The 71400-nt window shown below is 47.7% G+C and overlaps 1 protein-coding gene across 1 annotated transcript; it reads left to right on the top strand.

Moving 5' to 3' along the window:
• Nucleotides 1-10405: 10405 nt before the first annotated feature.
• On the top strand, nucleotides 10406-40440 carry UBE2S (ubiquitin conjugating enzyme E2 S). The gene is made up of 4 exons (XM_029585477.1): nucleotides 10406-10715; nucleotides 28290-28437; nucleotides 39236-39426; nucleotides 39921-40440. Exons 1-4 carry the CDS (start codon nucleotides 10713-10715, stop codon nucleotides 40209-40211), a joined length of 633 nt encoding a protein of 210 aa, XP_029441337.1. The 5' UTR covers nucleotides 10406-10712; the 3' UTR covers nucleotides 40212-40440.
• Nucleotides 40441-71400: the final 30960 nt, after the last annotated feature.

Below are 71400 nucleotides of genomic sequence, written 5' to 3' on the forward strand. Positions count from 1 at the left end.
GGGAGCACCATGAATTTCATGCTACCGGCCCTTTAAATTGGGGCTGATCGGGAGCACGCACCTAGGGACAGCCCCTGCTAGAGTTGGTGTGCGTTGGGGCCCAGTTAGTAGTGGGGGGTCAGCCACCTGGGATGCAGGAAGGCCTGCCATGGCGTCGGAGGAGCCCACACCCAGGTCGGGGCTGGAGGTAAGAACGGCAGTCCACGGGACGGGACCGCCAGTTGCAACATACATAAACCAAAGGGCATCATTAGATACTCATAGTGCCTGTCTCACGTATTGAATGCCTTCTTCCATTCATCTCCATGTTTGATCCGAATTCGATTGTAGGCTCTGCAGAGGTCCAGCTTTGTAAATACTCTAGATCCCTGGAGATGGTCACATAACTCGGAAATGAGTGGTAAAGGGTATTGGTCCTTTTTTGTTATTGCATTCAACCCCATAATCAGCCATCCTTTTTGGACATGAAGAAGAACCCTGCCCCGGTGGAAGACGTGGAGGGCCTAATGAAACCCCGGTCAAGGGTACCATCACTCTCCCACTGCTGAGGATCCTCTGAACCTGCCCAAGGCTTTACTCCTCAATTCCCCACCTCTGAGGAAATCCCATCCCAGGCTTTACCCCTCACTGTCCCACCCCTGAAGATCCTCTGTGCCCCTCCTAGGCTTTACCCCTCACACCCCCACCACTGAGGATCCTCTGTGCCCCTCCCAGGCTTTACCCCTCGCTCCCCCACCCCTGAGGATCCTCTGTGCCCCTCCCAGGCTTTACCCCTCACTCCCCCACCCCTGAGGATCCTCTGTGCCCCTCCCAGGCTTTACCCCCTCACTCCACCACCCCTGAGGATCCTCTGTGCCCCTCCCAGGCTTTACCCCTCAATGCTCAGGATTCTCTGTGCCTATCCTGGATTTCGCCCCTCACTTCCCCACCTCTGAGAATCTTCTGTGCCCATCTCAGTCCTTCTTGATTTCTTTGACTGGTGTTTCCCTTCCCTCTAGGATTTGCTACCTCGCCCCAGGTCAAGCTGATTGACTTTTCCAGTCTTTTTTGCCCTATTGTATGCAGGAAGTTGGAGATTTCTTCCCCTTGAAGAAGAAATGGGGGGGGGGGGGAGAAATCCACAGATCAAGTGAGGCCTGTGACAACACAGGGGTAGAAATGGCCAGACTGAAGGGGCCAAGTGCTTGTTTTCTGTTGACACCATCTATGGGGCAAATTCAGCCTGTTTAGTGGACCTGGACTGAGGTGGCCACCTGACACCACTGCCTCCCTGGGAGGCCGCGCCATGCATCCCACCCATTCTTTCTGCGAACAAATACTTTAAAATCCTTGAACTCCTGAGTCTGCCCTCTTTGAACCTCACACTGCAACCTCTTGGCCTCTTGAAAACTTTATTTGCTCTGAAAAAGACCTGCTTAAGAGCACAAGAATCTAAGAAATTGCCATGCTGGGTCAGACCAAGAGTCCATCAAGCCCAGCATCCTGTTTCCAACAGAGGCCAAACCGGGCCACAAGAACCTGGCAATTACCCAAACACTAAGAAGATCCCATGCTACTGATGCAATTAATAGCAGTGGCTATTCCCTAAGTCAACTTGATTAATAGCCGTTAATGGACTTCTCCTCCAAGAACTTATCCAAACCTTTTATAAACCCAGCTAAGCTGGCAATGTGGTTAAGATAGTTAGCTTAGCGTTTATAATCTGTGACACCTGAATATCTCTTTTCATATCCCTTTTCCTCTAAGGCAGTGGTTCCTTTACCTGCCCCTTGGGAATCCTCCTCCCCAACCATTTGGATCCCTAGGATGTATGAGATACATCCACATACAATTGACACAATAACACAAATGCAACTCATGCATATCCACTATGGACAGCCTGAAAACGCGACTGGCCAGGGATAGGTCTGGGAACCACTGCTACTGAGCACATATATTTAGGTCTCTTTTTGTTAGGGGGAATTTGAAGCTTGATATAAGAAATATATATCTTGGATTCTTCTATATGTGAGAAAAAGGAGGAAAAGACTTTAGAATTATGACATATCTTGTTAATCAAACTTGAAATGTCATCGTTTTTTCAATCATTGGTCAAAAACCTCCATTCTTCCATGAATCTTTACTCTTTAAATCAGGCTTATTTAAAATTATTATTCGTAGGCTCATCTAGCGTCAATATTCGCTGCTTTCCAGATATTACATAATTCGGAATATGTACCATAAATCACCCCATGTTGCTTAAAAAAGTCGATATAAATTATTTAAGTTGAATCAATGCTTGTTGTTCATTAACCTGTATGAAATCAGTTGCTTCCAAAATGTATTAAGTTGTTGTATCTGTAAAGCGGAGTGAAGGCAGCGAGCTAAACTTCGGTATATAAAAGCTTTTAAATAAATAAATACATTTTTTCTTTTTTTTTTATAAAATAGAGAACTTATCTTAACATTGCAGTTCTCTTCAATAGATCAGAATATCAAGACAAAAACCACCGACGTTGGCCAATTGTTTCGCCGACTAGGCTGCCTCGGGGCGGAACTATTTGCCTCTGATCCAAAACCTTTTCTGATTGGAGTGACGCTCTCATTTGTCTTGATATTCTGATCTATTGAAGAGAAAAAAAGGTCTCGATTTTGCCCCATTGCATGCAGAGAGCTGCAAGGAAAACAGTACTACTCCCAGCATGCAATGGGGGCAAAACCGGAACTAGATCAGGCTCTTTAGGGTGATCCTGGTGAGGTGGCACTGGCCACACTACAGCCCCATGGAGGTTGACCCACTATGGTTGCCACTCAGCTCCATCTTTTTTTCAAACTAGGGCTGGTTAGGAATCTTGCTGAATCTAGGGAATTGTAGTTCATTTCTTTCTTTTTGGAAACACAAGAAATACAGAGCTAGGAACCTTGTTCAGGTAAATAACTTCAACACAGGAAATACAACGCCCAACATGCAATGTGGGGCAAAATCAAGGTTAAAGCCAATGACCTGGTGCCATTTATTTATTTAGTGTATTTAGCTCACAACTTTTCATTGCAGGTCACGGCCCTGTGAAGGTCATTGAAGTCGCGCCGTCGCCCTTAGACCTTACCACACAGGCTAACTGGACAGGCTCTGCAACAGGATGCCCGAGTGAGAGATATACAGACCACACACACACGGTAATATACAAGATATGTATATAGTAATACAATGAAGCTTTATTTACAGCACACATACTTCGTTTCCCGTGACTATAATACATACCAAATCAGCATCCTGCCACTCATCAGGTCGGGGAACCCTGGTGCGACGGAAAAGCAAGTTTGCTTACCGTAAACGGTGTTTCCGTAGATAGCAGGATGAATTAGCCATGCTGTCATGGGATCTGTCCATCAGGTCCGGGAGGCGGAGCTTGATAAAGCAGAGGTTGAGTTTTTTGTCCCTCTGCGGCTGCGCGTGGGTTCCCGCGCAGGAAGTACAAGATCTCCTCAGTCTGTGATTAAGCGTAATTGCAAATAGTTGGATGAGGGCGGGTCAGCATGGCTAATTCATCCTGCTATCTACGGAAACACCGTTTACGGTAAGCAAACTTGCTTTTCCCGTCGATAGCAGGGCTGAATTAGCCATGCTGTCATGGGAGTCCCAAGCTCCCGATCACGGTATATTGTATGTGCGGAAGCGGTACGTGATCTCAGTGGAGTGGCAGTCACGGAAGAGCAGAGGATAGAGAGTGCAAAACTGCTTGCCCTATATTTGCATCCGCAGTGGCTTGTTGGTCCAGGCAGTAATGTGAAGTGAATGTGTGGAGGGAAGACCACGTAGCTGCTTTGCAAATGTCTATGGGCTGTACGTTTCGAAGATGAGCCCATGAGGTTGACAAAGCTCGTACCTGGTGAGCCGTAGGCGTGGAAGAGAGAGGTATCTTCTGTTTCTCATAACAAAATTGAATACATTGAACAATCCAACTTGAAATGGTTCGTTTGGAAACTGGCAGTCCTGGTGCTTTTGGGTCAAAGGAGACAAACAATTGAGAAGGTCTAGAAACGGACTGTGTTCTAGAGACATAACACCTTAGCGTTCGTTTACAATCGAGCGTGTGAAGGAGTCTTTCTCTATCATTCTTGTGAGGTTTTGGAAAAAAGGTTGGTAGTTCAATACTTTAATTGTTGTGAAAGGTCGAGACCACCTTTGGTAAGAAAGATGGGTGCGTTCTGAGCACCACCTTCTGAGGAAAAAACTAAATATGGGGAGTAATGCACCAATGCTTGTAATTCGCTAACCCTTCTTGCCGAAGTTACTGCAATAAGGAACACCAGTTTCCACGTGAGGTATTTGGGATGAGCCGACTCCAAAGGTTCAAACGGTGGAAGCATGAGTTGTTCCAAGACCGCGTTGATGCTCCATGGCACGGGGGGCTTGGTAATGGCAGGACGCAGATGAGACAGTCCTTTGATGAAACGCGAAAGGAGTGGATGGGTAGAGATAGCAGCATTGTTGAAAGGCCTATGATAAGCTCCAATGGCACTGAGATGTACTCGAATGGAGGATGTGGCTAACCCCGTGTCATACAGGGTGCATAGGTAATCGATCAGCCGTTCTGGGGGACAATCCATATGTTGTATGCCATTGGTTACACACCACAGGGAATAACGTTTCCACTTATACTTGTAGTTGCGTCTCGTGGACAACTTCCTGGATTCCAGTAGTATAAGTTGAGCCTGCCGTGATATCTTTTGCTCTGTCAAAAGGCGCCGTTCAATAGCCATGCTGTCAAATGAAGAGAGGCATGTAATGGATGTAATAGAGTCCCCTGATCCTGGGCGAGAAGGTCGGGACGTTGTGGAAGTCGTATGGGTGGCTCCTGCGACAATCGGAGTAGGAAACTGTACCATGGTTGGCGTGGCCAAGCTGGAGCTATGAGGATTAGTTGAGCTTTGTCCTCCATGCACTTCTGAATGGTTCTCGTTATGAGAGGAATGGGAGGAAAAGCGTAAAGGAGGTCTCGAGACCAAGAAATCAGGAAGGCATTCTGAGCTATTCTGCGCAGGCTGGGTCGTATGGAACAGAAACGAGGAACCTGCGCGTTGAGTTCTGTCGCGAAGAGGTCGATCGTTGGGGTTCCCCACTGTTCGAATACATGTTGGGCGATGTCCGAATGGAGTGCCCATTCGTGGGGATGGAAGATTCGACTTAACATGTCCGCTCTCGTGTTGGCTACTCCTGGAAGGTAGGTTGCTTGAAGATGGATGCAATGTCGATGCGCATGTTGATAAATTAGCAGAGTTTCCTTGCAGAGGGGCCATGACCTGGATCCCCCTTGCTTGTTGATGTAGAACATAGCTACCTGATTGTCCATATAGATCATTACTCTGCGGCCTCTCAGGTAGATCTGAAACACTAGAAGAGCTTTGCGGATCGCTCTGAGTTCCAGTAAGTTGATTTGTAGGTTCTGTTCGGACAAGGTCCATAGCCCTTGCGTCTCGTAAACGTCCAGATGCGCTCCCCAACCCGTTCGTGAAGCATCTGTGGTGAGGACTACGTCGTGACTGGGGGTACGGAACAACGCTCCCTTGGATAGTGCGCTGTGATGCAGCCACCATGTAATGTCTTTTTTCATTTCGGCAGTAAGTGTAACCGTGTGCGTCAACGGTTGAGTGTGTTGTCTCCATTGCCGTTTCAAACCCCACTGTAGACGTCTCATATGTAGCCTGGTGTTGGGAACTGTGAAATTGGCCGCTGCCATGTGGCCCAAGACTACTAGCAGTTGCCTCGCTGTCGGCGATGGGGTGTCCCACAATTTGAGAAGAAGAGACCGTAAAAGGAACCGTCTGTCTACGGGAGGAAAGCTCTGCATCGTGTGGTATCCAGATGCTCCCCTATGAATGTCAACTGTTGGGTTGGTTGCAGATTTGACTTTGGAAAGTTGATCACCAGCCCCAACTCCTGTAGGCAGAGAATAATTTTTTGGAGATGACTGAGTAACATGTCCTTTGTTTGGGCGACAACGAGCCAGTCGTCCAGGTATGGAAAAATTGTCATGCCTTGCTGTCTGAGATAAGCCACCACCACCACCATGCACTTAGTGAAGACCCTGGGGGCAGCTGACAATCCAAAGGGAAGTACCTTGTACTGATAGTGTTGATTCTGGTAACTGAAGCACAGGTATCTCCACGAGGCAGGGTGGATAGGGATATGAGTGTAGGCATCCTTCAGGTCGATGGAGCACATCCAGTCGTTGGGTTGTAGAAGAGGGAGAATGGTTTTCAAGGATACCATCTTGAATTTCTCCTTTACCAGGAATTTGTTGAGTTCCCGGAGATCTAGGATTGGACGCTGACCCCCCGATTTCTTTGGTACAAGGAAATATGGGGAGTAAAATCCTTTGTTTCTCTGTGAAGCGGAAAGTATCTTGATGGCTCGATGTTGGAGCAGAGTGGAGATCTCCTGTTGTAGCTGATCCTGCGCCCTTCGAAATTGTAGTATGGGAGGGCGAGGTAGGGTTGGTTTGCTTAGGAACTGTAGCTGGTAGCCTTGATGAACAATCTGCAATACCCACTGATCGGATGTAATCCATGCCCATACCGGAAGGCATGCTTGTATTCTCCCTGGTGGAGCAAGGGAGTGAGGTGGTGGCTGCATAATCAAAAAGACTGCGTCGGTTTGGATGTTGTAGCCGAATGTTGTTGTTGAGGACGCTGGGCACGGGGGTTCCCCCTTCTCGGCAACTGCGTTTGATGAGATTGTTGTTGAGGCCTTTGATATGTGAAGTATGAAGATGGCCTGTAAGATTGGTACGAACGGAACGGTCTACGACCGAACGTGGAACGCCTACTGGAAGCATAATTGCGCCTTGGAAATTGAGAGAAAGAAGTGGATTGTAGCGATTGTACCGCTATGGCCTCATCCTTGAGTTTCCCTACAGTCTCTTGGAGTTTGGCTCCAAACAGATTGTTCCCAATGCACGGGAGGTTAGCCAGCTTATGGTGCACATCCTCCCGAATAGAGCTGGAATGTAACCACGCTGTGCGGCGAGCCGCAATTGAGACGGCAGATGCCCTGGATGAAGTTTCCAGTCCTTCATAAACGGATCTGAGTAAATGTCTAGTGCACTCTTCCATGTCATGAAGTGTTTGCGGTGGGGCCTCCGCTGAAGTTGTTAACAGTCCTTTAGTGGCCTGAATACATTCATACAGGTACTGCACCATGTAAAATTGGTGGTGCATGATTCTTGTGGTAAGCATTGCATTCTGAAACATTTTGCGTCCCACCTCATCCAGACATCTATGGTCTCTATTAGGGGGGTAAGAGGAATGAGTCCTTGCTTTTTTGAAGCGCTGCATTGCAGACTCGTCCACAATAGACTCGTGTGGCAGTTGTGGGAGTGAGTAGGGCGGATCCTTCTTCATTCTAAATTTTAGATCAGACTTTCTAGGTACAGCGGAAATAGATTGGGGTGTTTCCCAAGACTTTAAGAGCACTTGATGTAGCAAGTCATGCGGTGGTAACGCCATAGGTTCTCCCGGTGTATCAAAAATTTTAAGGAGGCCTAAAGTCTCCGCTCGGGGGTCGGTTTCCTTCTGGAGTTGTAACTGTAAGATGTTGCCTATTTTCTCAAGAAATCTAGGGTAGGAGAGATCCTCCGATGGCGAATAAGGCTCCTGAGGCTGCTCCTGCGGGTCAGAGGGGAACCCCGTGGAAGACGAAGGCGATAGAGAAGGAGACTGAGAGTCCCTGGAGTCCTGCGGACTGGCTGGGAGCGGTAGCGCATGGACTGAGGAAGGGGAAAGAGGCATGTCTTGCTTCGAGTTAGTAGCCGGTGGAGTTTTAGGGTCTGTAATTGGTGAGTTATGCTGAGTAGTCATCACAAATGCTGACTCCAATGTTTCATAGAATCCTGCAAGGGATTGAGAGAGTTGCATGAACGCTTCCTTGGCGTGGGCCGGCATGGTCGGTCTATTGATAGCATGTGACCCAGATTCAAGCTGAGGTGACAGAGGACGATCAACCGGTGAAGGGGATTTACTTGGTGATCTAGAAGTGTGAGAGGTAGAGAGACAGATAGGCGATCGTGTCAATTGTCTCGATCTGGATGAAGAAGATGCTGATGAGCTAGCTCGTGGACCACCATCCCTCTTTGCCGAGGGTCCGTTGTTGGAGTGATGTCGATGGCTGTGTCTGTGGCCATGGCGGCTATGCCGTGAACGGCTATGGTCCCGTTTCCGTATCTTGGAGGAAGCTACGGACCGTTGCTGCGAGCTAGTGGAAGTCATGACCGACTGAGGGGAATGATGTTTCCTTTTCCGCTGCAAGACCATGGACTGAATACCTTGTCCTGTTTTGTTGAGGTCCGACTTTCCGGATAGACTGTACCATTCCCGCCGGCGCTGAGAGTGCTCCGTCACTTTTATCCTGGAGGGTGTGCTTTCTTCCTCGTGAGTCGCCGAGGGGGACGAGTCTTTTACGTGGTCCCTTGACTTAGAGTGTTCTCGCGTCACTTTGAGTATTAAAGTCGGCGCCGTGGTAAGCGTCGATGAAGGTGGCACAGGTACATGCTGTACAGGTTTCGGCGCCGAACGGAGCTCCGATGACGAAGGCGCCGGTCCGTGTCTCGAGGATCTCGGCGCCGATCCCGGCACCGATCCATGCTGCAGTGCCATATGCGCCGATCCCCGGCATGGCGCCATGGAAGGCTCAATCTGTCCCGCGCAGAGGAGGACGGCGCCGTGTGGTCTCCAGACGACGTCGGCACCGTATGATGTTTGGACAGCGGTGTCGTATTTTTTGGAGGCGACTGTGACGGTGCCACAGTCCGGCGCGGTAGGCCCGAAGTTTGATCCATATGCGCTGACTTTCTACGTATTCGAGAATGTCTATCTGCGCCGTGCTTGGGCCCACTATGAATCTTCTTCAAGGGTGGAGCGGCCGCTCCAGAATCCTCTGGAGGCTGCGGCGCACGCATAGACGACCGGTCCCGGTCCGAGGAATCAGGGCCCTGATCCTTTTTGCGTAAGTCGTCGCAGGAAGTCGCTCTTTTCTTTGGCTGCGGGCCTTTCTTCGCTGGTCCCGGTGAAGAATGGGCTTCTGAGGGCTCCGAAGTACTTACAAGCTCTTGAAGACGATAGGCCCGCTGCCGCTGCGCTCTGGGAGACATCCGAGCGCAAAATTCACAATTCTTGACATTGTGCTGTACGCCGAGGCAGCGGTAACATCGGTCGTGTCCGTCTGTAACCGACATTATCCTGCCACAGTGGCATCTTTTGAAACTGGATTTAGACATGAGGAGGAATGAAGCTCCGATTGTGTTCCCGCGCGCGGAAAGAACAGACTGAGGAGATCTTGTACTTCCTGCGCGGGAACCCACGCGCAGCCGCAGAGGGACAAAAAACTCAACCTCTGCTTTATCAAGCTCCGCCTCCTGGACCTGATGGACAGATCCCATGACAGCATGGCTAATTCAGCCCTGCGGTCAGTGCACAGGTGAGGCTCCGGCCTCCCACAGGAGAACCAAGAACTTTTACAGGGCTTTGTAAACAAGTGCTCGAGCCCGGGAACCTTCCTGTCCAGGATAGGGTTGCTGGCCAGGCATCCCTTCCTCCTGGTGAGTCAGGTCCCAGGCACAGACAAGCGACTCTCCCCCACCACCACCTGCTTAAGCCCTGCTGGTACTGCTCTTCACTTGATAAACAAGTTTCCAAAGTTCAACTCAGTGTTTGCCCTGAGAGCATTCTTTATCCCATTCTATTACAGACTGGACCACTTGGCTCGGTAGGCAATTAATCAATGCAGAAGAAATCAGATGACTTTCATATAATTTTCTCCCCACTACAGTTTAGCTATGCTCTTTGTATTTTTTTTCCAATATTTTAAATAACTGATGGCGTATTGGGTAGATGGCCAATCACGCAGCCTGTTACTGCACTCCATTGTTAATTTTTTTATTTAAAAATCTGGTTATTTTTCAAATTTTCAATTCTCCCTCAGGCAATTGGCTGCAAAGTTCCGGTTGCCTAGGCAACAGTCCCGCCTCTCAGATTTGCTAGGGCTTTTCTCATCCGACCTTCATCCTCCAAATTCCGCCCCACGCCACGGGTGCTCCAAAATTCCAACCGTTGCACCCTACCCGTTTTTTTTTTTTTCAAACTAACCAATGAGAAGGATCTAGGACGCACTTATACTATGCCGGCGTCCAACGTCAGTACGAGGACTCACAGTGACGCTAAACTCCGCGTTAACCACCCACCCCTCTTCCACCTCTTGTCTCGCTACCCTCCGATTGGTCGAAGGGCGGTGAGTACGAATCTGTATCTTAGGCCGATTGGTAGCCGGCGGAGTTGGGTAGGGCGAGAGGGGGGCGGCTTTAGGTGACGTAGAGAGGAGGGGTGCGGAGGAGGCAGGTTGGCGGAGGTTATATAAATAAGGGGCGGAGTATGACCCATCAGTCGGGTCACGCGCAGGCGCGCGCAGACTGTGAACGGCCGTTAGTACAGGCTAGGCCAGGCCGCGGCCTTCTGCTTGCGCACAATTGTGAGTCGCGTTACAATCTCGAAACGGATGTTTTTGACTTCTAAACGAAACAATAATTAAAAAAAGAACTGTAAGCTCCTGACGGGAAAGCGGAAGTCCATTCGGCGGAACGACGACGTCACTTCCGGTCCTGGCGGCGGCGGCGGTTTCTCTCTTGCGGGTGAGGGGGGACGTGCCGCTCCCGGGTCTGTGTGTGTCCCACCGCCCGGCCATGGTGAGTGAGTGACCGCCCTTTTATTATTATTATTATAATTTCGTGGTTGGGTTTCTCTGTGAGGCGGGGGGAGCCCCTCCCCGATGTAAATATATATAATTAAAGAGGAATACTGAGGGCAACTCTTTGTAGAGAGATATATGGTAACTTTTGTCCTGCCTCAAAGCGGATACACACAGTGCCTGCTTTGTTGGGGTGGCTAAGGATTTTGTAGCAAAGCGGCACCCCAGAAAGCAGGACTTCATCTGAGGAGCCAGCTTCGCCCCCCCCCCCCCCCCCCCCATCTCGAGGCCTGCCACTGGCTATAAGCTGCTTGTGTGTTCCGCACGATAGTACGTAGAGGGGCTGCGCACCCGTGTGTATCGAGAAGCATGCGATGTTGGGGAAGGAATATGCATACCCATATACACCCACAAATCGCCAGTCACCAAGAGTTTCACAAGACTGAGGTCAACAGAGAGCTTCCCTCACCTGTAAGAAGTCCTTCCCATGAGCAGACTGAACTGGTGGACAAGAAGTGGTTGTGGGGAAAGAGCAGGCTTCACAGCACAGGGGCTGCGAATCGCCTGTTTGTCCCAGAGGAAGGTTCTGCTAGAGCAGATCTTGGTGACTTGCCAGGCACTGCACAAGTCTTGTTTTGCTGGGGTGAACAAGGTGTTTGTTATAAAGAGGCATAGGTTATATTTAAAGCCAAGCTAAACAATCCGTTTGTAGACCGTGAAACGAATTTGAAAAGCTAACAAGCAGTAGTAGGCAAACTCCTTCCTCCCCGTTTGACATACATTTTCGGTTCATGTGTGTCTTGTGTGATGAGTCACACTGATGAGGAGCTGGAATTTAACAGAGGCTCTGAAATGCCAAGGTAATAGATTGCGGAAGTCAGAGAAAATAATGTACTTCCTTACTTAGGGGCCGATTCAGTATGGTGCGCTCGGCCGAGTGCACAGTTAGCCCCCTTTTGGCCGTGCATTTTCCATGCGCTATTTTTACAGTAAGGGGTTAGAGTGTGTGGAAAACGCGCGGACAAACACCCTCCCCCCCAACACTAATAGCGCCCACAACATGCAAATGCCGCACGTTTTACTTTCAGATATTAACGCCTGCCCAAAGGCAGGAGTTAATTTCGCTGGCACCAGGAAAGTGTACAGAAAAGCAGAAAAAACTGCTTTTCTGTACACCCTCCGACTTAATATCATAGCAATATTAAGTCGGAGATCCCAAAAATAAACAAAAAATATAAAAATGTTTTTTAAAAATCTGCCTGTGGCCCGTGGGTTGGATGACAGATGCTCAATTTAGCCGGCGTCTGTTTTCCGAAACCATGCCTGTCGAAGGGTTTGAGAACCGATGCAGGTAAAATTGAGTGTCTGCTGTCAAAACTAACAGCCCTAGCACCTCCTTATTACTGCGGGCCCACATTTAAATACTCGATCGTGCACCCAGGAGTGCCGGCTCTCCCGTGGTTTTTACTGTATCGGCCCGTTAGCTAGACCAGTTCAGTCGAGCAGATTCTCCCCCCCCTTCTCCCTGGTTGATGGAGACAGAAGACACCTTTTTCTCTGGTATCATCAGATGCATGGGCTGAATCAATAATAATAAGACGCACTGAAAATTGACGCTTTTATTGAGTGCCATTTCCTAACATGCGTGCAACCACATCCTCTGGCTGCCTGAACCAGTATTTAAATGAGGAACTGTGTAAAAAAAAAAAAGTATGTGAGGGGAGAATTGTGCGTCCGTAGCGTTCAATGGCATAGGGTGGCCACAGTTACAACAGGCAGTCAATATGAGCCTCCATTTTTAATCCTGCTTCTTCAGGCCAATTTTTTTCTGTTATTTTGCTGAACTTGCTGAAGTGTCTTTATATTAAGCACCCCTTGCTATGGGTGTCTAAACTGTGCGGCCATAAGGAATTTTTTTTAATCAAGCCAGTATACATTTATTTTTCTCCACTGCAAGCAGTAAATTAGTGTTACAGTGATACTGAGTAGGACGACACACTTATGTTAACACAGAGGACTTTATTTTTTAATTCTCATGAGCCCGTGAATTGACTGTACTCCACCTCTGAGGCTGGAGTTAAATTTAACGTGTTAAAAAGTGTGTGTTGGGTGCTCTGCACTTTTCTGCATCGGGGCACTAATATAGCCTCATCTGCATGGAATTTACATGTGATGGTCGCTATTGGCTATGCATTTGATTGGGTGCACATTTTGGTCATGCTAATTTCATTGCATCGGGTGCTAGTCTAGTGCATCCAACCATGTGTAAACCTGGGTGCACTTTATTCCATTGGCCCCAAAGGGAGGTTCAGCCTGGGCCCTTGCTGGTAGTCTCTTCAGCAGATGGTGGACATTGGTGCAGCAAAAGTCCAGGGTCCTTGGCCCCAGGTCTTGGCCTATTTGAGAAGAGGCTAGGGCAACAGCCTTTCTTTGAGTTGATTCCCTAGCTTTACCTTCCAGGACCTTCTGTTTTTCCCGGTGGAGTAGACCTTAGGGCTAATATCAGGTTCTTTAGTGGTCCTGGATGTAATTGCCCTTTTAGGTGGCTTTCGGGCTTCTTGCTGTGGCTGATCTCTTGGAGGGAGGTTAGGAGCCCACAGTGAAGGAAGGACAGTCTCTGACATTTTCCCTCCCCTGTTCTCTCCCTTACTTCCCCCTTTTAGGCAAAGGCATTACAGTTTTATTGAAAAAATAGAGGAATTACTGGGAGCAGCAGTTTATTTTTTACAAGACTTATATTCTGCCTTTATCAATAGCATTGTACAAAGATTATAAAAATGATATTTAATATAGTCATCTGTTGTTACATCTCTGATGCAGTCATCAATAAGCCATTTAACACACATTTAACCATAACCTTTCTATTAAGAGCCATTAGCTTATGCCCTCTTCAAAAGCTTGCTTAAACAGATACATTTTCAGTTCTTTCCAAAATACTTCATATTTGGCGATTGAAGGATATTTTACTGCACAGGTGCAACTGAAAATGCTTTAGATTGTGCCCATCTGCAAGTGGCATTCCTTTTGTGATGGTACCCTCAACTCCTGTACTTAGAGTGTAGAAGCTGCCCAGGACACAAGGGGGCAGTGCTGCTGAGCAACCTCAACCGGGGGGGGGGCGGCGAGCAGGCCCGCCCGGCTCAACACAGTTCTCTGCCACAGCCTGCTTCTGAGATTAGCTCTCAGCAGCTAGAGATATGCTGTCTAGCCTGCTATGTTTTGCCCCACATAAATGCTCATATAGAGCTTCCGCCTGCAGATTCAGTCTCAGGCCTTGGGCCTTTCTCGATCCTCCATCCCATGGGGCAAGGGGGGGGGGCGTGTCAGGGGATGTTAAATTTAAATGAAGAGTTGAATGTTTTTTTTTTCCAGCTTTTACAACTACCTCTCTATTGGGACATTCTAACTTACTTTCGGGCCGATACAGTACGGAGCGTACTGTTAGCCGGCATTTGGACGCGCTAGCTTTACCCCTTATTCAGTAAGGGGTAATAGCGAGTCCAAAACGCGCGTCTAACCCCCCTCCCCCCGAACCTAATAGGGCCCGCAACATGCAAATGCATGTTGATGGCCCTATTAGGTATTCCCGCGCGATTCGGAAAGCAAATGTGCAGCCAAGCCGCACATTTTGCTTCAGAAATTAGCACCTACCCAAAGGTAGGTGCTAATTTCTCCGGGCACCGGGAAAGTGCACAGAAAAGCAGTAAAAACTGCTTTTCTGTGCACCCTCCGACTTAATATCATGGCGATATTAAGTCGGAGGTCCCGAAAGTTTAAAAAATTAAAAAAAAATAAATTTAAAATAGGCCCGCAGCTGTCAGGTCGAAAACCGGACGCTCAATTTTGCTGGCGTCCAGTTTTCGAGCCCGTGGCTGTCAGCGGGCTCGAGATCCAATGTCGGCTGTCAAACCCGCTGACAGCCGCCGCTTCCGTCAAAAGAGGTGCTAGGGACGCGCTAGTGTCCCTAGTGCCTCTTTTTACCGTCGGACCTAATTTAAATAAATTAAGATACTGTATTGCGCGCACAGGAGAGCGGGCATTCGCCTGCTCTTTTTTTCATTTATATTCCGCTTTTCATTAGCCATCTTCAGCCTTGCCCTCTGAGGCATCTGCGTCAGGGAGGCAGGGACCTCTGATCTTTTCCCCTGAAGGAGATGGCACCCAGGAGATCTGTAGAGGATATGGTTACCTTGCTCCGGGATGTTTTGCCCTGGAATTTGTGATTATGCACCAGGCCTTCTGTGCTAAACAGTGGCTTGGTGGGAGCTGTTTACCACCGGTTGCAGAGCTTGGCATGGATTCCATCCCTGTTAATAATTAAGGCTCCACTTTAATGCAGCAAAGGGTGGCTCCAGATGTCTTGATTTTCTGGCTTCTCCTGCCTCCTCTGAATCCCCTAGGGGATTGGACTTGGGTAACCAGTAAGATTCGGATAAATCATTGTACTACCTGGAGGAAGGGGCGTGTTCTAAGACTGAGAGCTCCTCAGTCATTAGCTCCTTCTAAGAAAAAGCTGTCTGCTCTCATTGCTCAAATTGTTTCCTCTGGAAATCTGACTCTAATGTAGCAGAATCTGTGGAGGGAGTTCAAATTTTGGAGGAAATATTCAAGGCTTTGAAGCCTTAAAATGCATGATGGCAGAATGAAAATTCCCTTGGGGAGGGCTTATAGGGGAGTAAGGTTATGAGCAGATTGTACCCCCTGCCTGCGGAGGATGAGAGCTTTTGAGTTCCTCAGGTGGACGTTCTGTCGGCCGTAACACATGACTACTATATTAGTAGAAGGTGATATGGCTGTTAAGGATCCACAGGCTAAGAAGCTTAAAAGTCCTCCTAAATCAGGCTGCCTTGGTGGCTGCGCTGGCCATAAATCTGTTTGTGAAAGAAATCTTTCTCTGGCTGTGGATCGCTGAATTCAGCAGCTTCCTGAGAATACAGATTCAACATGTTTGGGCATAGACGTTTTGGCAGATGCCATGTATGATCTTGTGTGTCTCTGATTCTGTGACCTCTATAGTTGTGGTCTAAAGACCACTGTGGGCCATGGACACTGCGTCCAAAGCCCGTCTCAGTAAGCTGCCCTTTAGGGCAAGTTACTATCTGGTGAGGAGCTGGAAATATTGGTCAAGGATATGGGAGAATCCCAAGCCCAAGAGGCTTCTTGTGGACAGGATCTTGGGGCACCCGAAGCTGTAGTTATTTCCAGGAATCATGAAGATTCAGGCAGGAAAGCAGTCCTCCTCCTGGGGGAGTCACTTTCAAGGCAGGATTCACTTGTTTCATATGGCCAAGGAGTGATGCCCTGGGGTGTCTGGAGATGTTTGTTCATGCCAGTGAGATTCACTGCGTTCCTTCTAAATTTAATTCCAGTAGTTGATTGACTTTGTTCTAATGGGAGCGGAACCAGATCACATTGGACCAGTGGGTCTTAGATATTGTGTAGAAGGGATATTCCCATCATAAATGCCTTTGATTTCTTACTGCATGTCGATCACCAGCAAAGAAAGTGATGAGCCACCCTGGAAAAATTTCAGATTGGAAGCCATGATTCTGTTTCTGATCAAGGCCAGGGAATGTACTCTATTTTGTAGTCCCAAAGGACGGGTCCGAGAACCTGAAAGTGGTCAAAAAGAGCCTCCAGGTTCCCTGTTTAAGAATGGAGACTGTTCATGCCATTATAGTGGTAGTAAGGAAAGAGGAGTTTATTCCTGCACCTGGTAGAGGTGTATTTTCATATTCCCATTTGGGAAGATCACCAGAGATTTCAGGTTCTGTGTCCTGGGACAGCATTTCCACTTCAGGGCTCTGCCATTTGGACTCAATATGGCCTCAAGGACCTTCATCAAGGTGATGCTCTTAGTTGCAGTGGCCTTCTGCAGGGAAGGCATTAGTCAGTTGACTCAACCATGCCAAATCTTTCCAATATAACCTGTTGTCATCTGCTGGAGTTGTCCAGGTCTTGGAATGCCTAGGTTGGATTGTAAACTATTCAAAGAGCAGGCTACATCCCTTCCCATTCCTTAGAGTTCTTGGGAGCCCAATCTGATTAAAAATAGGGCCTCTTCCTAACCTGAAAAAGTCACTGGTGGAAAATTTGAGCATTTCTGTGTCAAAGGGAGTCTAATGTGTGGGACGATCTCCAACTTCTGTGACTTATTGCAGCAACCTTGGACTTAGTTCCATGGGCTTGGGCTTATATGCATCCCTGCAGTTGTCCTTATGGTTCCATTGGTCCCACAAGTCTTAGTACTATGAAATTTGTCTCCCAATAAGGTACAATTTGAAATGGTGGGTGATACCCTAAAGTTTGTTGAAGGGCATGGATTTGAGTTTCTTTCCTGGAATATAGTAACCTCAGATGTGAGTACAGAGGTCGGGCGGGGGGGGGCTCACTGTCTTAATCAAGTGACTCAGGGTCTCTAGTTCAGAAAGAAAGCCTTGTAGTCCATAAACAGGCTGGAAACTAGGTCTATCAGACTAGCCTTTGTAAAGTTCCTTCAGTTAGTGAAGGGAAGGTCAGTTTGGGTGCTGTTGGACAATGCCACAGCAGTTGCATATGGTGGCACGACTGATATTTGTCCAATGAGGGTGAGTGCAGCTCTGTTACATTGGCTTCTGGTGAGAATGCGGTCAAAGTTCAAAATGATGCAGGATGTTTGCAATAATTGTTGACTCTATATACCATCTAGAATAAGTCAGAAAATGAAAATCTCCTACAAGTTCCATCTTGGAGAAAAGGATGTAAGGTGAAGTTGAAAGAGAATGCTTTCTGTGGGAGCTCAGCTGAGAAGGTTTTCAATTAATAGTGGACTGGTGGGGCATTCCGTTTATGGAGCTGATGGCAACCCACAGGAATTCCAAGGTCCTGAGAAGGAATGAGGCTGTAGCAGAATAGATGCTTTGATTCTCCCCTGTCTTCCCACCACCTTCCATCATAAGCAGGACTGTGAAAAGAATAGAGACTCGCTTATCTGCAGTGATAATAAATCTGGCTAGGCCAAGAAGACATTGGTGTGCAGATCTGGTAAAACTGCTTGGGCCCCCTATTTGGCTATCCAATAGATGCAGCCTATTATTTCCTAGTGTACTGCCAGATGGACTCAGACCAGTGGGTTTATGCTCCCCAGCCAGCAGATGGAGAGGGAGTCAGATTTCAAAGCTGATGTCACCCTAGGTACACCCCTACTGTGACCTCGGCCCTTCAGTATTTCTCAGTCTCCAGCAGATGTAGACATTCTTTCTCTATGGGGATCGCTGTACCTTTTGGAAGAAGAAATTCTACTTTTAAATTGGAGAAAAGATTGAGCTCAGTTCTCCTGTGGTGATACCAAAAGGTGCCTCCCCCAGTTGAGAATTCCTGAGGTGATTTTCGAGATCCCTCAGAGGTGTGCCTTGGTCCAGTAGCCAGTTCCTGGCGTGGACTTTGCTGCTGAAGCAGCTGAAAGGCAGCAGGTGTAGGAAGTCGAGCGCAGCAATGAAGGCCAAAGCCCTCTCTCCCCGCAGCTGGAGACTGTCTCTGTACTCAGGCGGTAAGTGCTGAGCCCAGGTAAGTGTAAAAAAAAAATTTCCTCCCGCTTCCGAGATGACGGAGGGATTTTGGTAAGACTTCCTCTGGTCTCCCTGATCAGCGTGCCGTACCAATGTAATTTCTGATCCCGTTGTGGTAAGGGGAAGTGGGCTTCCGAGCGGGTTGAGTACCCCTCCCCCCGTAGGCTAGGCCCTGCTTTAGGTTTGGTCGACCTACCATGGCCATGTGGTAGGCCGGTGGCACCATCTTGCGTGCGTTTTTGTGACGGTATTGCCCACCATAGAGCTTAGCTATGTGCAGTGCATGTCAGCTGTGCGCATAACATCGCATGTGTACATACTTGTACAACTTACTAGGGCGCAGACTACTAGTAAAGCTGGGTGCACGAGCTGTGCGTATGCCTCGCGGCCCATGTAGGCGCCCAAAATCTGTGCACATAAAATTTTAAGCATAAACCTTCTAAACACGCAGTTACCATCGCCAGCGGCTCTGGCAGCAAAGAAACATAAGCGCCTTTCTCTCTGCACTGCTTGTCATATTAGGGCTGCACAATCTGACCTGGATTCTTACTTATGTCAGCACTGTGAGGAAACCCAGGGAGCATTAGCCTCCCCGGACTTTGCTAAGCCCAGCTTCTCCCATTCAGAGGACGGGTTAGCCACAGCTTTAACAGGAAGTACTCCGGATCTGAGTAACCCCAGGACTGGGTTATCCATGGGAGAGGGAAATTTAACTGCACAGACCCCAGTACCTCCTGGGTTAGGCATGGACCCGGCTGCCTTCTCTTGGGTGGAATTCTTTCAAAGCCTTCATGCAGGCGCAGTCTATCTCACTTGTCCCTGTCCAGACAGAACCTCAGCCGGTAAGCCCTCCCAGTCCTATCGGCAGACCTCTGTTTGCTGACTTAACTTTGGGAACAAGAGAGAAGGGGGGGGGGGTTGCCTCTCTTTTCATCAGATGGGTCGTGATCACATCACATCCTGGAGGTGATATGAGAAGGATATGCACTGGAATTTCGCAGTATTCCTTTGGACGTGTTCATGGTATCTCCTTGCCCCACTCCCTGCAGAAGAAGCAGGCAGTGGAGTTAACGCTTCAAAGGCTCCTCAGGCTGAGGGCTGTGGTTCCGGTGTTCACATATCAAAGTATGGAGCGATATTCCATTAATTTTGTTGCACCCAAGAAGGAGGGTTCCTTTCATCCCATCCTGGATCTCAAAAGGGTCAACCGTCATTTGAAGGTGACTCATTTTCACATGGAAACCTTGCACTCTGTGATAATGGCAGTGCTTTTGGAATTTCTGACCCCCTTGGATCTGTCTGAGGCCTACCTTCATATTCCCATCCATTTGGAACACCATGTTCTACATTTTACTGGTGTTGGGGTGCCATTATCAGTTTTGGGTGCTGCCTTTTGGTCTAGCCACTGCCTCCAGAACTTTTTCCAAGGTTATGATGGTAGCGGTGGCCTTGAGAAGAGAAGGGATCCTGGTGCACCCATACTTGGATGACTGGCTGATTCGAGCCATATCTCATGAAGAGAGCTGCCTGGTGACTCTCAGGGTGATCTCCTTGTTGCAAGAGCTCGGTTGGGTGGTGAACCTGGCCAAGAGCAGACTTCAGCCATCCCAGGTGTTGGAGTATCTGGGGGTTTGGTTCGACACAGGGCAGGATAAGTTTTCCTGCCGGACGTTCGGATTTAGAAATTGATGTCAAGTGTATCAGTTGAACACTATATGCCTGACGGTGTGGTCCTATCTACAGGTGCTCGGCTTGATGGCGGTAACCCTGGAAGTGGTGCCGTGGACGAGAGCGCATACGCATCCTCTTCAGTGCTTGCTACTGTCTCGTTGGAACCCACAGTCTTTGGACTATTCGGTTCAGCTCCACGTGCCACGCAGATATGGCTGCCTGATTCTCCTCTGTGGTGAGGAAGGAGAACTCTTTAACTGCCGCCCCAGGGCTTTCAACTGCTACAAAATCCTAGGTAGCCATATCTCCCTTGGCCGCGAAACACTCCTACACAAGTGCAGAGGCCCCCCCCCCAGGCATAATTAGTCTGAGCCCGCAGGCAGAACATAGCGCCCGCATAGTGCTGCTGGCGCCATCTTGGCTCCACCACGCAGTGTGCATAAATTGCCAGCCCTCCCGCTCAGGGCTTCCCTGGCCTCATTGAAAGCAGGTTGTGTGTCCCCCCCCCCCCCTGAATGTGACTCTCGCCATCACCAGTCCTCTTGAACCCCACTTACAGGGTTCTTCAATCACCGCAGTCTGCCTGAGACAACAATATCCTTTTTTTTTTTTTTTTACTTTATTAATCTCCCCACAAACAAGGTTTCCCTTAAAGGAATGGACCTGTTCCAGGCCAGAGGGACACCATTCCATGCAGAGATGACAGTAGTGGGAAAAGAACAGATGAGAAGAGCTCACAGTTCACCTTACCCTTCCTGGAAGCTTGCCCCCAATGAAAGCTGCTCAGCAGAGGGCGTGAATCTGATGTCAGCTCTGGAATTGTCCCCCGACCCCAGATCCAATCGTAAAGTCGCTGATGGGGTCTCTCAATTGAGGTAGGGAGTCTTAGGGAGCCTCTCACTTGTCCTAGCCAAATGGCAGTCCTCACATGGGTGACATCGGATGGAGCCTGGCCTGGAACTTTGATCTCAAAGATTCTAGAGCTTTCAAACATGCCCTATTGAACATGTTCAGCTGTAGTTGTCACCCTGCTCCCTAGGCAGTGTCCCTTAGTCTCTTTTTCCACGGAGCTGTGTAGACTTGGCGTTTAGCTTTGCTCTCTTCAGCCATGGGACACCGGGGTTGTCAAGTGCTTGGTCACCTGCTATGCCATTAACTGCCAAGGTGTGAGGGTCCTGAGAGCCCTCAAGTGCCTTAGAAGTCATCAGCCCCACCAGGGCTTCGGGCCTGGGGTGGTCACAGCACCATTGACCCAAGGCACTCTGGAGTACCAAGTCAACCAAGGTGCACCATAGCCTGGTGCTCTCGAGGCTGTAGAGCATTGGGGGTGCCAGAGGCCCCCCCCCTTTGCGGTGTCCAGAATGATCATGGATGGCATAAGGCCGTTGGTTGCCATGGGAGCTGATGCTCTCGAGTGCCCGGAACTGCCGTACATTTCCAAAGGCACTGGGGTCATGGGGCTTCAAGCATCATTGATGCTACCAGGTTCCCTCATGGTGAGCATAACAGGTTGTGCGTTGTTGCCACAAGACTGACCTAAGAACTCCATTCCTGGTAGAACCACCAGGGGCATGGATAGTAGTGTCGGGAGTCTTTCCTTTCCAGAGAGGAGGGGTATATCTTTTGACTCTTCCCATGTTAGCTTATCTTGAATCCCCTTAGAGGGAAGCCTCTGTCCCTTGCCAAACGGGAGCTTCAATTCTTTTGAATCTGTGCACCTCCTTGCTGGCCAGGACCTGTGGGTGTTGTGGGGATGGCAGCGACTGTCATTGGACCATTGCTTGCTGGTCCATGGATTACCATGGTGGCCTACCTTGTTTGTCTGGGTGGCCACCTGTGATCGATTGGTCATTTATGGACCTCTGTGATCATCAACAGTAACCCACTTTCCCCTGGAGAGTAGAAAATATTTCTGGGTTTGGGAGGCCCCAATTCATGTTGCTTTCCTGTCCCTTCAGGAAGGGGAAATACAACTGGATTTCCAGAGGCGACCCTTATGTGTCCCCCTTTGGATGTCGGACTGTCCACCCCTACAAGGGGTGACCCCTCATTCTCCATGTCCCAAAAAGGATTTCATTACCTCTGACTGGTGGTCGCTCTCTGTTCCCCGACAAGATCCAAGGGCAAGTTGGGCATTAATGCTCTTTCCCAAGTCATCCTAAGGCGCAGCAGATCTATTTCGCGAGGGAGTTATTCCGGATTTGGTCTCCCCATTGTACCATGATCTCCCCTTCTGGGGAGCTCCCCAGTGAAGATTAGGGCTTTCTTTCATGTGGAAGTCACCTTTTTGATACCTGCTGAGTAAGAACATAAGAACATAAGAAAATGCCATACTGGGTCAGACCAAGGGTCCATCAAGCCCAGCATCCTGTTTCCAACAGTGGCCAATCCAAGCCATAAGAACCTGGCAAGTAGAAGAAGAAATTACTACTTAACTGATAAATTTCCTTTTCTCTAAGGAAGGCAGGCCAATCCATACCAGTGGGTTATGCACACCTCCCAGGAGATGGTGTAAAGCTGACTTGCTAATGTCACTGACACATAGCCCTCTCCTGAGAACAGCCCGCCAGTATATCTAGAAAAGCCAAAATGTGGACAAACCAATTATACTTGAGAACAACTTAACAGTCCAACCAACCAACTGAGAAACATTGAGCTCAGCGAAAAAAGGTTATCAACTCTTAGGGGCTGGTTATGTCACTTACCAGTCCTTCAAACAAATTAACAGAAATAACTCTTCATCTGCTTATAAAGGATGAACTAAAAGCAAGTAGGCACCCCAGAGTGGGTTGTGGATTTGCCTGCCTTCCTTAAAGGAAAGGAAATTATCAGGTAAGTAGTTTCTCCTTCCTCTGCACTCAGGCAGGCAAATCCACACCAATGGGGATGTACCAAAGCTACTCCTGAAAAGGGCGGGAGGCTGCCCTCGGTCCTGTCAACACTGCCCGCGCGAAGGCTGTCTTGTCCTGAGCCCTCACGTGCTAATGCTTGGAGAAAGTGTGTAAGAAGTATCATGTTGCTGCTCAGCAAATCTTGATGGGAGACAACCGAAGCACCGCCCATGAAACTGCTTGAGCTCTAGTGTAATGTGCCCTGACTTGTCTAGCTAATGGGACATCTGCATCCACATAGGCAGCTCGGATGACTTTTCACCCAATGGGCTATAGTTGCCCACGTTGCTAGTTCTTGTTTACCTCCACCATGGAGCACACAGTTGATCAGACTTCCTGAAAGAATGAATAACTTTCAAGTACTGCACCAGATGCCACTGACATCCAAGGCATGCAACAGACGATAATCACACTCATCTCTCGCTGTCCAGTGTGGGCAGGGAAATAGACTGATTCAAATGAAACTTAAAAACTACTTTCGGCAAAACGGAAGGTAGAGTTTTAAGCTGTACCACCCCAAAGTCATTCATAGAAATGGCTCATGGCAAGAAAGAGAACCTGCAGCTTGGAGACCCGCTGTGCTGACCAGATTGCTACCAGAACAACTTGTTTTCAAGGTGAGCAGCTGCAAAGAGACCACACAATGGCCGAAATGTAGGACCCACCAAAAAAATGCAAGACCAGATTAAGGTCCCAAAGAGGCACTGGTTAAACCACAAGGGAGGACATAGATGCTTAACTCCCTTCAAAAACCTGGACACATCTGGATGGGAAGACAAGTGTCCACCACTGACCCGCCTCCTATAGCAAGCAAGAGCTGTTACCTGCACCTTTAGAGTGTTTAAGGCCAAGCCTTTAACCAAACTAAATCCCAATATCTGTGGCATTTCAACTTTAAGAGGGTGAGAACCTCGCTCCTCACACCAACTCTCGAGCACTCTCTAAACCCTAAGTTAAGCTAGAGAGAGAGAAAATTTCCTGGCCCGGAGCAAAGTGAAAATGACTGTGAAAGAATAACCATGCTTCAGCAACAGAGCCCTCGCAAGGGCCAAACAGTATGACACAACCGACCCATATTGTCGTGCGTATGGGCCTTTGATGCAATAGGTTCTTCCTGAGTGGTAATCTGAGAGGCCTGCCCACCAGTAACCCCTGAAGATCAGTATACCATGGCCTCTGGGGCCAATCCGGAGCCATCAGAATTATGGTTTCGGTCGAGCTCGCAATCTTCCAAAAAGGGGATGGAACAGCTCCCCTATGAGGGAAGGCTGAAGACGTTAGGGCTGTTCAGCTTGGAGAAGAGACGGCTGAGGGGGGATATGATAGAGGTCTTTAAGATCATGAGAGGTCTTGAACGAGTAGATGTGACTCGGTTATTTACATTTTCTAATAGAAGGACTAGGGGGCATTCCATGAAGTTAGCAAGTAGCACATTTAAGACTAATAGGAGAAAATTCTTTTTCACTCAACGCACAATAAAGCTCTGGAATTTGTTGCCAGTGGATGTGGTTAGGGTAGCTGGGTTCAAAAAAGGTTTGGATAAGTTCTTTGAGGAGAAGTCCATTAATGGCTATTAATCAATTATACTTAGGGAATAGCCACTGCTATTAATTGCATCAGTAGCATGGGTTCTTCTTATTGTTTGGGTAATTACCAGGTTCTTGTGGCCTGGTTTTGGCCTCTGTTGGAAACAGGATGCTGGGCTTGATGGACCCTTGGTCTGACCCAGCATGGCAATTTCTTATGTTCTTATGACCCTGCCTATCATTGGCCAGGGCAGGAAAGCATAGAACACAGCACTCTGTGGCCAAACCTAAACAAGAGCATTGATGCCCAGCAATCTCAAATCCCTTCTGCTACTGAAGAACCGTGGTACCTTCGTATTGTTGGAGCTCGCCAGTAAGTCTAGGTATGGGCAACGCGCAGCACGTCACTGAGTTGGAAGGCCTCGTCTGCCAACTCCCACTCACCTGGGTCCAAGACCTGTCTGCTGAGGAAGTCTGCCCTTACATTGTCCTTCCCAGCAATGTGGGAGACTGATATGTCCTGAAGATCTTCTGCCCACACCTTGAGCGCATCTGCTTCTACAGACACCGGTTGGAATTCTGGTTCTGCCTTGGTTGATGTAGCCACTGTCATGGCATTGTCTGATATTCTTACCAGACGAGCTTCCAGCTGCTCAGCGAACCACAAGCATGCCAATTGAACTGCACGTGCTTCCAACTGATTGGTCCACTGCCACTCCTCTGCATTCTACCAAACTTGCGCCACAAACTCTTGATAGCTCCCCAACCCAGAAGGCTCGCATCAGTTATGAGCACTAGCCAGTCTGGTGTTTCCAAGGAAACCCTCTTCCTGAGATGATCAGCTTGTAACCACCACTACAACTGGATGCTCACTTCCAATGGCAAGTGGAGTCTCGCTGTGAATTCCTGCATCTTCAGATTCCACTGGGAGAGCAACGTACGCTGAAGGGGCTGCATGTGCGCCCTCGCGCAGAGGACTACGTCCAACGTGGCTGCCATTGATTTCAGGAACTGCAGGTAAGACCACACCATCAGGCGAATACTCCGTCTCAGGGCTTGAACTTGAGTAACTAACTTCTGAATGCTACTCTCCGGTAGAACCTCTGCCCTGCTCCATATTGAATTGCATGCCGAGATACTCTAGTGTCTGAGATGGCTGTTGACTGTTCTTGGCCAAGTTCACCAGCCTAGCTCCTGAAGCAAGGAGATCACGTTGCGAGATGCCAAGTGACTCTCGTCTGCACTTTTGGCCCGAATCAACCAGTCCAGGTACAGATAGACCAAGATGCCCTCCTTGCGCAGAGATGCCACAACCACTACCATGACCTTGGAGCAGGTCCTGGTGTAGTAGCCAACCCGAAGGGCAGGGGCTGAAATTGATAATGAAGTCCCAGAATGGTGAAGCATAGGAAACATTGATGTTCTTGGCGAATGGGAATATGTAGCTAGGCCTTCATCAGGTCAAGAGACATGAGATTCTCCTGTTTGTACTGCCATTATTACGGAACGTAGAGTTTCCATTCTGAAACAAGTCACACTCAGATCAACAGTGTGAGTTAAGTCTAGCAGCCTTTTCTTACCCCTGCAGCCCTTCCAATTTCCAGTGAGAATGTCGGGGGGAGCTAGGGCATTTGTGGTATCTTAGTTTATATCTGTAGGAAACGGTACACTACCTTTTCCTTGTTTTTTGCCAAGTTCTGGCCAGTATTGCCTTTAGCTTTTCATACTTCACTTGGTTGACCAAAGTGCCTCCCTGCTCACCTGAGCTATCCTGTGGACAGGATGATCTGTCCTTGACAGGATGAGTGTGGGTACGCTTCAGGCCTAACTTAACTTCCTACTCTGTTTTTTTGGGCTAGCAGTTCCTTTCAGGGATTGCTTTCGTCGTCTGCCACAGACTTGGCCACTGTTGCCACTTTTTCTTCCAAGTGTTGCTTGGGGTTTTCTGCCTCTTGTGCCTATCAGTCAAGCATTGGGCACACTTCTGCAAAGGCATTCTGTCCTTCAGATGCTAGTGACCCACAACCTTTCTGGAGGGCTTTCTGCTCCCAGTTGGTTTTTCAGTTGTCTTATGACACCAAGGGAAACCGTGCTGTCTTCCTCCAAGAGTGGTCCTCTTGGTCGATTCTCTGTGTCTTTTCCTGTATCCTGGAGGATCTAGACAGACTTTGCTTGTCGGGTTTGCTGAACCAAAGGCCCTGACTGTAATAGTCCCATGAGGCCAAGTATGCTTCTCGCTGGACTTTGCATCACTCCACTGCCTTAGGGGTATTTGTGTCTGTTCTCTGGTTTTCTTTTGTTGAGTTCAACTGTCTTCCCAACTTCACCTGTTTTGGGCTCTGCTGCCTCACAGGCAAGTGGAAGAAAAGTGGTACTTTCAGCACTGTGGAGTTCCCTGCTTTGTCCTGTGTGGAGTAGCCTTTAGCTAGGGATTCACCCCTATGTGAGGACTGTCATCCTGTCGTGTGTTCTTTGAGGACAGCAGGATGACTGTCCTCAAGGAATCCACCCGCCTCCCCTGGGAATTGGTTTCTCCTTGAATGAGTTATATCATGGATTGAGGGACTCTGCCTAGGGGGCAGGGTGATGACTGCAGCTGCACATGCTCAGTAGGGCATGTCTGAAAGCTCTAGAATCTTTGAGCTCCGAGTTCCCGGCCAGGTGCCAGTGCTCTGCCATTACACACTGACCTTGATGAAACGCTTAGTGGAAGTGGCCTTGTTTATCTGTAGGACACAAGATGGGTGATTCTGAGTGTCCTAGAGCACATTAAAACTGAGCTGGAGGCCACCAGACACTGTACTATCTGTGGCACAAATTTGAATAAAATTGGATGAATGGTTCAAAAGTTCTTGGTGGGCAGCTTCTGATCTTGTACAGTCCTTATAGGAAGCTAGATTAAAAATCATAAATGCACTTACTAGTTCTGGGGCAATTCTGCACAGTGTAATCAGTCTTTGAGTCATGAAAACTTTTACTTAAAAAGTAGTAGTTTTAATCTTTTTGGTGCAAAATTCCCTCAGGCGTATTGTAGTAGTGCACCATAATTAGGGCTTGTGGTTTTCTGAGACTTTAATTGGGCAAGCTGCAGGCAGTGCTAGCTTGTTGGAGCTACCAATATTTACAGCAACTCGCTGGTGCCCCTAGTTACCACAAATGCCAACAGTTGCAAGAACTTAGCACTGCTGGCAGCTCAGAGCTTTGCATGTTGCCAAATTAAAATCCACAAAAACCAGAAGCTGTGACCACTCACCACCTCGCTCCCCCCCCCCCCGGCCCAGCTTGTCATCTGCTTTTGCTACACTTCCTTCTCCTCCTCCCCCTACCATGCATGGACTCTCTTCGCATCCTCATCTCATCCCAGCCAGTCCTCCTTCCCCGCCTAGGGCCCTCTCCCCCTCGTCCCAGCTGATTCCTTCTGGCACCACCTGGCTGTCAGTGAAATTGAGTTTCACATGGTGCCTGTACTCTAGCAGTAGTTTCATGAGACTGAGAGCAGCATGGGAATACAGGAACCACATGGTGCTGGAAAGCATCAGCTGTTGCAGGGGTGGTGCTGGAGAAGACTGCACACATCAGAGCAAGGTGAGAGGGACTGGCTAACTGATAAGGGTAGGAGAACTGAGAGGATCCTAGCAGCTTCCGCTCCTGTCAACCTAGGCAGCTGCCCAGATTCTGCATGAGTAATTTAGTAATGCAGGTACACAATTCACTAAAAGACAAACATTTTTGTACTCATTGGTAATGATGCATTCCAAATGTCTATTACAAAAGCTGCACTATCTGCCCCACTCCACAAATCAAAGTGGTGGACTGATATTGTTTTCTCTAGCATACTGTTGAAGGTCCAGGAGCCCCATCAAATGTTACCATAACTTTTTGTCACACTAGGCACATGGTGAACTTACCTTTTCTTTTTTAATTCTGCCTCCTTTAGAATTCGAACGTAGAAAATCTGCCACCACACATCATCCGCCTGGTGTACAAGGAGGTGTCCACCCTTACATCAGACCCACCTGAAGGCATCAAGATCTTCCCCAATGAGGAAGATATTACTGATCTCCAGGTCACCATTGAAGGACCAGGTAGGAGAGGCAAGATTGTTGGGTTGATGGGTATTCTCTGTAGCTGATAACCTCCCCACCTGCTGTCAGATACCATATTCTCTTAGTGAGCCACTTGTGCCAATTTAGACAAATATTCCATTCAGTCTAGGGTGGCCAACTGCCTGGTTTTGGACCAGACTGTTGGGTTTTCAAGCTAACTGTACAGTGTCCGGTTACAGTGGTAACCGGACACTGTAATGTCCAGTCAAAGCTGTTTGCATGGCCTTGGGACAGCGTCTGAACTGTGCTGGCTGCACACAGCCAATCAGAACCTGGTATACATGTCTGTGGCATCAGTCCTCCAATCAGCTGCCTGATTCTCAGGCAGCTGACACAGCCACAGGAGGAAGTGTGGGAGGGAGAAGCATACAGAATCTTTGCACGCTGGAGTTGAATCCACAGCTACCTTTCTCTGCCTCTACTTCCTGCAGCTTAATCGGTCATGCTGTCCCTGACCGACCGGGATTTGCACAGCCTGCCACTACAGCTGCCTCTTCATTCAATACACACATTCCCACCTCGCTGTGGCTGGCTGTGAAGATGCTCTGCCAGTGGTTGCCTCTCTGCTACCCACTGTAGTATGTGCCTTCCTCTGGTCTCTCTCTGCCTGGCTGCTTTAGACTCATCACTCTGGGGTGGCAGCCCCCCTTGACTGTTGCATAATAACATACATTTCCATATTGGGTCAGACCAAGGGTCTATCAAGCCCAGCATCCTGTTTCCAATAGTGGTCAATCCAGGCTTAAGTACCCAAACACTAAGTAGATCCAAGGCTACTGGTGCCAGTAATAGCCAATGCTATTTCCTAAGTCAGCTTGATTAATAGATAATGGACTTCTCCAAGAACCTATCCAAACCCTTTTTAAACCCAGCTATATTAACTGCACTAACCACATCCTCTGGCAACAAATTCCAGAGCTTAATTGTGTTGAGTGAGAGATTTTCTCCAATTAGTTTTAAATGTGCTACATGTTAACTTCATGTCCTATTATCTGAAAGAGTAAATAACTGATTCACATCTACCCGTTCTAGACCCCTCATGATTTTAAACACCTCTATCATATCCCCCCTCAGCCGTCCCTTCTCCAAGCTGAACAGTCCTAACCTCTGCTGGAGGCACTCCTCGTTCATCCCATGGCTGGCTGTTTTCTCTTATCCTGACTGCTGCTGTAGCAGCCTGAGCCAGACTGTCCAGCCAGGTAAACAGCCATTGTTTGTAAGGGGAAAAAAACCCAAACAATTTTAACTGGCCTCTTAGCAAGTTGGAATTACCTGATGTTAAAAACATTGTATACTGCAGTGATCCCCTCCTCCCTGACCAGCATCTTCTCTATTCCCCTCTCCCTGCTCAGCATACCCATCCCTGAGCCCAGTCTCCCACGTCTCTGCCTAGTATCCCTTTGCTTTCTTGAGACCTGTTGCTGGGCAACCCTGTACCCCAGGCCCAGGGAGCATGGCTGGTCATGGGGGGTGTGCTTCCCTGGGTGACATGACTGGCCTGCTGAGCCAGCAGCTGCATAAGGCCAAAGGAAGCCTCATGCCATTACAGTGCTGGCACCCAGCCCCCTGATGAGGTTCATCAGTGCCCCCCTCTCAGACCTTGCAAGTGGCACCCTGTCCAGTTGCCCACCCTTTCTGACAATCCTGGGTCCCTCTTTTCCCCTCCCAGCCCACCATCCCTCTGAGAGCATGTGTGAGGGTGTGGTATGTTATGGGAGGGGAGGATGTGTGATCATGTGAAGAAGGGAACGCGTGTTGAGAGCAGCTTGTTTGACAGAGAATGTGTATATGAGAGAGGTGAAAGCTTGTGTGAACTCCCCCCCCCCCCCCCCAAATAATCCACAACAATCTCAGGGTGACTGGAAATCAAAAGTTCCCAGGCATGGAGAGCAAGGGATTTAAAAAAAATCTTTATTAGTTTTCATTATTGGGTGTGTGTGTGTTAGCTCTCTTGAAAAAATGAATGGGTGTTTGGGGAAATTTAAACATTTTATATAAAGTTTTTTGGTTATTGGATATTCTGTTCAGCTGTTTTGAAATATCCTCCTAGGATGAGCAGGATGGTAGTCCTCACACATGGGTAACATCAGATGGAGCCTGGTACGGAAAACGTGTGTCAGTTTCTGGAACTTTGTGCATACTGAGCATGCTCTATACCCCGCGTTTATGCAGGGTCCCTCTTCATTCTCCTTTTTCTTTCTGCAGCGCTTTCGCCTCAGTTAAGTGAACTCTTGGCTTTTCTTCAAGAAATTTCCTTGGAAAACATTTTCACTGATTTAGTTTTGGCTTTTTTCGTGTTTTGATGCCGGGTCCCTTCTTGGTTTCCCTTAGACTCCTCAGTCAGGTTTTTCGGCGCTTGTTAAGTTTTTTTTCGCTTCCGTTCCCCCTCCCCCCCCCCCCCCCCCCCCCCCCCCCCCATGGCAGTAGTGCCTGCCCACCGTTACCATCTCTCGGTTTTTTTCCCTTTTCGTTCGTCATAGCCTCGTCTGCTTTGTCGATGCCCCCAGTGACTGAGGACCATGTCCATTATGGACCCCCATGAGGTGTGTGTTCTCTGCCTGGGGGCATTGCATGATGTCTGGGGTTGCCACATGTTCACACATATCCAGCATAGCTCTCTTCTTCAATGGCAGGGGAGAAAGACTGATGCTTCACGCATATCCAGCATAGCTCTCTGCTTCAACGGCAGGGGAATGAAGAAAAGTGGATCTATATACAGACAACAACCAAGGACTGAATTACATAGTCTGGGTAAACAAATAAGCATGGGTGTAGCTTGCTTATTGCGGCAGTTACTACCCCTAACTAATTAAGCTAGATATTTCACTTAGATGCAGTTCCAACACTGCTCTCTACATTAATGGTGGGGGTGGAAGGGAAATAGAACCAAAAGGTTACTAAGAGCCAAGAGTAACATAAGTATGAGGGGGAAAAAAAGTGTGAAAGCTTGCTGGGCAGACTGGATGGGCCGTTTGGTCTTCTGCTGTCATTTCTGTTTCTATATATGTGCACCTAGATGACCCCCTAAGGGATGTTGCACTCGACTCAATAAGATGGAGAAACTCTTTGGGTCGAGAAAGTCAGAGCCATCAGCATTGGCGGCATCTGCACCGATGGACACCGAGCCATCGACACCAAGGGCCATCGATTCAGTCTATGCCGGTGGATAGGGGTGCCGGAGACCAGCCCCTGTCAGTCTCTTCCAGGTCGAGAACGTTGGGTTCATCGTCATTGACTTCGGCACTTGGGGAAAGACTGGGTAGGCACTGAGGGAAGCCAAGGAAGCATCACATTGGTCACCTTTGATACAATGTGCCGGGCTTGGGAAGGTGCCAGCTCATGCTGTGATGCCCCTGAAGCAAACCCGTGGTGAGTGCCTATCCTCCATTGATGCCAGGGTTCTGCAACGGTCTCCACCAGTCCTGTTGCCAATCCACCTCTGGGATCCAAGGAAGACTTGGCCACTCCGCCTGCCTCCAGTCTGTTTTGGCATCGGCAGCTTTCGAGGAGGAGTTGTAGCGCAGAGTCTAGCTGGCGGTGGAGCGGACATTGCAGGGCATCGAGCCGGTGGCACCGCCAGTGCCTGCATTTGCCCTTTTGGAGCCACTGCTGGAATGGCTCAATATGCTTATCAGTGTGTTACCAACCTAGTTGGCGTTGATTCCTGGGAGGCTAGCAATGTTTCCCCCAAACAATATAGTGCTTGTTGCCAGTTCCTCCGAAGAGGAAGCTCCATCAAGGCCAGCAGGGACACCGAGGCCTGCAGCCCTCCTCCCTGTCCAGCTTTGCTGGGACCGGTGCCTGTGCCTCTGATTAAACGCCAAGCACCTAGAGCCTCGTCCCCTGTGGATTACAATGAGGGTGAGGCCACATATGACCCCTGGGAGGAGGGGACAACACAGCAGAATCCTCCAAGGACTCAAAGGGTCTCCCTTCAGAGCAGTCTCCTCCAGAAGAGCAAAGGAGGTCGCCACTGGAGGACTGGTCCTTCGCGGGTTTTGTGCAGGTGATGGCCGAGGCCATCCTGTTTCAGTTGATGACGGAGCATGCCAGGCTCCTTTGCCACCGAGGTTGTGCCGGTGTTAGCTCTGCCGGCGTTAGAAGTGGCCCTTAACTCTCGCTGCGGGATCTCGAACGTTATACCATCCTCTCTCAAGATCTCTGCTGCTTCACCTACTATAGTGGCCGGGTGGGCTACTTCTTGAAACATAAATGATATTCCCCCCGGGAAAAGCCATGGTATCTTATGTTGTCTTCAGTTAGTTTAGTGGTGACGCAGCAAAACTCCTGCCATTTCTTTAGGGTCGCCGAGGTAAGGTCTGCAAAGACTGCAGTCTTGTGTCCCTCCCATTGCCAGAGGTGTTTTCGTGCTGAGTTGAAGATTTTTTCCTTTTGTGCAAATGAATGGTAGCACACCACAATATCACGTGGCCTGTTTGCTAGTTTCGGCCCCAATGTTCTATGTTCCCTTTCGACCTTAATAATTTGTTCAGTGTCTTCCACATTGTTCTCGGCTGTCCCCAGAAAAAATTTAGAGATTTTTTTCCACTACTGCTACGCAGTCTGTAAACTCCTCAGTTTCCGGGACACCTCTTATGCGTATATTCCGGCGACTACGGTTTTCCATATCCTCCAGTTTGTCTGAGACAGATTGATAGGATACTTGCAGAGTATCGTGGTCTCGTTGGCAGGCTATGCCAGCCTTCCCCCTGTGTGTCGAGCCGGGTCTCAGCCTCATCGATCCTTCTACCTATCTCCACAGTGTCTACTCTGAGTTCAGAGATCAGGACATAGACTTCAGTTTTGTAGTTTTTGAGGTCTTGTCTCAGCTCGCAAAACCACATCTCTGCCCGGGTGGGGAAATCGCTGGGAGCCTTGCTTGGGTCGTCGTCAGCCTCCTCCGTTTCTTCTATAGTGTCCACAGGCGCCATTTTGGGCCGCACGTCCTCCGGCTTATCACCACCCTTGGAGTACGAAAATTTGCGGAGGTCAATGGATTTTCGTTTCGCCGACATCTGTTCTAGCTGCCAGGGAGGTTTAGCTAGCGCAACATGCAATTTGTAGGCGCTTTACTTGTTTTCGGCGCTATTTAGGTCCGGAGAAAGCGGAGCCCAAGAAGTTAAGAGGCTCGCATGAGGAGTGACATCACTTCCTCCAGCACAATGCCAGGCTCCTAAAGAGAATTGTGGCTGTCCCTATGCATGAGATCTTAAAGGAGTTACTGCTGAGGATCTGGGAACACCCTGTACATAATTTTGTGTACACCGGACCCCCTCACAGAGTACCTCCTGTCAACTGAAAGGCAGATGGGGGTTTACCTCGTCCAACAGGCTACCAGATTCAAGAAGCAACAGCTTTCACACCAATTGGTAGTGGTAGAATCCGTTTTCAAGAAGGCCAAGCGCGCTCGGATCCATATCTTGGCGCCCCTGGGCAAGGATCACAGAGCGATGGATGCTTTTGGAAGGATAGTGTTCCAAGGGGCCATGCTCATTGCCTGCATCTCCTCTTATCTCTATACATGAGTCAATTCTTGCGCAACCTCTGGAACAGCAGCAAGACCCTTTCTTATCGCTAGTGCATCAGGGCCTGGAATGTGGAAAACACGAGGTTCGTTCAACCTACGATGTTTTTGATACTGCATCGAGAATCTCTGCAGCGGGAATTGGTGCCTGCAGAATGGCATGGCTGCGGGCTTCAGGTCTCCAATGGGAGGTACAGGAAAGACTTGCTGACTTGCTGTGTACAGGGAGAATCTCTTTGGAGACTAGATGAGGGACATGGTCTCCCAGTTATGGCATCACCATGAGACCCTCCATCAATTCTGCCAGCATTTCAGACCTGCCCTCCTCAGCGAGGAGGTCTGCGAGGCAGGGTCAGAGGAAGTCTTTCTACCGCCAGAGGAAATACTATCCTCCGGCCCCTCGCTCCCATTCAGAGGATGAGCTCCCACGGCCGTCCCAGGCAGCAGATGGCTCCCAAGCCCCAGCTGGCTGCTCAGCCAAATCCCGGGACGGGGTTTTGACTGGATCAAAGGGAGCAAGAGCCAGCCACCTGTACCTGTGACACTGGACTCGGGGACCCCCCCCCCGATCCGGGGCGGGTTACGATTCTTTGTGGATCCGTGGCCCAGCATAACCTCGGACCAGTGGGTTCTGTCCATCATCCGTTAAGGGTACCAATTGAAACCTATTGGATGTCCCACCAAATTGTTCTCCATGCCCGTTTTGGGGGCAATAGCGCATCAGGAGGTACTGTTAAGGGAGCTCTCTGCCCTTGTAACAGCCAGAGTGGCCGAACCTGTACTACCAAGGCAAAGAGGGCAGGGATTTTACTCCCGGTACTTTCTGATTCCAAAGAGAACAGGGGGACTCATTCCTGGGCATCATGATTTCCCTCCTGCAAAAAGAGGACTGGCTAAGCTCCCTCGATTTAAAGGATGCATACTCACAACAAGATCTTCCCAACTCAAACGGACTGATACAGTAAAAACGCGGGAGAGCGGGCGAATGCCCGCTCTCCCGGCACGCGCACAGGCCACTCTCCTGTGCACGTGATTCAGTAAATTAATTTATTTAAATTAGGCCTGACGGTAAAAAGAGGCGCTAGAGACACTAGCGCGTCCCTAGTGCCTCTTTTTTATGGAAGCGGCGGCTGTCAGCGAGTTTGACAGCCGACGCTCAATTTTGCCGGCGTCGGTTCTCGTGCCTGCTGACAGCCACGGGCTTGGAAACCGGACGCTGGCAAAATTGAGCGTCCGGTTTTCGACCCGACAGCCGTGGGCCCATTTTAATTTTTTTTTTTTTTTAATTTTTTACTTTTTTAAACTTTTGGGACCTCCAACTTAATATCGCCATGATATTAAGTCGGAAGGTGCACAGAAAAGCTTTTCTGTGCACTTTCCCGGAGAAATTAACGCCTACCTTTGGATAGGCGCTAATTTCTGAAAGCAAAATGTGCGGCTTGGCTGCACATTTTGCTTTCTGAATCGCGGGGAATAGCTAATAGGGCCATCAACATGCATTTGCATGTTGCAGGCGCTATTAGGTTTGGGGGGTTGGACGCACGTTTTGGATGCGCTATTACCCCTTACTGAATAAGGGGTAAAGCTAGCGCATCCAAATGCCGGCTATCTGTACTGTATCGGCCCAAAAGTATCTGATTTGTGGTGGGAAAACAGCACTTCCAGTATAGTGTTGCCATTTGGGCTAGCATCTTTAAAAAATGCCTGACCATGGTGGGGGTGCACCCCTGCAGGCTTGAGAGTATGGTTTCCCTTACTTGGATGGTTGGCTGGTTGGCCAAGAGCACTTCTCAGATGGGCTGATTGATCCTTGTGCTTGACCATCTTGGTGTTGGAGACACTAGGGTTCGTCATTAACTACCCAAAATCCCATCTCAGCCTATCATCTCGATTGGACTTCATAGGAGCCCTGCAAGACATGGCTCAGGCAAGAGCCTTCCTGCTGTGATCCAGGGCAGTCACCTTGGCGTCTATAGCGGTGGTGATTCAACAGAGCCAGTAGGTTTCAGGTCGGCACATGTTGAGGCTTTTGGGCCACATGGCTGCAACTGTCCATGTTACTCCCTTGGCAAGCTTATACATGCGTAGAACCCAATGGCCCCTGAGGTCGCAGTGGCAACAGGCCACGTAGAGTCTCCGGGCCCACATCAGAGTCACTCGGTCTCTCTGGGACTCTTTGTCCTGGTGGCGAGTGCTCTCGAATTTGGAACTGGGAATAGCTTTCCAAAATTTCCCTACCTCAGCTTTCCTAACTTCGAATGCGTCCACCTTGGAGTGGAGAGCTCATGTAGAGGAGCTCCGCACCCAGGGCCTTTGGTCTGCCCAGGAAGCACAGATCAACTTCCTTGAGCTCCGGGTGATTAGGTACGTGCTGTGAACTTTCAGAGATCAGTTGTCCAACAATTGTCTTGATCAGACAACCAAGTTGCGATATAGTATGTCAACAAACAGGGAGGCGCAGGGTTGTACCTTCTGTTTTGTGAAACAGTCCAGATCTGGTCCTGGGGACTGTCCCACAGGATGGTACGGAGGGCCATGTATCTGGCCGGAACGGAGAATGTGATAGCGGACAGACTGTCATGCCTTTAGACCCCACGAGTGGTCTCTAGGCCAGAGGGTAATGAGCAGTATCTTCCACCTGTGGGGGAAACCTAAATGGGGACTTGTTCACATCCCCCTGCAACAGGACGGTGACTTAGTTCTGCTCCCTGTACAAATCAGATGGTAAACCAGCCTCGGATGCCTTTACCTGCCACTGGGGCAGGGCTCTTCTGTAAACGTATCCTCAGATTCCTGTAGTGACAAAGACTCTTGAAGCTTTGTGAGGGCAAGGGGACTATGATCCTCGTAGTCCTTCATTGTCCAAGACGGATCTGGTTTCTACTCCTTCGGGAGTTGTCCATCTGGAGACCGATCAGTCTGGGGACTTCCCCAGATCTCATCATGCAAGATCAGGGCAGGCTGTGGCATCCCAACCTCCAGGCCCCTGTCGCTCACAACTTGAATGTTCAGAGGTTAATTCTGCAACCGCTCAATCTCTGAGGATGTCTCTCAGGTCCTGGTGGCTTACAGAAAGCCTTCCACTAGACTGTCCTATGGGCTGAAGTGGAGGAGGTTTTCTTGTGGTGTGAGCAGAAGGCCCTAGATCCGTTCTCCTGTCCCCAGCAAAAACTGCTTGATTACCTTCTACACCTATCGGAGGCTGGCTTGAAGACCAACTCCAGTAGAGATCATCCCCGTGCAATTAGTGCATACCATCACGGTGTAGATGGTACGCCCATCTCTGTACAGCTGATAGTTGTACATTTCGTGCAGGGGCCTGCTTCAGTTGAAGCTCCTACTGTGTCTTGGGACCAAAACGTGGTGCTAGCTCAGCTGATGAAAGCTCCTTTTGAGCCACAGTCCTCTTGTGACCTGAAGTACCTGACGCAGAAGTCATATTTTTGGTGGCGGTCACTTCAGTGTGCAGGGTCAGCAAGTTCCAGGCCTTAGTGACTTAATCCGTTTTATATGAAGTTTTATCATGACAGGGTGGTCTTGCGTATGCACCTTAAGTTCCTGCCTAAGGTGGTGATTGATTTCCATCTTAATCAGTCAATCGTCCTGCCTATTTGCTTTCCCGGGCCCCATTCGTACCAAGGTGAATGAGCACTGCACAGTTTGGACTGCAAATGAGCCTTAGTCTTTACCTGGAGCAGACAGCAGCCCCCAGATAGTCCACCCAACTTTTTATTTCTTTTGACAGGAATAGGTTGGGAGTTACCATTGCCAGACAGACACTATCCAGTTGGCTATTGGACTGAATCTCCTTCTGTTATGCCCAGGCAGGACTGCATCTTGGGGGTCAAGTCAAAGCTCATTCTGTCAGAGCCTTGGCAACATCAGTGGACCGTTTGCGAGCAATTGCCATGGAGGAGATCTGCAGGGCTGCGACATAGAGTTCTTGCCACACATTCGCATCTCACTAGGGATGGCTGTTGTGACAGTAGGTTCGGCCAGTCTGTCCTTCGGAACCTCTTTGAGGTGTAGAACCCTTCTCTCCCTGTGTAGGGCCCATTGTTTGGATTCAGGCTGTCTCCCCCTCTGTTACCAACAGCATTGTGGTTTTTGTGCTTGTTGGTCCCCTTTTGTGTTAGGGAGCAGCCTGTAGCTAGGGATTCACCCATGTGTGAGGACTACCATTCTGCTTGTCCTAGGAGAAAGCACAAAACCTACCTGCCCGCCACCCCATGGAGTTGGGTTTCTCCTGTTTCTTGGTTTTAATTGTAATTCTGTTATGAGACTGAAGAGGGACCCACATGGATGCATGCTGGGCATGCTCAGAATACAGTCAAAGTTCCAGAAACTTTGACATAAGTTTTCCACGCTGGGCTCCATCTGATGATGATACCCATGTGTGAGGACTAACACATGTTACAGGTAAGCAGCTCTGCTTTCTTATTTCTATGGTTTTATAGATATGTTCTATTTCTTGATTTTATTGTATTATGAAGAATGGTGAGGTTTGTTTTTCAGTTGCACTGTTTGTATTTATACTTTATGGTCTCTTTATTCTGTATTTAGCAAGGGCCTGTCTGTTCTGCATGTGTGACTGAGGGTGAAGTATCCTGCTAGCATGTAGCTCCTGTCCATGGGGAGCAGCTGAGTGGCAGGGGTCCCCCTTCATTGCCCTGAGAGGATGGAAGGTAGTTCACAGGCAGGATGTAAAATGTATGCAAATGTATTAAACTTTATGGAAGTGAGCATGTGTCCGGTCCTGGTCTGTGAAAGTTGGCAACTCTGTCATGCGATACCTTTTTATGATCTCGGCTCTGTGGAAGATGCTGTTGGATCCTCTTGACATTGCCGTGATGGAACCCACCCTTAGAAACTGGCATGGTCGAAAGGGAAAGTTACAAACTAAGAACTGTTTTTTATAATTAAAGAAATGACATCTCTTTGGCAGCTGGCATCTTGCTGCTTTGGCCAGGGAGAAAAACGGGAGCACGAGAGAGAATGCAGGATCTCCAGGTGTGTTAAGTTGTAGACAGGAGCAATGGTATACAAAGAAACATTGGTGTTGGGCTGCTTGTCAGTTAAGATTCAGTCTTTATCAAAATGTAAGTAATTTCAAATGGCCAACCTGACTGCACAGCCTTGACATGGCCCCTTTGAGGTTGGCACCTTAGCTGGTGCTCTCGGTAGTTTTTCTGAAATTTAGGTGTGCTGCCGCATAGTACCCACCTTGCTTTTTTTTTTTTTTTTTTTTTGCAGAGGGGACGCCGTATGCCGGGGGGCTGTTCAGAATGAAACTAATCCTTGGAAAGGATTTTCCAGCTGCACCACCCAAAGGCTACTTTCTCACCAAGATATTCCATCCCAACGTTGGAGGCAACGGCGAAATCTGTGTCAATGTTCTGAAGAAGGATTGGAAGGCGGAGCTGGGCATCAGGCATGTGTTATTGGTGGGTATGGCCAGTCATACGGCAACCTTAGAACATACATAACTTTTGGCAGATTGTGTTGATTTTCAGCCATTGCAAGTTGGATTTGACCTGATGATGGAAAAGAGCTCTCTAGTCCTAGAGGTGACAGGCTCTGTATTCCTGTGCTTGTCCCCTGAGCCCTTCCAGGCCTAGGGGTGAGAGACTCTGTATTCCTGCGCATATCCTCAAGCCTCTCCAGGCCTAGAAGCAAGCCAGGGCTTGTTGGTGACCACCTAGTTTCCCTTCTGCAGCATCCCATGTTCCTGGAAATCTATTCAATCACTGGCTCCTGAATATTTTTATTCTCAGTGATAGTTCCAGTTAGCATGGACCACCCTGCTAACAAGAGTTGTAGGCTTTTGGACATTATTTTCACAGGGGGGGGGGGGGGGGGTGGTGGGGATATCTTGTCAGTGAACAATGCCAGTTTGCGCTCAGTTCCTTCTTTTTTTTTTTTTGTTTCCCCCCCTCAGACAATAAAATGTTTGCTGATTCACCCGAACCCAGAGTCTGCGCTTAATGAAGAGGCAGGGCGCCTTTTGTTGGAGAATTACGAGGAATATGCGGCCCGGGCCCGGCTCATGACGGAAATCCATGCCCAGGCCTGCAGCCTGCGAGTCAAAGACCAAGCAGCTACTGCTGACCCTTGTTCCTCCTCTACCACGGGCGATGGGCCTATGGCCAAGAAACATGCTGGAGACCGGGACAAAAAACTGGCAGCCAAGAAGAAGACTGACAAGAAAAGAGCTCTGAGAAGGCTTTAGGGGTGGGAAGGGGTGTGGAAGGGTCTGAATGAAGTCTGTGAACTCTGATGTGTGAACTATGGATTTTGAGGGGATGGGAGGGGAATTATCCCATATCCTTTTCCTTTTTCCTTTTTGTGGTTTTTTTTAAGAAATGCTTTGTTACAGTTCATTTTATTTTTTTTCTCAAGCTTTAAATTATTTAAATTATAAAATCTATTAAAGATTGTGTTTTTTCCTAAGGTCTTTATTTTCCTTTGTTAAGCATTTTTACAACAGCAGCATCTTTGGGTCTTGGCTGTTTGTGATCTGGTAAGTTACTGCAGAACTACTTTCCTGTGTCGGCACATTGGCGGGAATTGTGGCACTGTTGGCGAAGGTGGGTATTGGGATCTTGATTAGGGAGAAAAGGAATAGCTTTTGTCATGGTTGAGTCCAGCAGAGGGTGAATGTGCTGGAGTCTTGGTATAGAGCATGGAAGATGCAGAACGGAAGATAGACCGTAGGATTTGCCTAAGGAGAGTGACTTATGTTTCTTAGAGGTAAGCAGGATGGCAGTCCTCGCACATGGGTGACGTCGTATGGAGCCCGGCACGGACCTTTGATCTCAAAGATTCTAGAGCTTTCAAACATGCCCTACTGAGCATGTGCAGCTGCAGTCATCACCCTGCCCTCTAGGCAGAGTCCCTCGATCTTTTTTTCCGCGGCGTCATGTGGTTGCGGGATCCATGTGTCTCAGGGTATTCAGCTTTGCGCTCTCCTCGGTGTTTTTTGTAAGTGACTTTTTTCTAGAGCTGCAGCTGTTTTTCTTTCCTTTACGTTACGGTAGTTTTATTTCTTTTACTTTTTCTTCTTTCCTTTGTCTGCCTTCTGTGTGGTGGGCCTTAGTCACTGTGCAGTCTGGCAGGGTCTATTTCTTTCCCTTCAAAAAAAAAAAAAAAAAAAAAAAAAATGCTACTGCACCAGCAGTTTAGTATATGTCCTCTCCTTGCTCTGCCTGTTTTTTAAAATTCTTTATTAGTTTAATTCATAGTACAAGGAACACAAATAAACAAAAAAGATTATATGCCACAATGGTGCTCACAATGGATGCATCTGTGTATATAAAAAAAGAAACACTTATTCGGTAAACATTCATAGTCCCCATAAATGAAGCTGCCTGCTCTCAATCATACCTACTAAAACTATTAGTTACCCAGCTTCCAAATGAACTGGGTCTACAAATACAAATGTGTTCTTCTGATATGTTATATAATACATTTACATGGAAAATGTAAATAAAACATGGCACCGATAGAAAGAACCTGAGGTTTAACTGAAGAAATTGCTTTCTTCTGATCTGTGTCTCTCCAGAAATATCAGGAAAAATCACAACTTTGACCACAAAATAGACTCCTTAAACTTAAAGTACTGCTTGAAAAATATTTTATCAGAGGTCAATGCAAAAGAAACCACAAAAGGTGCTCTAGTAGACAACGCTATCATTAGAAATCCGTAAAGAAAGGTTCGGGCTTGGGATCGGGAGCAGAATTCCCGCCTCCTGTCCTACTACCTGTAACCACCTTCTTATCAGTTATATAATAGAAATTATTAATCAAAAACTTCTTCTCGGGAAGAAATTGCAGTACTTCGACCACATTTACTAGCATGTAACCAGATGGACTCAGGACCAATGGGTTTATGCTTCCCTACCAGCAGATGGAGACTGAGTCAGGTTTCAAAGCTGATGTCACCCTAGATACACCCCTGCAGTGACCTCCGCCCTTCAGGGTTTCTCAGTCTCCAGCAGATGCGGACATGAATTGCCAAACTTGGTTTCCAATACCCTGAAAACGCCAGGAGTTCCTGGAATGGAATCTGACGGAACCAAAGAAGAATCCCATTCCGACTTCCTTGCGCGCAAAGCCTCTTGCTACTTCCCAGTACTGGAAGCCATCCAGGAGTTGATTGACCTGAAATGGGATGCCCCAGAAGCAAGTTTTAAAGGGAGCTGGGCTTTAGAAGCACTATACCTGCTGGATCCAGCAGTGAGAGTATGTTTGTGTTTCCCTAAAGTGGATGCACTGGTCTGTGCCTTCTCTATCCCAGTGGAGGGAGGATGGCCTTAAAGGATGCTCACGATAGATGGTTGGAGTCTACCCTTCAACAAGCCTTTGACGCAGTAGCAATGACCTTACAGATTGCTTCTTGTTGTGCCCTGGTAGTGAGTTTGTACCTACTTCTCTTTCAGGAGGTGGATGACTCGATGAACCCCAAAGCGGCGATGGAACCCGCCGCCACCTTTTGTAGCAGACATGGGCTTGGATTTAGTCTGTACTTCAGCCAGAGGAGTGGCCTCAGTGGTAGTGGCCAGAAGACAGCTATGGCTGTGGAATTGGTCTGCTGATGTAACCTCCAAGGCCAACCTTACAAAGATGCCCTTTAAAGAATCACTCCTATTCAGAAAAGAATTGGAAAAACTGACCAGTAAATGGGGAGAATCTCCAGTCTCCCGGCTACCGGAAGATGAGGATGCAGTTGCAGTGCCCCTACAGAAGCTCAACATTTCAGAGGTCTCAGCCCTTTGGAAGAACTCGGTCCTTTCATAGTTGACGGTCCAAGAGAGGGGCAGGTTCAGGATAGTCCCAAACCTCCCAACGAAATTTTACCGACCTACCTTTGGAATGAGGAGATAGGGGGTCGACTGTCTCTTTTACCAAAGGTGGGTTGAGATCACTTCGGACAAGTGGATATTGGAAGTTGTACGAGAAGGATATGCGCTGGAATTTCGCAGTACTCCTTGGGCCGTATTCGTGTTTCCTTGCCTCTCCCAGCACAAAAAGCAGGTAGTGGAAATGTATTCTTTTAAGGCTCCTCAGGATGAGGGCTGTAATCCCAGAACCTACGCCCCAGGAAAATACAGGGCATTATTTCATTGTACCCAAGAAAGAAGGTTCCTTTTGCCCCATTCTGGACCTCAAAGAGCATCAACCATCACTTACGAGTGAGTCATTTCTGCAAGCAAACCTTATGCTCCGTGATAATGGCCGTACAGCCAGGAGAGTTCCTGACCTCCCTGGACCTATCTGAGGTCTGCCTATATATTCTAATCTGGCATGAACACCATCGCTTCCTATGCTTTGCCTTACTGGGTTGCCATTATCAGTTCCAGGCACTGCCCTTTGGCCTAGCCACCGCCCCAAGAACATTTTCCAAGATTATGGTGGTCATGGCGGCAGCACTGATAAGAGAAGGAATCCTGGTACATCCGTAATTGGATGACTGGTTGCTCCCGGTCAGAGCCGTGGAAGAAAGTCTCCAGGTGACCACCTTGCTTCAGGATCTCGGTTGGGTGGTAAATCTGTACAAGAGCAGGCTCAAGCCTTCCCAGTCGTTGGAGTATCTGAGAGTCCAGTTCGACACCAGGCAGGGCAAGGTCTTTCTCCCAACCACATGAATATGGAAGCTGATGTCCCAGGTGCATCAGTTGATGAACACAATACGCCTGACAGTGTGGAGCTGTCTCTTAAGTTCTCAGTTTGGTGGCAACCTTGGAAGTAGCGCTGTGGACATGAGCACATGTGCCCACTTCAATGCTTGCTGCTGTCACATTGGAACCCGCAGTCTCAAGACTATTTGATTTGGCTCAACTTACCGATGGGAGTCTGCTCTCACCTCAAGTGGTGGTTGCATGAGGCTCATCTGAGCAGGGGGGGTAGCCCTGTCCTCCCTGAACTGGCTGGTTCTTACAATGGGCGTGAGTCTTCGGGGCTGGGGAGCTCACTGTCAGGAACTCACGGCCCAGGGACGTTGGATGGAGGAAGAGGCCCTCTGGAACATCAATTGCCTGGAAGCTTGGGCAGTGAGGCTGGTGTGCTTGCAATTCAGCCATGGACTCCAGGGTCAAGCGGTCTGCATGATGTCTGACAGCGCAATGATGGTAGCCCTCATTAACTACCAAGGAGGAACCAAGAGCCAGCAGGTGTCTCAGGAGATTTTTTTGTTGCTTTTTGGTCTGGTTTTTTTTTTTGTTGTTTTTCATCCACAGTGGCATTTGAAGAGAATACTGAAGGGCTGAGGTCACTGCAGGGTGTGCATCTAGAGTGACGTCATCTTTTGAACCCTGACTCTGTCTCCATCTGCTGGCAGGGGAGCACAACGCCATTGATCCTGAGTCCATCAGGTAAGTAATTTCTCCATTTCTTGAACTATTCCTCCCCTGAAATCAGGCAAGAAATAGGAAAATTCAAAAAATGTATTTATTTAAAAGGGTTTATATATTGCTTTTACAACTGAAAGGCAAAATGGTTTACAATTAAATATACATAAAAGTCACGTAAAAACAATAAAACAGGTATCAGTAAACAACCGTGGAAAGGTCAGGGATAAGGAGAGAAGGAAAAAAAATAAGCAACGGCTCAAGAAATAGTAGTTTGATACTAATTGTCAGTTGATAGTGGTGTCAGGGAGTGTTAAAGGCCAAAGCAAAGAGGAATGTGTTTAGATTTTTTTTTTTATTCTGTGCGTGATGGTATTTGTCTCAGATGGTCCAGGAGGGTATTCCAGAGCATGGGGCCGGTGACAGAAGGCATGGCGTCTCATATCTAGTCTGGCTAGCCTTTCTGACTGTGTCTCCAGGAGATTTTTGTGTAATGAACAAAGATGTCTGCTGGGCTGGTAAATTCAGAGTAGAGAGCATAGTCAAGTTGAGGAGTCGTGAATTAAATTATGGACGATAGATAAAAATTTTGTACTGTATTCTGAATTTTACTGGAAGCCAATGTAGTGATGATAGTATTGGAGATGTTCTTTGTGGGAGGTGCCGGTCAAAATGCATGCGGCTGTGTTTTGTATTAACTGTAAAGGGCGGCGAGCGTTGTCTGGGAGGCAGAGGTAGAGGGCGTTGCAGTAGTCAATGCCTGTAAAAATAAGAGATTGTAAAATTGTACGGAAGTCGTATGAAAATAGCAAAGGAGGAAGGCATTTTAGTAAGTGTAGTTTTATAGAATGAGTTTTTTTTGTTTTGGTTTTTTTTTACTATTGTAGAGCTATGGGAGGACATAGATACGCGCGAGTCAATATGCACACCAAGATTTCGGGCTTTTGATACGATGAGAATTGAGATATCTAAGAGTGAAAGGGAGGGCTGCAGGCAGAATGAGGAATAGTTAAGTGTATGACTTCTGTTTTAGAGGTATTTAGTTGAAGGTTATTAGACCTAAGTTTATTTTCTAATTCGCATTTAGAATATAAGAAAATACTGTCTTTAATTCCTGCTGTAGACACTGACTGCAGTATAGAAATAGAAGATGATTGCACAGCTAACACTGATTCCATAGCTGAAAGCTTAGTATCAACTTCCTTTAATTTACAAACTGTATCTTGAGAAAATTGACATTTGAGTAACAGCATTTGAAAGTTGAGTCAATACCCACAACCACCTTCCAAATATCAGTAAGTGATATTTCTCCTGGGACAAACAATGACTCCGATTCCACCAAACCAGTTCTCAATGGAAGTTGAACGGAGATTGGTATTGGAACAGTTAGCTTCCCCATATCCATCTGTCCCCCGTGCAAACCTGGCTGCACATCAGTGTCCACTAATTGAGAAGTACAACTTTCTAAATGATTAATGTTAAGCTTTTGGTGAGAAATTGAGCCCAATGGAATTGGGGGAGGAGATCTCACTGGTGGGCTTAAGGAGACCCTTTCAAGCTCTGTACTTGCATTGCTGTGCAGTGTTGAACTTGATACCATGTGATGATCCGTGGGGCCACTTACAGGAGTCAAGCTGAAAGCTTGTTGAATATATGGCAGTTTCCCTTTCCTTTTCTTGCCCATTTCTTCAGAGTCCTCTTGTAAGAAAAAGAAACATTTTCATAAGGGGCTTGCCCTGCAGGACAACACCTTTTAAGGCCCCTGATGCTCTGATGGCATCAACTTCGGGTGCTCTCAGTGCTCCAGAGACACCGCCTCGGGACTGGGGGGGGGGGGGGGGCTGTTTTTATACATTTGTCAGGTGCTGGCAGAACTGAGTGGATACAGTATGTGGGTGATCTGTGTAGGCTGCTGAGCCTGGGGGACTCTCTTGAATTCTACCCGGGCTGGAGTTCCATGTTTCACCAATTGATTGGCATCAACAGAGTGTAGACAGTGCAGAGATCGAGGACCAGACTGTTTCTGTGGGGGAGGAGAGCTCATCCTCTCCAAGTTCAAAGGAACTAGTCTCCACAGGCAGGAACCCTGGATGACACAGCCTCCCCTCCTGCTTGCCGGTATGGCAGTTCAGTCTCCTTGTGAGAGAGGGTGCCCAGGAGCTTGGGCAAGCAGCTTGCTGCTGCACCTTCAGTGTCATGCCCAGTAACGGTTGCCCGTGCACATCTGTAACCAGTGCACTGTTGATTTGATGCATCGATGTCAGGACAGCGTGGAGGACCAGGACTGCCATTGAGCACCATGGTCACCCTTGATGCAGTCTAGGTGCCGGGGCACCCTTAATGCCATCGTGGGTGCGTGACCACCCTCGATGCTGTAAGGGCCTTCTGTGTCGTAGGCATTTGTGGACTTGAGGCACCGGCGTCATCAAGCACCTTGGGCTTCGAGGTGGCAGAGTAGTCCATGCCTTGGGGGCCAATTCCATGCCATTGAGGTCCGTGAGTGGCCACACCCAATGTCAAGGGGCGTGGCCTCAATGTTGCAGCCAGCTGCCCTGATGCCAGAGGTGCGGAGCTCTTGGAAACCCTTGAGCAGCAGGGTCTTTGGCCTTGAATGGATCGAGCGCCGGGGTCGCCATTTACTCAAGGCACCCTGGTACACCGAGGCATACGGGTGGTGTAGTCTGCCCTCAAGGCGCCTTGGCAGTATCCAGGTGGGGCACTGAAGAGCATTGCGCTGTCGGGCACCATGGATGCCGCTGGGATTCATGTACCATTGGTGTTAATGAGCACTAGCAATGCTATTGTCAGCTGTAGCTGCTGAGGAATGCTGTCGAGTTCACAGCATTGATGTCCTCGGCTGGATAGGTGAGTTGAGGGGAACAGTCAATGGCGCAGGCAGTCATCTGTTCCTCTGGGCACCAATGAGGCATGTCAGGGCTGCAGAGCCTCTGCCTGCAGGCGTCCATCGATGCCTTCAGGCACCAGGGTCTCTGTGCAGCTGGGCTGTTGACGCTGTCGAAGTCCTGAGTGCAGCGTATTCTGGTGCCCTGGATGTGATCCATCTTTTATTACAAAAGTGCTGTGGGCCCTACAGGTGCCATAACCACTCTGGGCACCAGTGGACTCTGTCAGTTGCCGCATGAACGACCGCAGGTCGCCATGGTCTTCGCTGTTGTTCCATGAGGGGAAACGGCAGTGAGCCATTCCTGACGGTCCAGCCTCTTGAAATTCTAGCAGGTACTGGAGGGGAGGCGATGCCATAGAATGCCACCCACTACTATTCCATACCCAGAGCCCCAGTGGTACTGGGGACGCTGTCACACTGTTCCTATGCACTCCACTGGGAGTTACAGTGACAGTGGAGCACAGCATGCGCGGTTGGGTACAGCAAGGAATCTACTCCAAGGGCCTTGGACCATGGCAAGCAGCACTCTCTGCAGTTCTCAGCCATGCCAGGGCTCTGCCATCATTGTGTCAAGGTCTCAGCCTCCTTGTCAGTTCTGCACCACAAAGTACTGGGGAGCACTGGCGAGGAAGGCATCATCACACACTCTGTGATTTTCCTTTTGACAGCACGTAGCCACAGACTAGTGCTTGGTCCTTGCTTCTACCCACAAGCACGGCGAGTGGGGTCATAGGTGTGCTGCCATCCATAGGATGGGATGCCACAGTATGAGTACTGGTCAGCGTGCTTTTACAGCAGAGGGCTCTATTCGCCAGCTGTCCTCTACAGTATGGGTGTATGTGTGTTTCCCTCGTGGCGGGCACAACAGGTTGTGCGTCAGCCACAGGACTGACCTTGGACTGCGTTCCTGGTTGAACCCTCAGGGGAGTGAATGCCAGGAGGGTAATGTTGGATGTCGTCTTCCTCTATAGAGGAATGTTCTTTCTACCCCTTCTGTGTCACAAATCTCCTTTGTGGGGAAGCCCCTGGGGCTCTGTCCATGGAAGGTTTATTGCTGAACTGGAGCCTCTGTTCTTTGAATCGGTGCATCTCCTTGTAGGCCCGGGGCAAGGCAGCAGCGATCATCTCACCATTTTTTGCTGGGGCACCTTTGTTGATTACCATGGTGGCCTTCCCCATCTGAGGGTGACTGCCAGTGGCAGATTGGTTGTTTCTGAATATCAGCAATCAGTGATGGTGTCCCAACTCTCAACTAGAGAGTTGACAGGATTTTTGTGATTGGGAGGCTCAGATTCCCATTGCTTTCTTGTCCCTTTAGGAAGGGGGGGTTCAGTTTGAGTTCCAGGGCAACTCTTATGGGTTCCCCTCTGGATGCCTGGCTGTCCACCCCTGCAAGGGGGTCCCTCATTCTCTGTTTCCCGGAGAAGGCATGTTGCTGCTTCTGTCTGGCGGTCGCTCTTGATTCCTCATGGGATCCGAGAGCCAGTGGAGCAGTAGCACTCTCCTTAGGTTGTCCTAAGGCACAGCATGTCTATTTCACGAGCGGGCCTTTCCAGAGTAGCTCCCTGGTGAAGTTTAGGGGTTTCTCTCCCCAGGTCTCACCTTTGATACCTGCTGAGCTCAAGGGTGTTTTTTGATAAGGACCACTATTGCTGGTCATTCTTGCCTGCAGAACCCTTACTTATCCATCTAGTTGGTGAGCATACCTTTCAACCTATCACCATATCCATGGCTTGAGGGAGGTGGGAGATTATGGACCCTGCAAGAGAGATGCTTTTTGGTTGTAATGGCTTGCAAGCTATACTTCCCCATTTTAAGGGTAACCCTGTCGGGGGGGGGGGGTCCTAGTTCAGGTAACAATTGTTCAATTTACTGGACCACGTGCTTCCTTTGAAGTATATACTATTTATTTATTTTAAGTTTTTCTATACCGGCATTCGCGATAAAATCGCATCATGTCGGTTTACAATTAACAAGTGGATAGGGAACAGAAAGGTAAAAAATAACATTGATCCTAATAATAATAAATAATAATAATGGTAGTAATAAAACATTAAACAAAAGAAAGGCTTTTGTTTCTATCATGGCTGAGGTATTAATACCTAAGCCAGGTTTGAGGCAGTCTGTTTTGCGATTGCCCTTGCCCTGCCCTGATACCCTTAGGGTTCCAGGCTGGTGAAGAAATCCTGTTCGGGTTTGCACTTGCAGCACCCTTACTTCTTGTCTTAGTGGCGTGTTTGTGGATTTCTTTCCTGTGGAATTCGCTCTTTTTCAGCTGTTCCAAGCAGGCTCATGGCTCTGGCTCAGTGGGTAACTCCCTACTGGAATCGGCAGTGAGTTATTCGCTTGGGGTTCAGAGATACAATTTAGTGACTTATGCTTATACCGGCGGGCTAGTGGTCTGCCTCCTTGTGTTCTTCGCTCTGTCCGACTTCCAAGTGGAATTGTGGGGGAGGGGGAGAAATGCTAAGACATTTGTGGTATACCTTAGTGTATATCTGCAGGGAAAGATGCACCACTTTTCCCCCTATATTGTCACCAAACTCTGGCCAGTACTGCTTTTCGCTTTTCTCACTTCACTGGGTTGCCCAAAATACCTTCCTGCTCACCTGAACTATCGTGTAGACAGGAATAGATAGCCCTGCCCTTGAAAGGGTGAGCTTCAGGCCTACCACATCTCCCTGCTTGGGAGTTTGGGCTAAGGATCTCATTCAGGGATTGCCTTTCATTCTCTGAAACGCTTGTTGCTGTCCTCCTGGTGAGCTATGTCTGTGCCTGGCACGTAGAGTCTGTCTCAGACCCTGCCGATGCGGATTATTCTTCTAAGCGTTACTTAAGGTTTTTCTGCCCATTACTATTGGCCAAACATGGGCACACCTCTGCCGAGACATTCTGGCCTTCGGATGGCAGTGGACGCAGTTTCTTTCTGGGGAGATTTTGAGCCCCAGTTGGTTTTTTTTGTTCTTGTAATACCGACGATAACTGTGCGGTCTTCCATCCAAGGGTCCTTCCCTTGGTTACATCTCTGGACATTTTCCTGTATCCAGAGGGTTCTAGACATACGGTCGTCATGGTTTACTAATCCGAAACCCTGCTTGTAATGTTTTCCGTGATGAGTATGTTTCTTGCTGGCACTTGCATCACTCCCCTGCCTCAGGCGCCTCTGCTACGCATCGGCGTTTTGTCGCTTTTCTATGGTTTTCTCTTTGTAGAACCCAACTTTTTCCCGCCTAAGACCCTTTGTGGGTAGGCTGCCTCGCAGGCAAAAGGGGGAGAGAGGCTGTGCTTTCAGCACGGTGCGGTTTCCTGTTTTGTCATGCTCAGCCTATAGCTTGGTATTCACCCATGTGTGAGAACTACCATCCTGCTTGTCCTCGGAAAAAGAAACATAGAAATGATGGCAGAAGAAGACCAAACGGCCCATCCAGTCTGCCCAGCAAGTTTCGCACTTTGTTTTCCTCATACTTATCTGTTACTCTTGGCTCTTAGTAACCTTTTGGTTCTATTTCCCTTCCACCCCCACCATTAATGTAGAGAGCAGTGTTGGAACTGCATCTAAGTGAAATATCTAGCTTAGTTAGGGGTAGTAACTGCCGTAATAAGCAAGCTACACCCATGCTTATTTGTTTACCCAGACTGTGTAATTCAGTCCTTGTTGGTTGTTGTCTGTATATAGATCCACTTTTCTTCATCCCCCCCGTCGTTGAAGCAGAGAGCTATGCTGGATATGCGTGAAGTATCAGGCTTTCTCCCCTGCCGTTGAAGCAGAGAGCTATGCTGGATATGCATTGAAAGTGAAGTATCAGGCTTATTTGGTTTGGGGTAGTAACCGCCGTAACAAGCAAGCTACTCCCTGCTTTTTTGTGAATGCAAATCCTTTTTTCCACATTTCCTCTTGCCATTGAAGCTTAGAGCAATGTTGTGTATGTTTATTGAATAAGGGTACTATCTCCAGGTAGTAGCCGTCATTCCCGCGAGCCACCCATTCTTCAGTTGCGTCCTCTAGACTTTATGGATCCACAGTGTTTAGCCCACGCCCCTTTGAAGTCCTTCACAGTTCTGGTCTTCATCACTTCCTCCGGAAGGTCAGTCCAGGCATCCACCACCCTCTCCGTGAAGAAATACTTCCTGACATTGGTTCTGAGTCTTCTTCCCTGGAGCTTCAAATTGTGACCCCTGAGTTGCTTACCTGTAACAGGTGTTCTCAGAACAGCAGGATGTTAGTCCTCACGAAACCCACCCGCCTCCCCTGGGAGTTGGTTTCTCCATGTATTAGCTATATTAGAGGGCTGAGGGACTCTGCCTAGGGAGGGGGGGGGGGGGGGGCAGGCTGATGACTATAGCTGCACATGCTCAGTAGGGCATGTTTGAAAGCTCTAGAATCTTTGCGATCAAAGTTCCGTGCTGGGCTCCATACGATGTCACCCATGAGTGAGGACTGACATCGTGCTGTCCTCACACAGAACACGTTACAGGTAAGCAACTCTGCTTTATTTTGGAAACTGGTGACAGACTGGTGTTTTATAGCCATGTCATCACCATGTCTTCAGGGTGGATGTGAAGACAGTGTTATGAAAACAATCCATTATTTTAATAAAGTTCTGGTGTTGTATCCCCATACTCCCTCCGTCCTCCCTTTTTAATATTTTTGCTATTGTATGTTAGGAAACAGATGCTCCATGTTTCTCCTTTGGGGCTGCTGCATGTCTGGTGTCATTTGATTCCTTGAGGCTGTGTGGGAACAGACTGAGCTTGTCCTAGTTTCCCTCCATTCCCCCATTGTATCTGATTTTTACAGGTTTTTTTTTTTTTTAGAGAAATGCTAAAGATGCAATGGGAACAAAATCAGGACTGGCTTGGCTTGTTCCTCTGGAATTTGCTCTTCACAAGTCATGTAATCAGCAAGCATTCTGCTATGGTTTATACTATGAATTGTCTACTTGTTCCCCTTAAGCTGTAAAAGCTAAGAATAAGGTGCTAGCTTGGTTGTCATGTGGGATACTTGGTTGAGATACCCGAGCCTATCTTCTCCTCAGCCTAGCTGGAGCTGAGTGTTTCCAAGTCTGTATTTGTAACTTTCTGAGTAGGGTGGGAGCCTCACTTTGACATACGATAGTGGCATCTAATCACCACAGAGCTCTGGTCTGTGGTCCCCCTACCCCCCCTTCATTTGAGGATTTTGACTGTAATGGCAGGGAATGATATAAAATAAGGGAAAACTGAGGGCTTATCGTATACTGTAGCTTAGCAAAGGCTAATGCTGATTATGCTGGATGGCTAGAGCAGCAGGAAGAAACTGCTGGATGGTAGCAAGAACAGTCAGTCGTTCCCCTCTGGAAACTGGGCCTTTTTTTTTTGGCCCTCCAGACCAGTCCTGATGCATGGGTTTTGCTCCCCTGCCAGCAAACGGGAGACTGTGAAACAATGAATTTACAGACATCTCTCAATGTAATGGGTGAAATGTAAGACTGCATCTCTAATGCACAAGTTATTAAATAGCATATCTGCCATGCTGCTGCATTTTTACAACCCTCTACAGGTTTTGGCATCTGCCAATCGTGGCCTGCTTGAGGTTCCATTATCGCGTTCTGCTGGAGAGCAGGGAAAGAGCGTTTTTTGTGGCAGGGCCTGCTGTGTGAAATTTCCTGCCGGATAATATGAGGGCAATAATTTGCAGACGTTTAAAAAAAAAAACAAACCATCTGAGGGTGTACTTATTTAGGCAAGCCTTTGAGCTCCAGGTCTATCCAGTCTAGTGTCACTTTGCTACTCAGTGGGCTGAGTTTGTTTTTGGTTTTTTTTTTTTTTAGTTGGGGTATTTATATTGTAGTTTTGTCTCTTTAGATTTAGTCTATGAACATTGGATTCAGGAGCAGTAAATCTTCTTAGAGGGTTCTGTTCCACCTTCATGCCTTTAATATCTGTCTCCAGCAGATGGTAGACATGTAAGTCGGTGCAGCTGAGCAAGGGTTGGTAGAAACTGCTCCAGTGGTGTCGGACCTAGTGTTTACCTCCCAGTTGAGCAGGGGAGTTGTTGGCTTGCTGGCTCCTTGGGGAGGTGTGGGGCAGGTTTGATAACCAGTCATCTGGTTTCCTCCTCCCCCTTAATTGTTTAGAAAAAAGCTGAGTGGATGTCTGTTTTTGGGAGCTTAGCATAGTAGGCATAGCTCTGTTTGCAGCTAGTAAAGTTTAAAAGAAACAAAAAACTGAGGAACAAGCATTATTGCCAGCTTCAGAGGCCAGGGGCCAGAAGCATTTTTCCTCTGGCGCTGTTCAGAAACTGGGGGAGGCAGGAGGGAGACCTGTTAAGAGCACAGGAGTAAGTAGCCTGCCTGTGTTGAGGGCAGTCCCAGCTGACTACGGGAAGCCTTGTGCAACCTGTGGAGACTGCTGTGGTTCTTTGCAGCTGCAGGCCTATGCCACTCTTGCTTCAAGGGAAGAGAGTAGGGCTGGTTCAAGTGCTGAAGGTCTCCTTCAGTGCATGGACTGATTTTTCTCTCTAGAGGATGGCGCATATAGAGGCAGAAACTGTGGCCACGCTGTACTCTAGCAGCTATGGGGAGCAGGATTCCGCAGGCCCCCCCAAGTCTTTTTCCCACAGGGGCTGGAAAAATTCTTTCGCTTGGAGAAGAGGCATCCAGGCTCTTGTCTCTCCTAGTGCTCCTCTGTGCCTTTTCCCCCCAGAATTTTTGGTTTAGATGCTTTAGGCCTGCCTGAAGTAAGTATTGCCCTTGGTCCCTTCCCTCTTTTTCTTCGCTGTGGGGGCCCAGTACACCAGCTCAGATGAGACCCAGGTCAACACTTGTTTAGAGCAGGACTTTGTGGTCCTTTGCCTCGGATTCCTCGCGAATAGGGGGGTGGAGGACAGGGATGGTGATCCCAGGCAAAAGGGCTTGGAAGAGGGAGAGCTTCCAGCAGGCAAGGGCGATGAATGGCTGGTAGTGGGCCTTTTCAAGATGAGCTACTTTTCATGCTGTGGAATTCTTGGGTATAGTTAAGGGCCCGACAGCATAGCAAAGACCCTGCCAAATCTGATCCTGGAAGAGCTTTGGAAACCAGCAAAAGCCTTTCCCTTACAGTGGGCTGTTAGGGCCATCATTTTCACAAAGTGGGATGCTATGGCAGCAGAATGATAGGCAACCTGTACGCCTAGCCATTGAAGAAATGGAGAAGCTTAGCATCGTGAAGGTTGTTGCACTGGTCTCGAGGGGCAGACATAAGACCACGCTTCCAAGGGAGGGTGGCACAGTACTGAAGAGTTTGCGGGATAAGAGATAGAGGCTCTTTGAAATTTCTGCCCTAGGTGCTGGTGTGCCGCGGTTATATGGCCAGAGCCTGTTTGTACTGGGTAAGTAACTTTCAGTGGAGAGCCTGAAGGAAAATATAGATTCCAGGGAGGCTGCCGGACTTCAGGCAAGGGTGGCCTTCATGGATGTTGCCCTTTACAACCTCAGAACTTCAGCAAGAAGTATGACTATTTCAGCTGTATGGCTGCAAAAGTGGTTTTTGGACGTGGCATCTACAAAGGGTCTAAGCAAACTATCATTGGGGGGGGGGGGGGGGGGGGGGAGTTGCTGTTATGGTGAAGGATCTGGGAGAGAGGAAATGCTAGACTTTGCCAAGGATAGCTCCCTTGAGGTTTGTGAGCAAGACCAAATAAATCCAAGCTTATGTAAATGAGATGCTATTGCCCAATAAAAGGATCCACTCAGCATCGTAATTTCCTTGACAAGTCTCAGTATTTTTGCGGAAGAAGAAAGACCTAGAGAAGGAGAAGCTGGGAGCACCAGAGGTTCCAGAGGGTACCCAGTGAAAACTGGAGTGTTCACTCTGATCCTGTGGGTACGAGGCTGGCTGACTTCTTTGGGGACTGGACTTAAATCACAGCAGATCACTGGGTCATGGGCATTATAAGGAATGTGTATGCATAGAATTTTCTCAGCATGTCATGGATACATTCATGATTTCCTCCTGTCATTCTCCAGCTGAGAGCAACAGTAAGATCCACACTAGACTGTCTACTCCATTTGACAAAAGATAGCCCCACTTCCAAAGGAGGAGTGGAGACGGTATATATTCATTTACTTCATGGTTCCTAAGAAGGCAGGCGCTTTCAATCCTATCCTAAAATAGGTTAACGTGGTGCTTTGGATACCCCATTTCGGCAGGGGAACTCTTTGGTGGGTGAGGTGGGGGAGTTCATGACTTCCCTGGACCTCATGGAGGCTTATCTCCACATACCCATTTGTCCAGACCATTAGAGGTTCCTCAGATTTGTGATCCTGTGAGGACACTCATTTTTGTGGGCTTCCTTTTGGGTTAACCTCAGCTCTGAGGACTTTGTCCAAAATAATGATGGTGGGCAGCAGCTTCTCAAGGATCCATCAAGCCCACTATCCTGTTTCCAACAGTGGCCAAGCCAGGTCACAAGTACCTGGCAGGATCCCAAGGGGTTAGATAGATCCCAAGAATAAGCAGTGGATTTCTGCAGCTCTCTTAATAATTGTTAATGTACTTTTCCTCCAGAAACTTGTCCAAACCTTTTTTCCATGCAGCTATCCTAATAGCTTTCACCACATCCTCTGGCACTGAGTTCCAGAGCTTAATTATGCGTTGAGTAAAAAAAATATTTTCTTAATAGTTTTACCCTTATCTCACAGGAACTTCATTGTGTCTCCTCTGGTCTTTGTACTTTTCGAAAGAGTAAACCTCTGATTAACACTTACTATTTCCATTCCACTCATTTTATAGACCTCTATCAGCCGTCTCTTCTCCCAGCTTGAAGAGTCCTAACCTCTTCAGCCTTTCCTCATAGAGGACTTATTCCATCCCCTTTATCATCTTGGTCGCCCTTCTCTGTACCTTTTCTAATTCTTGCTATATCTCTCTTGAGAGGTGGTGATCAGAACTGCACATAATACTCAAGATGAGGTCGCACCATGGAGCGATACAGAGGCATTATGATATTCTCTGTTTTATTCTCCATTCCTTTCCTAATAATCCCGAGCATTCTATCTGCTTTCTTGGCTGCTGCTGCCCACTGAGCAGAAGATTTCAATGTGCTTTCAACGATGACACCTAGATCCTTTTCCTGAGTGGTGACTCCTAATGTGGAACCTTGCATATTTTGTAGCTATAATTTGGATTTCTCTTCCCTAAGGGCATCACTTTGCCCTTGTCTACATTAAATTTCATTTGACATTTGCATGCCCAGTCTCCCAGTTTTGCAATGTCCTCTTGCAATTTCTCACCATCCTCTTGTGACTTGACAGCTCAGTTTTGTGTCATCAGCAAATTTGATCCCCTCACTTGTTCCCATTTCCAGGTCATTTATAAATATATTAAAAACCATCAATTCAAACAGATCCCTGGGGCACTCCACTATTAACCTCTTTCCATTGGGAAAATTTACCATGTAGCCCTACTTTTTTTTTTTTTTTTTTTTTCTTTTTTTCTATGTTTTAACCAGTTGGCAATCCACAATAGGACACTACCACCTATCCCATGACTTTCTAATTTCCTAAAGTCTCTCATGAGGGACTTTGTCAAATGCTTTCTGGAAATCCAGATATGCTGTATCAACTGGCTCACCTTGCTCCACTTTTTTTATGCCTTCAAAAAAACATAGAAAATTGTAGTTTACCCTTCTCACCAACTGACTTGAAAGTCAGCAGAGAGCTGGACATCCTTTGCTTGGGTAATCCAACTTCTTCAGGCCCTTGGATGGGTGATAAATTTAGCCAAGAACAAACTGGTCCAGACTCAGTCTTTGAAATATTTGCGGTGCCCTTCACTACACAGCGGTGGAAAGTTTTCATGATGTCAGAAAGATTGTTGGGAGATTGTTGGAAATGAGAACTCCCAAGGTCTAGGACTGCTTGCAACTCCTGGGAGTCCATGGTGGTGGCTTTGGATCTGAAGGCTCAGGTGCACATGCATTCATTGCAGCGATCTTGTTGGCAGGCTCTGTTGCAGGGTTATGGCTGCCAATCCTTGTTGAGGCCAGAACTAGCTAGACCCAGGGGACCTTCCTAACAAAACCTGACAGCCCCTTAATTGCATAATTGTGACACCATTCGGAGCATGTTTGGGGGGGGGGGGGGGGTCTAGCAGTATGGCATATGATGGAGGTAAGGTGGTCCATCAACTGCTTGAAGACAAGGGACTAAGGAAAGCCTTACAAAAATTTTCCCAGTCATCTATAGAAGGGCAGTCCAAATTTTCTCTGACCATGCCATGGTGATGGCATATGTGAACCAGCAAAGAGGCATGAGAAGTCTTCAGGTAGCCCTGGAGGTGAGTCTCTTGCTCAGGTGGGCAGAAGGGCATCTACAAGCACTTTGCAGCCCTCATTGCAGGAGTGGAAAAAGTGCAGATGGGTTATTTGAGTCGATACATGCTAGACTCTGGGGAGTGGGAGCTCATGGGTTCGCCTTTATGCTAGGTGGGGTGAACCACTGATGGACTTCATGGCTATGCTAAGGAATACCAAGGCTCTTCAGTTGGAGGGAGTTGGGCTCCTCTGGATATAATGCACTGTCTTAGCCATGGAATCTCCACAGTCATCTTTGTTTTTCAACCTTGGCCTCTGGTGGAAAAAGTCCTACAAGAAAATAAGAGCTCATTGGCGACTGGTAGTCCTGGAGGTTCTGGTTTTAGCCCAAGTGACTTTGGTATGGAGATCTGATGAGGCTCAAGATTGGGGAACCTCCTGAAGTTTCCTCAGGCTGAAGGTCTCTTACTTTAGGGTCTAATTTGGTTGGACAATTTGTCTCCTTTTTGTTGTAGGACATGGCTATTGAGAGGAAAATGCTAGGAAATGGGTTATTCAAAGGAGGCCATAACCAACATGCTACAGCCTCAAAGGCTACCTCCCTGGCCTTAGGGCATGGAAGGAGTTTGGTTCCTCCTTCAAGGTCCATTGATCCCTCCCTCCTTGCAGAAACGTTTAGCACTGAGTTCCCTCAAGGTACAAGTGGTGACAATTGTTAAAGGGAGTCTTCAAATAAGGTCTTTATCGTCGCATCTGGATATTTTATGCTCCTGAAAGGATTCAAGTGTTTCTGACCTCCCAATGAGAGTGACTGATTATACACCCCTCTGGTATGTTAGGCCTTGTGTATGCCTCCAATCCATTTAGAGAGGTGTCGATCAAGGATCTTAGGCTTAAGACCACTTTCCTAGTGGTGATCTGTTCAGCAAGGCATTTGTCTGAGTTGCAGGCCCTTTCCTATAGAGAGCAGTTTCTGACTTTCTCGGACAGAGTGCCAATTTGTATGGTCCTGTTCCTTCTTGCCCTATTTGGGGGGTCTCCATTTCTTGTGAATTGAGCAGTTTCTCTGCCAACCCTTTGAAACTGACAAACCCCCCCCAAAACTCAGATACCTAGGCTTATCACATATGCCATAAAATTATACTGCTTGTCACCACCTGATCACCCTGTCACTGGAATATCTTTTAGGTTTCACTTATGATAACCGCACTACTCTATATTTCCTGTTAATGTCCTCTTTTTTGCTCGTCTGAATTCTGACATGAAGAGAATATTAGCTCTTATAATCTAAGTACGAACCTTCAGGAGGGGGGGAAGTATGGTAGAGAATTTTAGGGAACTTCTCCTCCTAGATGTGTATAGGATTCTGCTGCAATAGCTAAAGATTGCAAGCAAATGCGTTGAGAAGGTTGGATCATTTGTTCATTCTCTTCGGTGGCCAAGGCTGCATCAACAGGCACGATAGCTTGGTAGCTTAAGGAGATTATAGGTTCGGCCTATGTTTCTAAAGACCTTGTGGTTCCTAAGGACCTCATTCAATCAGAGCATAAGTGGCTTTGTGGGTGGAACATCATATGGTTTTTCCGGAGGAATCTGCAAGGTGGCAACTTGGGCTTCCTTGCATTCCTTTTCCATGTATTACCTATTAGGTATTTGGGATGCTGCCACACATGGGCCATCTTTAGCAGGATGATACCCAGTTTAAGGGTTGCCTGGGTACATCCTTTGCATCTGAATTGGTCTGGTGGGACAAAACGGAAGAAACAAATGTGGCGTTTTATTAATTGTATATATTATGAATGTAATCTATTGTAAAGCACCTTGATCTACATGGAAGGGACGGTATATAAACTTGTAAAATTTTTCTTTGAGTCCTACCAGTCTTGGCTTCCACTCAGTTTATCCTTTAGCCTGCTCCTCAGAAGAGTTCTTCAGCCACAGTGTTATAGGTTTTTGGATTTGTGAGTTTTAAGTAACCAATAGTCCACTATCTGTATTGATGCTCCAAAATAGTATCAAGAAAACAGTATCACAGAGCTCAAAAAGCTTTTTGTTATAGGCCTCTGGGTTGTGTTTTTTTTTTTTTTTAGGAATATCAATATTTCAAATTTTCACTAACAGGACCTTCATATACCCCCCACGGAAACTCAAATTGCTTTGCGATTGGCTTTTTTTGGCCGATGTTGGTCCAAAAATGTTGCGCTTTTTTAAAAGAGTAATCTTTTTATGTTAGTAAAACTGGTCATAACTTCCCTTGAAAATAGTCCTTGCAGTAATTTTCGGCCCGATGTGATATCAGATTTCATCTATCTATTTATTTATTATTTTTATATACCGACATTCGATCTCAATCGAGATATCACACTGGTTTACATTCAGGTACTGTAGGTATTTCTCTATCCCCAGAGGGCTTACAATCTACCTCTGCTTCAGGGGTGTTTCAGTTGAGCAATGCTAGCATTTTGTTCTAGAGAAACATAAAAATATAGTTATGAAAAATATTGCACTAGGGACAATGGCAGAACAACATATGAAAGAATCTGTTTGTATGGTGTCTATAGTTTTCTACAAAGCCCCATTAGAATCTCACTTTATTCAGCAGGGACATCTATTTTCGGGCATACAATAGACTATACTTGATCTTGTGCCCGCACACTGGAGAGGAGAGGAGAGGACAGGGTTCGAAAGTTGGCACGCTGCAAACAGCAGTGGATATATATTGTATGCAATCCATAACACACAGTGGTTTAAATGAAGTTGAATGGGGGCTGTATGTTGGGATTGAAGACTTTGACAGTATCATGGAAGTGAAACTATGCTTAATGGGCGATATTTTGTTGTGATAATACTATGGCTGTGGCTCTATTACGCATATCATTTGCATTGGGCCACGTTATAGTGAGTATTTAATCCAGCTGTATGTGGTGGCTTTCATTTAAAATCCATTATGGCCGATCATTGAAAATGCCGAGTGAAAGTAAGGTTAGAGTGATTTGTAGAAAACTGTATATGACTATACAAATTGATTATTTCATATGGTGTTCTGCCATTGTCCCTAGTGCAATACTTTTTGTGACTATATATTTTTTTTTTCATGCTGGCATGGTTCAATGGAAATGCCCCTGAAGTAGTGGTAGACGAAATGAGATGTCATGTTGGGCCGAAGATTACTGCAAGGACTATTTTCAAGGGAAGATATGACCAGTTTTATGAACATAAAATTCTTCTTAAAAATACGTTTTTGGACCAAATAGCAAAAAAAAAGCAATTTGAATTACCTGTTTGCCCATCAGTTGGTGGCGGGGAATCGATGTAATTTTGGACCATTGCTTGGTAGGGGAGCGATTGTGTTCTTGCTTGGATACAGATCAGCAAGTGGAGTGGGGCTCCTTCAGAGGGACATCTGTTCCACACGCCTCCCACGACGTGTCAGCCCCAAAGTCCAAGCATTGGGATTGGGTTTAATTCTCCTTTTTGGGCATAACGCAACCACCAGCCCTTGCCTTGGAGGATCTCTTCGGAGAGGGCCCCTTTGCCCCAGCTCTTTTCTTCAGAAAGGCTTTGTGCATTAAAAGCACAAAATCTGCAGAAAAATGTCCTCCGCGGCAGAATCCTCGCTATAAAAACCCAAGATGACCTGTAGCGTTGTCCTGTGGGACCCTGGCTTCCCTGGCTATGGGTGACAACGGTGGAGACTTGGCAGTCCCCTCCCCTGCTGCAGCCTGCCCCATGGCAGAAGGCGGCAAGGTGGCTGCCAGTCCCGTGCTGTTAACCTTCCTCCACATTAAAGGGATCCGGCCTATAAGACTGTCAATTTCCTTTCTTCTGTGGCAGCCAAGGAGACTCCAGAAGAACCCTCCCCACCTCTTACACAGCCCAAGCGTAAACCAGAGGCCTACAATTTGGCCTGTGGGCCAAACACTGCTTTCCACTTTTGGGGGATGGCCAAATTCCTTGAATGTTGCCACTGTGAAATTCACCCCAGGCTTCCTCTTTGTTCACGGTTCCTGTGCTGCTCCCACCACAGCCTACACCATGGGCAGAAGCCCTCCCGTACCCTCCAGACTGCTAAGGCACGCAGAGCTCATCCAGCTGAAAAACTGTAGCCGCTTTTTAAAATATTTTTTAATTTTTCTTAAAGGGACCAGACCCCCCCCAAATAGAGATTACAATACTTACCTTTCCAGGAGGCTGTGGTCTGAATGAGCCAGCACCACTGGCTTTCAATCCCCCCCCCCCCCCCCCCCCCCCCCCCCGGATAGGGTCCAAGCTATCAAAGGGCCACTGATCTCATGCTCAACTCACTCAGGGGAATGCTCCCAGTAGCACCCTGGGACCCACAAATTTTGTCTACAAGTCTGGCTGCAGGTTTTGTACCTCTACCATCTGCTGGAGACGGAGAATACTGAGTAACTGCAGTAATGCTTTTTTTCTCTGTCTCCATCTGCTGGTAGGGGAGAGAAACTCATGCATCTGGACTAGTCTGAGGGGGCTGATAAGAAAGATGCCTTATTTCAGGGAGTGTTCTAAATTCCTCAGTGGCTTACAAGCTTCTCAAAATCCTTAATTGCACGTGGCCTAAGAAGTTTGTCCAAGAAGCCCAAAATGATGCTAAAACAAGCCAAATAAATGTTTGCTGGCTTATTTTGTATTCTTAACTATTTGCTTGTCTCTGGGAATCTTAAATCAAGACTTGACTTTAAGCTTACAACTTAAATATCTATCTTTTTTTTTTTTTTGCTTACAGTAGGCTTAAATAGTGACTTTTTTTTTTTCATAAGACCTGAAATAGCTGCCAACATGCTAAGCTTAAATGTTTTCATGGTTGTAATTATATTGAATGTGTGCCTATTTTTGCTGAATTTAGGAGCCTAAAAAAACCGGAGCTAAGGCTGGGAAAAGAAGTTAAGCGCTCTTGCACCGGTTTTCTGCACCAGCTGTCTAAATGCAGGCAAGTGAATTGTAGTCCTAAATGAAGTTCTGAAAATTGATAGCCTTTAAGTAGCAGCAGGGAGCATAAAGGCTTATGTTCTTAACGCACTTGGGTTAACCTGTGCCTTCCTGTCTGGTGGGATCATCATGTTTGTTTAGCTGCAGTCCACGTAAATGTTGACTTGTCTGCAGTAAGACATACTGTAAGTACTTAGCTAGAATAAAATGAAAATGTTTGCCTGCATGTGTTTTTTTTTGTTTTTTTTAAGTGATTATAGGCTTCACCGCACAGACTGGAGGGTTTGCTGCAATGCTGAAAAGTTTATTCCATCTCCTTCTGTGCTGCCAGTCAGGAGCCTATGGGTTTAATCCACTTACACAGCAGCTGGAGACAGAGATCTTTTAATGACATCACTAACATATATACTTAGCACAGAACCGGTATTGCCACTGTTCTGTCTCCAGCTTCTGGAGGGACGGTCTCCTTTGTTACTGCTAAGGGGCTTTTAAGGGTTCCTCGGAAGGTTAAAGAACCGGTATTGAGTGCGAATTATTTGTACGAATTTGGCCAAGATCCTGCCGGTTTTTTTCTGTTCCCTGCAGTGAAGCATGCAGTTTACTCAGCTGGCAGAATACCTCCTGAGATGAGAGAGGTGTTGCCTTTACTGTGTGTTGTTTTTTTTTAACAAGGATTTCAAACACTCCTTGGTAAGAGAAAGCTCTTGCTTGAGAGAACTTTTTTGGCCATAGTAAGTACTGCTTAAAGTTAAGCGTTGCGGATGTGGAAGTAAGCGCTCGGCTGCTGATAGCCTCGTACGCGGATCAAGGTGAAACGCCAAAGTCGGCGCAGTCCTCTTAAGAAAAAAAAGTTAGTGAGCCAGACTCTGTCTCACAAAGTCAGGCGAAGTCTTTTTCGGCTCCCGCAGGCTGTTTGGCTGTTGAAAAAGGCCTTCTCAGCCTCTGGGCCTGCACAGAGTAGAGTAATGATGTTTCAGGAGGCCCTGAAATTAGTCCCAGACACAAAAAAATGTTCATTTTGGCGTGATTTCTAAGGAAGTCGGACAACCTTCTGTAGAATATTCCCTTTTTTTTTTTTTTTTTAAAGAGTTTTGCATGTAGCATTTCAGGCTTTACAGAGTAAAGGAGAAAGGGATGAAAATATGTTCTTGGCAGGATCTGTTTCTGCTGATCTGAGCAGGTCTCAGATGGGAAAAGGGGTCAGATGCCCAGGCAGTAGAACTGAGCCCTTCTGAAATGGAGCAGGCCTATTTGTACTATTTTGATTATATGTGCCAAAACCAACCTATACCGCTTAACACTTTTTAAATTGTTACCATGATTTTATTTGTGATTATTAATTTGCTCATGTAAAGCGTTGTGATGGCTCCCCCCCCAAACAAACGACGGTATATAAAATCCATAAGTACATAGATAATGAAATGGAAGGTCCTGACAGTAGCCTGGATTCCATTGAGGAAGGGGAAATATATTCAGGGGTGAAGATGAAGTACAGGTAAGACTATTTCCTAGAGACGAGATGTCGGCAATCGATTGCTCAGGTTACCACAGCCTTGAGACTTGTGGAAACTGAGGAGCGTACCTGAGTGGGACCCAGTTTTTGAAGGCTTTGAGAAGGCCCTTTTTTCCTTAGAAGCTAGGCCGTTTTCCCGGGATGGGAATGCCAGAAGCAAGTTTTAGAATTTACAATAAGTTTATACTCCTTTCCTATAGCAACCCAAGAGTTTGATGCTATAGTGGCCACAGTTACGAGGAAGGACCACCATGCAGGTGGAAGGTGGAGCAGCGTCAAAGAAAATTATCAAGACAAGAGATTAGCATGGTCCTTGAAGCAGTCGTTTACTGCAAGTTCCCTAGTCCTGCAGGTAGCAATCTTTAATAGTCAATGTGTCAAGGGTGTTGTGCTGGCTAGGCGAAGAGCTGTCTAGGTTGGATAGCTGTAGCTGCCTATTTCAGATGCTCTGTATGATATCGTAAGGGTAACTGCAAGATTGTTGACGTCGTCAGTAGGGGCAAGAAGGTTGTTATAGCTCTGCCACTGGGCGACAAACTCCTGGTCCAAAACATGTTTGTGTAAGCTGCCTTTTAAAGGGAGGCATCTTTTTGGGAAGGAGCTTGAGAAGCTTCTTAAAATTTTAGGTGACTCAAGACCACAAACCTCTCCCGATATCTGAAGAAACCTATTCCCAGAGGTCTTTTAAATTCAAAAAGAACAATGTCATATCTAACTGATAAATACGAGCATAATTCCTAAAGCCTTAAGAATTAATTAAGGACATTTCCCACCAAATAATGGTACTTGACTACAAAGCCTACAGACTAATTAGTAAGCTAATTATATCAAAAGAAAGCTTCCCATTCAATGATTGTATCTAGCCCTTGCCGTTTATAAATGTATTCTTGCTCACAACCTTGAAGCTTAAGCGAAATGTTACCACCTCTACCAGAATGAAGTTGTTGGAATTACAAAAAATGTTAATTGTTCAAGAGAATGATTAAACTCTAACCAGTGTTTGACAAGCGGATATTCTAACTTTTGAGTTGTAATACAGCTTTTATGTTGTATAATCCTAGTTGTAGTAGATAATTTGGTTTGACCAATATAAAGTTTAGAAGAAGGGCATACAATGGCATATATCACTCGAGCGAGAGATTCAGACACGTTTGTGGGCACTGAGCGTTTTACTGAGGTGAGCTGCTATTTGAGTAATCGCCCTGTTTCTGTGTGGTTTTAAACCTTTTAAGTCGTGTTTCGGGTCTATATATTTATACATTTTTAGATTGAAAATTCTAATGAAACATTAGATGTATTTGAGCCCCTCTGTACTTCTATTTATTTTATTTATTTATTTATTTTTTGTTTTTTTATACCGATCTTCCTACATTAGATGCAAATACATTATATTTAATACAACGGATGTGTAAGCATGTCTTTTAAAAAAGAAAGTTTGTTTTTATATTATGGAAATGATATTTCTTATGAATGACATCAATCTCTTATTTTTATATGAAAAACTCTGACTTTAGGTTTTATGTTTGAGGCAGAATATGAAAGAATGTTCCCCTGAGGAAGCCGTTGACGGCGAAACAGTCGGGCCCTTGTCGGGATTGAGAACTGTTAGGTTCTGCTATTCAAGAAGAACCTATTATTCCTTTTGGTTTTGCCACTTTCTTGGATGTATTGTTTTAAGCAACCACTATTTCTGTTCCACGGGTAAACAGAGCTATGTACGCAGGAAGGTGCAAGTGAAAATATTTGAGGACCTTTGGTTCTGCTATTCAAGAAGAAAGTAATACTTCATTTGATTTGCCACTTTGTTAGATCCATTGTTTCAAGCAATCAACACTTTTAACTGTTCCCTGGATAACAGCCATAGGTAAGCAGGAAAGTGCAAGCGAAACCATTTGAGGGACTGCTTTGCAGTAAGAAGATCTATGATGTTGTCTTTATTAAGTAGACACTTTGTTGCGGTCCCAGTCGCTGGACTTGCGACCGGGTCCTTACCTTCCTCCGCCCTGGGGTCCCGTGATTGTGTCCGGCATTTTTCAGGCCTTCTAGGCCTTCTCCGCGGCAGCGTCTCCACGAGGGAGACTCCGCCGAGCTCCGCTTTAGAGCTCCGCCCCCCCCCCCCCCCTTAGGCATGCGCGGACACAAGGGGAAGGCAGTTGGAGGTGCAGGGGCATGAAACCGAGGCCAGCCCCCGAGATGACGTCATACCCGGCAGGATATTTAAACCCGGCGTCTGACTGAAGTCGTTGCCTTGAAACAGAGTTCATTCTAAGGAGTGATTGTTGCTGTCCTTGGTCCTGTGCTCCTGTTTCAGCTTTCTCGCCTGTTCCAGCCTCTGCTTCCTTGCTTCCTTGCTAGTTCCAGTCTCCGCTTCAGTTTCTGCTTTCCAGCCCTCGGACTGACTTCCTGGTTCTTGTTTTTGGTTCGTATACTTTTTCTCTTTGCCTGCTACCAGTTCAGATCCTCGGACTGTTCTCCACTCAGCTGGACTTCTGCTCCAGGAGACTGCTCCTAAGTCCCAGCAGCCCGGGTCCTCAGGGGCTCTTCCCGGGGATATCATGGGCTTCCACTGGCGAAGCTCCTGCTTGGTCTCCCGGCTCCGTGCCGCCTCCCGGCCATATCATCTCAGCGGAGTTCTCTTCTCATCCAATCTTCATCTGCACGGCCGGCCCAAGGGTCCACTAATCCCAGCATTAACACACTTCTTGTGAATCTTGGGTATATTATTGAATTGTATCATAAGAAAAATTTACTTTTATTCAAATATAAATATTTTTTTAAGTAGTAATGTCTATATATATGACATCATCAGATTGAACCTGGCATGGAAAACTTCTGTCAAAGTTTCTAGAACTTTGACTAGGCACACTGAGCATGCCCGCATGCCACTATCCACGCGTCCAAGCGGGGTCCCTCTTCAATCTCTTCTCTTCCGCGAAACTGTTGCCTCGCGGACGTGGAGCTCGCACTCTTTTTTTTTTTTTCCTTTCAAAAAGTTTGTTTCGAGTCTTCTCATACCTTTCCACGCCGAGTCCCTCAATCTTTCTTTCCTGGCCCTAGTTAGAGGCATCGTGGTAAGTTACTTACATTCTCTGCGGTTGATCACGGACTGTGCCATCCTCCGTTGACCACAGGTCATCGACTGCTCGGTGGTTATTTTTCTTGATGGCTTCCTCGGGGTTCCGTCACTGCCCCCAGTGCTTTCGGACCATGTTTATCACAGACCCCCACGAGGTCTGCATCCTGTGCATGGCTGTCCTTTTTGTATTCAGATGACCCGCAAGGGTCATCAAGCACGCCTGTTCAAGATGGACAAATTGTTTGGCGCCAGAAAGTTTGATCCTTCGACCTCTGTGTCAGGGGCGTCAACACCCCAGGCAAGGAAGACCCCAGAGGCGTTGGAGCCGTCTTGTCCTCTCCCTCGCCAATCCCCCAGCTGGAGATAGGTGCTGTGGATCAACCTATATCCATTTCTTCTCTCTCTAGGTCTGGGTCGTCGCCATCATCCTTGGCATTGGGGCAAACCAAGGAAGCACCGGCATCGGTCATCTTCCTCCCATGGCTCCAAGCTTGGGAAGGCGCCAGCTTTGCCTGCACCCCCGAAGCAGCCCCGTACCAATGAGACATCAACACCAGTCAAAGTCAAGGGCCCGAAGCAGCCCCCACCGATGTCGAGGAGGAGTTGGAGCGCAGGGTGTATCTAGCGATGGGACGAGTCCTACAGGGTATCGAGCCACTGGCCCTCTCGGTGCCTCCGCCGCTGTCCTTATTCCCCTTCTGCACCAGGGGAACTGGCTTTGCTCTCTCGATCTACAAGATGCCTATGCTCACAAAGGGATTGCCCGCGCCCACCGGAAATATCTCTGGTTTGTGGTGGGTGAACACCATTTTCAGTACAGGGTGCTTCCCGTCGGACTGGCATCTGTGCCCCACATTTTCACGAAATGTCTTGCGGCAGTGGCTGCGCATCTGTGAAGGCAGTGCATGCAAGTTTTTCCCTATCTGGACGATGGCTGGTAAAGAGCGCCTCCAGACAGGGAATGCTGCAGTCCCTACAGGCCACCATTCAAATCTTGGAGAACTTGGGGTTTTTAATTAATTACCCCAAGTCTCAACTGCTTCTGTCCCCACATCTGAACTTCATAGGTGCCAGGTTCGACACAGCTCCGACATTTGGCAAATCCGTGAGACCTTGGCTTCATTGTCAGGGACGATCTCACAGATTTGCCAAATGTCGGTGCGCGCCATGTTGCGCTTACTGGGGCACATGGCTGCGACTGTCCATGTCACCCCCTTTGATAGCCTTCCCATGCGCAGGGTGCAGTGGAACCTGTGGTCTCAGTGGCGCCAGGCCACTCAGGACCAGGGGACCATGATTCTCATTGCGCCTTATTGGCTCCAGCAGATCTGCTTCCCATTCCTGCAGGACCTTTCTCTCCGGGTCCCGATCCATCTGGGAACGTCTCCGGACCTCATAATGCAAGATCAGGAGAGGCTGCGCCATCCCAACCTCCAGGCCTTGTCCCTCATGGCTTGGATGTTGAAAGGATGATTTTACAGCCCCATAATCTCTGAGGGAGTATCTCGTGTCCTGCTGGAGTCCAGGAAACCTTCCTCTAGGAAATCTTACAGCCTAAAGTGGAAGAGATTTTTGGTGTGGTGTGACAACCAGGGGTTGAATCTGTTCTCATGTTCTACCTCCAAGTTGTTAGATTACCTACTGTACCTCTTGAATGCTGGCTTAAAGACCACCTCGGTGAGAGTGCACCTCAGTGTGATTGAAACCTACCACCAAAGAGTGGATGGATCGCCCATCTCGATGCAGCCTGTTGTGGATTGTTTCATGCGTGGTCTACTCCAGCTGAAACCTCCCCTCAGGCCCCCTGCGGTTTCCTGGGACCTGAATGTGGTCTTGGCCCACCTGATAAAGGCTCCCTTTGAGCTCTTCGACCTGAAGTACCTGATCTGGAAGGTTATTTTCTTGGTAGCGGTCTCCTTGGCGCGCAGGGTTAGTGAACTTCAGGCGCTGGTGTCATATCCACCCAACATGAAGTTCTTCCACGATTGGGTAGTTCTCCGCACTCACCCTAAATTTCTGTCGAAGGTGACTGAGTTCCACCTTAATCAGTCCATCGTCCTGCCAACCTTCTTTCCTAAGCCTCATTTGCATCGGGGTGAGCAAACTCTACACAGCCTAGACTGCAAAAGGGCTTTGGTGTTCTATCTGGAACGAACAGCAGGCCACAGACGGTCTACGCAACTCTTCATTTTGTTCGACAAAAATAGTTTGGGAGTTGCTGTATCCAAGAAGACCATGTCTAACTGGCTTGCAGACTACATCTTTCTGCTATGAGCAGGCGGGTCTACAGCTGGGTGTCCATATCAAAGCTCACTCCATTCGAGCCATGGTAACCTCGGTGGCCCACTTGCGGGCGGTCCCCATGGAAGAAATATGCAAAGCTGCAACCTGGAGTTCTCTCCACACCTTTGCTTCACACTACTGCTTGGACAGAGAAGGTCGACATGGCAGCCATTTCGGTCAGTCGGTCCTGCAGAACCTTTTCCATAGTTAAACCCGACCTTATGCCCCTTGTTCGGGTTCAGGCTGGCTCCCCCTGTTGTCACCAGCACTAGTGTGTTGTGTCTGTTAGCACCTAGTTAAGTGCTGTGTGCCCCTGGTTCGTACGGGAGCAGCCTGTAGCTAGGTATTTACCCACATGTGAGGACTACCATCCTGCTTGTCCTAGGAGAAAGCAGAGTTGCTTACCTGTAACAGGTGTTCTTCTAGGACAGCAGGATGTTAGTCCTCAGGAAACCCACCCTCCACCCCACAGAGTTGGGTTTCTAATTTTTATTTTATTTTTCGTGAATTCTATATTACAAGACTGAAGAAGGACCCTGCGTGGATAGTGGCATGCTCGGGGTGCCTAGTCAAAGTTCTACAAACTTTGACAGTTTTCTGTGCTGGGCTCCATCTGATGATGTCACCCACATGTGAGTACTAATATCTTGCTGTCCTAGGAGAACACCTGTTACAGGTAAGCAACTCTGCTTTCTGAGACGAGAGTCCTAAACTTCAGGAAAATTTACTTTATTAAAATGGGGCAATTATCTGGATGGGAACATTTAGGGGAAACAGAAAAGCAGTGTGTAACTGGTTGGAGGCCAGAGTGATTCATTTGGTGGTCCTGGAATTCGCTGCTCGGTTAAGGAGTCAGGCCGTCGGGGTAATGTCTGACAGTGCCACAGCCGTAGCTTACATAAATCAAGGACAAGAAGCCCTCGGGTGTCGTCAGAGATAGATATTCTTCTCTCTTGGGAGAAAATGTGAAAGCTCTGCCAGCGTTGCACATAGCAAGGATGGATAATGTTCCGACATTACCTCAGTGGCAACGTAGGAAACCCAAGGGAGCAGTGTCTATTCCAATAGGCCTTTGATCGCATTGTGGACCGGTGTAGGTTGCTGGAGTTGGATCTTATGGCAATCGGCAAGAATGCAAAGGTGCGAGGGTTTCTCAGCCAGAAGAGGGAAACTCTTGGCCGAATTGGATGCCTTGGTTCAGGTGTGGCCCATTATGGCGGTGCTGTATGTGTTTCCCCTCTTGATTCATGATAGACTGGGTACTCCAGAGTAGCTTATGGCATCTGGGACTGGTGATTCTGGTGGCATTGGATTGGCCACATTGGCCTTGGTATACAGATCTCTTGTGTCTGTTGCACAGCTCACAAGGGGTTGCTATCCCGAGGTCTGATTCTTCTCGACAATTTGGATCCAATTGGTCTGACAGCTTGGCCCTTGAGAGAGTGCTTTTAGTGAAGAAGGGCTGGTCTTCAGCTATGATGGCTACTCTTCTAAAGGCTAGGACATTTTCCACTTTCTTAGCCTATGTGTAGTTTTGGAGAGTTTTGAGAACTGGTGGTACTGAGTGTCTGTGCACGACTTAGAAGGCTTCCATTCCGCTGATCCTGGAGTTTTTGCAAGAGTTAAAAGTGGAGGTTGCAGCTCTCATTTGCTAATGGGGGCGTAATTGGGTTAGGCCATTGTCATCGTACCCAGATGTCTCGTTTTTGGAGGAGAATGAAACATGTTCAGCCTCTACTTTTGGTTCCGTATGCTTTGGGACATGGATGTTTTGGTGTTCTTTCTCGCAGGATCTCAATTTCTGCTCCTCAAGAGTAATATCTCAGATTGCTTACATTGAAGATGGTCTTCCTATTTGTTCTGCTGGAAGGATTTCCGGGTTGCAAGCCTGATCATGCAGCGAGCCCTTCCTGTTTATGAAGGACATGGTCCAGATTTCTACAGGTCCATCCTTTTTGCCAAACATGGTTTCGGTAGTCAATCTGAATCAGTCCGTTTCTTTGTCATTTAGAGGAGATTTGGTTGGAAAGAATGAGGGTATTCTCAAAGACTTGGATATCAGGATGCTTTTC

The sequence above is a fragment of the Rhinatrema bivittatum genome, chromosome 19 (assembly GCF_901001135.1).
Source record: "Rhinatrema bivittatum chromosome 19, aRhiBiv1.1, whole genome shotgun sequence".
NCBI classification, from domain to species: Eukaryota; Metazoa; Chordata; class Amphibia; order Gymnophiona; family Rhinatrematidae; genus Rhinatrema; species Rhinatrema bivittatum.

Bases quoted from the DNA above. Each gene is read 5' to 3' on its own strand.
- UBE2S (XM_029585477.1), top strand. The intron at 28,438-39,235 runs GTAGGAGAGGCA...TTTTTTTTGCAG, and splicing joins GGTCACCATTGAAGGACCAG to AGGGGACGCCGTATGCCGGG. The intron at 39,427-39,920 runs GTGGGTATGGCC...TCCCCCCCTCAG, and splicing joins GCATCAGGCATGTGTTATTG to ACAATAAAATGTTTGCTGAT.